Source organism: Vulpes vulpes, chromosome 8 (genome assembly GCF_048418805.1).
Source record: "Vulpes vulpes isolate BD-2025 chromosome 8, VulVul3, whole genome shotgun sequence".
Classification (NCBI taxonomy): domain Eukaryota; kingdom Metazoa; phylum Chordata; class Mammalia; order Carnivora; family Canidae; genus Vulpes; species Vulpes vulpes.
In genome coordinates, this window is record NC_132787.1 from 78,210,394 (window position 1) to 78,282,482 (window position 72,089).

Sequence of the window (72,089 nt, forward strand, 5' to 3'; positions counted from 1 at the left end):
CATAGATCTTGGAGATTTTTGGGTGAAGCACACTGTGTCTAATAGTCTATTTAGTAAGACTTTACTGAGGGATATCTGGTGTTTGTACTTCTTTTGCTACTTCAAACAACAATGCAGCAAGTATCCTAGTATGTAAATCACTTTGTACACGTGTCTATAGCTACATGGACGTAGAGTTGCTTGCTCAAAAGGCATTTGCATTTTTCATTTTGATAGATGTCACGTGGGGGAATTTAATGCAGGAGATGCTGGGACCAGATCTGTTTTAGGAAGATCCTCTTGGAGGCAGGCACTAGGATGATGGGAAGGAGGGAAGAGACGCGTGTAGAGGGTGTGATGATCACACCAGGTGAAATATGATGAGGGCCAGAGCAGAGTGCTGGCTGAGGAAAGGGAGGGAAAGGCGAGCATGGAAGAGACACTAGTAACTGATTAGATGTGCCCATATGGGAGAGGAGGAATCAAAGACAATCAGAGGCCCAGAGCTCCGCGTGGGGAGGGGTTAACCAAGAGATAGAAGGAGTAGCTTTGATCAGATTGTTGAAAACCAGGAATGTGTCTGCATAGATAGGAAAGCAGAAAGCTAAGAAATCACCACCTCAGGCTTGGTAGGGCAGGAAGAAGGATAAGACTCAAAAAAAGAGGGTCCTAATGTCCTCTGAAGAGGGTTGATCAGACTCTGTACAGTTTCAGACAAGAAAGGGGCTGAAAGCATCGACTTTGGGGTCTTTGACTTTAAAGCAGCTTATGAACTGTGTTAGTCAGTTTAGGCTTTCTGGTGGAATCAACAATTGCCAAATTTCAGTGGCTGAACCCAGTAGCTTGCATCAGCACCCACCGCAGGGACGCTGATGAGGAAAGAGGCTCTGCTTTAAGCAGTTATGGAGGATCCTGGGTTCTTCCATATTCAGATTCTACCCTCCTCTAGATGCTCAGCATCCTCCCCATTCAGCCCCAGAGAAGGAAAAGAGACAATTGTGTATTGGCAGGTTTTATGGGCCACTTGTGCCTACTTTCTATTGGTCAGCGTTGAGTCATGGAGTTGCAGCTGTGAGGAGGCCTGGAAATGGCATCCAGCTGTGTGCCGAAGTGCTCTGCAAACAACTAGCCAAACTGTCCCCAGAACGGTGTGTCCTGGACAAGTCATTTAACATCTCAGAGGCTCAGTTTTTACATCTGTGAAATGGGAGTAATCACCTCCCTGGTCGGATCATTGTGAGGACTATGAGGTTACGTATGCCATCCACTTGGCCTGACTTACAGAGAGGAATAAATCACTACCGTGAATATTTATATGTATTCAAAGTGTGTGCTTTTTGGTTGTGATCCAGGAGAGCTGTGGTGGTGGTTTTCCTGATCTTTCTCTGCCCACTCCGGGTCTACACAGAGGAAACCTGTCTATTTTCTGACTGACCTGGATCCTGCTGGCCCCAAAGTCGATTTATTTTCTTGAAATAAATCATTTGGTTTGGCCGACTTCGTGGATCGAATTCATAAGATTATTTCCAAATCTCACTCTCCCTGGTTCACGTAGACCTAGCCGCAACCTCTGCCAGACAGCTGCGCTCTGAGCACACGCAGGCTGAAGAATGATTCTTGTCCATTCTTTCATGTTATTCCCACACTTCAGAAGTCTGGAGGGAAGCTGAATGTTTGCTGTTCTGGGATCATTTGAAGCCGGGCATGCAAAGAGTTCCGAGTCACTTTCAAGTCTGCCCGTAGGAAATCTTTCTTGGCAACCAGACAACTAGAATTAGTTATTAAAGGCATGTCAAATGAATAAAGACACCTCTGTGAGGAAAACCGCAAGAGCAGTTACTTTTTCTAATATGAATAGGAGGCTAATATCAAATCACCTTTAATTTTCCACTCTTTCTTTGCTGTTTCGATGGTGGGTCAAATCTAATAATACAGATACAACGGAAAACCATTTATGTTTTCATCTATCGCAATACATGTGCCCACTGCAGATGTGTGTCTTAAAAACCAGGGTCTGGAATTTAAACAAGTACCTGCATACTGACAAGGCTGTTTCCTCCAGAACTTTCTCTTGGATGTCATGCCTGGGTTGCCCTCACAGGCTGTAAGCAGCCAACCCATGAAGCAGAATGAAGCGTGCTCTTGTCTATAAAGTGCGCACCCCACAGAGCCTGGGTACACAACAGTTGCTGGAAGGCAAGGATGGTCGAGAAGACCCAGCCCTCAGAACCTGGGAGAAAGTGGTGTGGAGGCATCTTGGAAACATAAGCCTGCTTTCCAGATGCCAGTCACCGAAGACCCAGTGAACTCTCATTCCATGTGGCCTAGATTTAGGGTCAGTGGATAGACTTGCAGACAGGGGAGCTGATGACAAGCAGGAAGTGCTGTATCATGGTGAAGAGGCTCCCAAGTTGGACACACTGTCTGGGTTCACACCCCAGGGCTGCTAAGTTTTGTTGTTACAACAAGCAAATTACTCAATTTCCTTAGCTGTTGAACGGGGATAATAGTACCTACCTCTCACATGGTTGTTGTGGTAATAACAAAACATTCAAAACAAATGTTTGGCAATGAGTAAGTTCTCAATGACTATTGACTATTATTGCTAGTATTATCAATAGTTCAATGGGGAAAAGGATCAATGGGGTTATTTTATGTGTGGGTGGGTCATGTAAGCCTGGACAGTATAGACTCTATATAGAAGAGTTTGCTGGTTGAAAGAAACTAGTCTGGCACCATAAGGTGCTGCCACCTTGTAAGCTCTTCTGCTGGACAGACGTGAATTGAGCCCTCATGGTCAAATGGGGAAGGTCTTCCCACACAGATATTCTTTTGGGCAGACAAGTCCATCCTCTGGATACAGATACATCCTCTTGATCCACGACCAAGAATACATTTAAAACTGAGCAAGCACATTCCAACTTCCTAGAAATTAATCCCCTCAGGTGGGTCCCATGCAATAAAGCCCCTTTGAAAGCTTTTTTAGATCATGCATTTTACATGCCTAAGAGGTTTGGGTGGCTTTTTCTTAAATTAACACTTAAGGGCTAAGGAATTTTTGGCAGCATTTATCCCTGAATCTAGGTGTAGGCCACCACTGTGACCTCCTGCCCTTTGTCCTTACCTTTTCATTGATACTAACGGTGGATCTTCAGCCACCCTTGAATCTGTGCCATGTAGCTGCTCTAGGGTGACAAAAGATTCTCTCCTTGACCAAATGCTACTCAGGCCCCCCTGAACTCTTCCCAAGCAGGACTTGACTTTTGGGCTTCTATGTTTGTCTCTTGAATTTTTGCAAGAATCCTTCTAAATCAGTTTGAACAGAATCCCCTACTCTTGATATCTGATCACTCTCGATACCTGACCTGGTTCCTCAGCCTACCTCTTACCCCAGGTAATGTCTGATCACCCAGCTGTGCCTTCAGCAAGAATCCTGTCAGATTGATTTAGTCAGAATCCCACCTGCTCCCCACACCCCTGATGCTTCCTCTTAGTCATTTTCTATCCCCAGACCCCCCTCTGTGCTCGCTGGCTATATGTCCTTGCTGTATTATCAGGTGACTGCATCTCCCTCCCCCGCTACACAACCCCCTTGTAGTAGCCCTCTTTATTATCTTTAACTGGTGTCATGAATAACTTGTCTTTAATAACTTGTCTTTAAACTGTAGGGTTTATTCTGGGAGAGCTGAGATTGCCTGTATATCGTGGTGCTCCAATCTACAGGTATGAATCACGGATGGACAAGAAATCTAACACTAGGGATCCCTGGGTGGCGCAGCGGTTTGGCCCCTGCCTTTGGCCCGGGGCGCGATCCTGGAGACCCAGGATCGAATCCCACGTCGGGCTCCCGGTGCATGGAGCCTGCTTCTCCCTCTGCCTATGTCTCTGCTTCTCTCTCTCTCACTGTGTGCCTATCATAAATAAATTAAATTAAAAAAAAAAAAAAAAAAAGAAATCTAGCACTAACTCCCTGGAGTAGTTTGTCAAGTGAGATCAGGGGACGTGGCCACGGAATTCAAGAGAACTCAGCCCTCTTAGTCCTTGTTATCTCCACAATTGATATTTTTTGGGTGGAATCACTAATTAACTGACCAATCAACAACACCGTGGCCTAAATGACAGCATAATTTTCTTAACCGGGACTTCAGGAGTAAAAGAAAAATTAGAAAAAAGTGACTCTGCTGGTTTGCTTTGTTTTTCCTTGCTTATACTCCCTCTTTGTTTCAAAAAAGAGTTGAAGGTTGTTAACTCTATGTAGAATCCAAAATGGAGGTAAAAATGGAAAACTTCAGGGCACTTGGGTGGCTCAGCAGTTGAGCATCTGTCTTTAGTTCAGGTCATGATCCTGGGGTCCTGGGATCGAGTCCCACATCAGGCTCCCTGCTCTCTTGTTTCTCCTTCTGCCTGTGTCTCTGCCTCTCTTTCTGTGTCTTCATGAATAAATAAATAAAATCTTTAAAAAAATGAAAAACTTCAGGAGACCTTGGGTGGACAGGAAGTTAAGCATCTAACTCTTGTTTTCAGCACAGGTCATGATCTCTAAATCATGAGATCTCTGTGTGGGGCACTGAGCTCAGTGCAGATTCTGCTTGAAATTCTCCTTCTGCCCCTCCCTCCACTAGTGTTCTCTCTCTCTCTCTCTCTAAAACAGATAAATCTTAAACAAAACAAAACAAAAAAAAAGGAAAACTTCACTCAGATGCTAGGATATGGCTGTTTGAATGTTTGCCTTTGTCAGTCAAGGCAAGCAGTACATTGATTGGATTTTTCTTTCTCAACTAATTTCTAAACTAATTTCTGTTTCTAGAGCACCACAACTAATTGTGGTGCTCTAGAAACATAGCCTAAGGCCTTCAATGAGACTGGAGCCTATGGTGTGCCTGGGTGTATATTTGTGCCCAGAGCATGTGTGTGAGCACCTGCTGATGAAGCAGAAAATGCACCAGCAGCTGTGCCTGAACCCCTACTCCTCCCCAGGTGCTTTGCTGCATTTATTCCTCATCACAGACCCCAGGAATATTACTATTATTATGACATGTGGGGAAATTGAGGTTGTGAAGGCAAGAGAGTTCACTTAAGCCTCAGTACCAGGTAGGAGAGAGAATTGTGTAGGCTGTGGGGATGGGGAGGAAAGCAAGGTGGAGAGCCCAGAGAGGTGGGAATAGGTACAGAGGAGAGACGTTGCCCCAGGGACAGGGTCTAACCCCCCAGAAGACTCCAGAAGGAGGTCTGAGCCATGGTCTAACTGTCCCTGGTACCCTGAACTCTCAGGCACCTTAAGGCTGGGAAGTTTTCCTCTTTTTTTTTTTTTTTTTTTAGATTTTATTTATTCATGAGAGACACAGAGAGAGGCAGAGACATAGGCAGAGGGAGGAGGCAGCTCCCTGCAGGGAGCCCGATGCCAGACTTGATCCCAAGACCCAAGGATCACAACCTGGGCCAAAGACGAATGCTCAACCACTGAGCCACCCAGGTGTCCTGGAAGACTTCTTCTTCTTGCCTGATAGAGGCGTGCCCATCTTGATGTTGGAGTCCAGATCTTTGGCTTCTGGAACGGGGCTCCCACTGCTTTGGTAGAGAGGTCCTGAGCTGGGGGCCCTGTGAAAGAGCCTCAGGGACCTGGGGGTGAGCAGCGAAGGGGTCTGTGCTGTCCCGGGCTGGCCACCTCCAGCAGCTCGGCCACAGCCACCCAGCAACCCTCTGCCACATGTCTTGGGCATCCTCCCATGAGCGGCAGCACAGAACTTTGCCTCTCCCTCGCCTGTCCATCCCTTGGGCTCAGCAGGAGTCATCCATACATAGGGGTGACAATGTGTCTTTCATGTTCCTTAAGGAGACGCTGTGGGAGGGAAACCCCTTTCTTTCCCTCCAGCCCGTGTCCCTCTTCCCAGGGCGTTATGCTACCTCCTGGGAGGGGAGGCCTGGGAGCTTTCTCCTTTGCCTGCCTCTGCCCTGGAATGGGAACCTCTGCAGAACCTTCCCGCCCAGCACTCCTGAGCAAAGAGCCAAGCCAGGGTAAGCCTGTGCGTATAGGGCCTCAATTTCAGATCAGATTCACAAATTTAATTTCCTATTCCTTAATTTAATTCTGCATTTTAGTTTTGTTTTTATTATTTACATGGGTTGCCTTTAATGATTCCAAATTGCTGCTGCCCCTCTAGCAGTATTTTGTCTTAGGTTAACTTCTTGAAAACTGATCAGCATTGGAGTTTATTCCGCACTGGGTTTAGTTATTTTCTGAAACGAAGCACAATTAAATTAGAATAATGAACATGCTCTTTAGAGGATTAATTCATAATAAGCAGGCCATGTGCTACAGCTCACAGAAGAAAGGGCACGAGGACCAAAAGCTGTTTTTTCTGCCTAAATATGAAAAGTACATTCTGCAGAGCAGAACAAATCAGCTAATGACATCCAGAGCGCTGGCCAGCCCCAGAGCGGCACGGAGCTGGCATCTTGAGTTAGCGCGATCCCCGCCAACACTGCTGCCTACCTTCCCTCCCGGAGAAGGCTGGCAGCTGGTGATTTCAGCTGGCTCCTGGCTCCACAGGCAGAGCCTAACGAGGCCACTGGGTATGCCCTCGGATCTACCCCAGGAAGCCCCAAACTCCAGCCTGTGGCTTCTCAAGCTTCACCGTCAGAGCCTCTGAGAGCCCATTCATTCCTTTATTCCTTCATCCAAGGAATGTTCTACTGAGCTCCTGCTATGTATCAAGCATCCATGGGTACACCCTTGGGATACAGGTAGGCGTGTGGATGGTGAGGTGGAAGGTCAAAGCCAACAGGTCCTGAAAAGAGAGAAGGAGAGGACAGTGAGTGGGACCAGACCCTCCAGGGCCTTGGTTTCTCCCTGAGTGAATGGGAAGTCATGGCAGGGACTGGAGCAAAAATCGTTTTTCTGGTCTGACTTAACATAAAAGCGCCTCTGACTGCTGGCTGACAAAAGACTTTCTGGCCTGAGGTGGAGTGGGGTGGGGTGGAGAGAAGCTGGGAGCCCTGTCAGGAGGCTAACAGCTTAGGCTTCTAAAACTCTAGCCCCAGGTTCTCCAGAACACCCCAAAATGCTGAGCCCAGGCTTCACAACCAGGCCTGGCGGCTTGAAGTTGGCTAGAACCTCATGCCTCCCAGAAGAGTAGTTTTCAAGCAGCTGTGAGGCATGTTCAGGGGCATCTTACTTTGCCAGGCCTAGGAGACCCCTCTGCAGCCCCTGCCCACCCCTCCCACTGACTCTTGGATGAAAGGGGACTCCTCTGCAGGGGACAGCTCTGCATTGTCCCTGTGGTTGTCTAGGGCTCCTCTGAGAGTGAGACCTTCTGATCTAGGTAACTGGCAAAGGGACATCAGAAGGCCTCTGTGATGCCACAGGAACAGGGGACAGATCAAAGCAGGAGAGGACCGACATCCGCGGGAACCAAAGCAAGGAAGAAGGTACAAATGGACTGAATGAATAAATAAGCAGATGAATGATTGATGGGTAGGGGGATGAATGATGAATGAATAAATGAATGAGTGATGAACAAACAAGTGTATAATCAGCCCCACCTCTCTGCTTTCTTGGTGTATTCTCTCCTGGGAACCACGGAGTAAACATCCTCCCATGGCCCTTACTCAGCTCTAGGACTCCCCGCTGGAGTTGAGACCACACTGTTCCTGACTCCACAGGCTGAGGCGGCTTTGGCTTAGGAGTAGGGTCCTGTGGCTGCAGGGGTGGGTGGTCTGTAGGTTCAGAGGGAGGAGAGCTTTGAGGACTTCAGAGGAGGGGAAGGTGTAGGGGGAAGGAGGTATTTTATTTTATTAAATTTTTTTGGTTTTGTTTCCCTTTTCTTCCTTTTTCTTTTTTTAAATTTAAATTAAATTTGCCAGCATATAGTATAACACCCAGGGCTCATCTCATCATGTGCCTCCTTGATGCCCGTCACCCAGTTACCCCATCCCCCCATCCACCTCCTCTTCTGCAACCCTTTGTTTCCCAGAGTCAGGAGTCTCTCATGATTTGTCTTCCTCACTAATTTTTCCCTACTCAGTTTCCCTTCCTTCTCTTATGGTTCTTTCACTATTTCTTATATTCCACATATGAGTGAAACCATATAATGATTGTCTTTCTCTGATTGACTTATTTCACTCAGCATAATACCCTCCAGTTCCATCCATGTCGATGTAAATGGTAGGTATTCATTCTTTCTGATGGCTGAGTAATATTCCATTGTATATATGTATCATATGGAAGAAGGTATTCTAAAATGTAGGTTTTATTATTCAGGTATGGTGAGACCAATTAAGGGGATGCTTGCCATTAAAAAAGATAGTTTGTTATATGCATAGATCCCAAGAGAAAGTGGCACGCCATGGAGGGTCAGGGGAGGGGCGCACAGGGAAGCACCAGGGTTGGTCAGGAGGCAGAGGGAGTGAGGGGAAATGTGGTCAAGAGCCTTTATTGTGGTTTCCACAGGAAGGAACAAGGAGGCAGGGTAAGCAGATTTAGGATTGGCTCCTTTGAATAATTTTAGGAAGTACTGGGAAGCACAGGAGCCCTCCCTTGTTAGTCCCTGGCCCTGGGAGATTAGGGCAGGGGATATTGGTTTGGAGAGTAAGAGCTCAATTAAGGAGATGGTTGGGGTTATAGACTCTGGATTGGTTGGTTCATGTATGAGGGGTGTACTAGAAGGTGAGTTTTTAATTATCTCTAGGAGCTGGTTAACCCTGGGAGGGGAGGTCCCTCCAGTGTCTGCAAGGCCATGTCAAAGCATCAAAAACACAACAAATAAAAAGACATGCTTAGAAAAGAGGGAAGAGGAGAGATTTGTTTTTCCTTTCATAGTTCCATACCAGGCCTCGGGTTAGTCTCATTTTAGGGCCTATTAGGGTAGAGAAGTCCATTTCAGCTGAGTGTGTAACTGCATCAGCCCAACAGGCAGAAAGATTTCACTGACTGAAAATTCCAGAAATTTCTCTCAATGAGGCAGGCCAGTGATAACTTCAGCTCAGGCCCAGAAAACTCCTCCATTGCACTGGCAACACCCAGACACTTGATGTGCCCTCCTCACCTCTGTCGCCCAGGGTGGCCAGATCCTGCTGCCCGCCAGGGAGGAGGGGTGCCTTATTCAAAAAGCAGTGTCTGGAGACCCTGGGTCTCATGGGCCCCCTCAATATTGGAGGAGGGTCTTGCCTAAGGATTTCTGTGGCATCTAGACTGTGAGTTTGGGGTCAAAAGGCCACTCAAAAGAGTACACGTGTATTTTTTGAACTTTCAGAGATAATCACAATAAAAATGACTCCCATTAATTGAAAGCTTACTAAGGGTTAGAAGTCAGCCTAAAAGCTTTGCATTCTTTGTCATTTAATTCATCAACCTTGGGTTGTAGGTATTTTTACCCTCCTTTTACTGGTGACATTGAGGCACAGAGAGAGGTAACTTCTTTGCTGGTGAGTGGGGGAGCCAGAATTGCACCCAGATGGAACACAGCCACTGGGAATGGGAAACCGAAGAGATTTTCCTGGAGGCCCCTTCCAACAACCCCATTGCTCCTCTGGCCTCCATTCTTCTTAACCCTTTGAGGGCTGCAGAGCCCTTTAAGCACATGAGGAATGGAGAGACTTCCTAGAAAACGGACATTTTGCATGTTGCACAAGTATATTTCCCAGGCAATTTCGGGGGTTCAGGGGGCTGAAGCTCAGGAGCCCTGCTTTTGGCATTTGCTTTCTGCAGTGACTATTTTTCTTTCTCATAATCCTAGGGCACAGGGCAACCCTCAGGGCCCCAAAATCATCCCAGTGGGGAATGGAAGCAGACAGGACAGGTTAATCAATGAAAGCTCACTACACACTCCTTCCATAATTGCATTCCTGCCTCCTCACCCTAACAGCCAGCACTTAGGGTAATTGCATTCCAATAAGGCTCCCGGGCCTCTGGGGCCTGCCCTGGAACCTGTTGACAAGCCATCTGCTTCCAGAGGGGTTCTGGAGACCAAGAGAGCCTTTTAAAATTCTTCTCTGTTGTCTTTGCTATAAGAGAGACAAAGGACTCTGTAACAGATCTTGTCCAAAATCCCACTTTCTTATCCACAGCGCCCCCCACCCCCATCAGCCCTGGAGCCAAGGAGGCAGGCTTCCTCTGTCCTGGGTTGTTTTGCTGAAGTCAAAACAGCAGCACCTGTTCTTCCAAGTGGATGACCTTTGGAAACACCTGGCTTCCAGGTACGGCAGCCCAACACAGTGCGGCTGGGCAGAACCAGCTCAAGGCTTAAGACTCACAGGGCTTGGGTCCTGCCTCAGGGGCTGGGTATTGTGCTGCCCCAACTGCCCCACCTCCAGGCTTCACTCTTATTCATGAGATTTATTGGAACCTCCCTAAGGGCTCCTGCTCTTCCTGAGGAAAACCCAGAAAACAAGGAATCCCCCAAGAAACAGGGAAGTTTCATGAATCCAGAGAGTCCTGTTTCCAGAAATGTAACTTCCTCAGAAGAAGGTCCATGTGTTCTCCAAGCACAATGCAGTCTATGCAATTAACAGAAAAAGCGCAGGGTTCAGGGTGATGTGAGTTTCACTGTTTCCCAGATAGAGATGGCTCCTCTGCTCACCCCCACCAAAGGAATGAGGTATAAAATGGGGAGGTCTGGTGTTTGTTATATGACTTACAGATGCCCCTTCCCCCACTACAGCCTCTGATGCTTCTTTCCTGCAAAGAAAACTCTCCTCTGGGGTTCTTCTTCCTCTCTAGTGTGAGCCCCAAGGAGCCCCGGCGAGCCCAGCTCCCTCGTGCTACATCCTCAGGGCTGTGAGCGGATTCCCTCTTCTCTGCTGAGGCCTTCCTGCCCTTGCTCAGAGGAAATGGATTGTTTCAGGAAGGAAATGTTCTTGCTGCAGGAGGGAGGGGAGACCCGAGTATTCTTGGGTGGTTAATCCCCCCTCCAACATGATAAGCCCTGCTGCTGATCTATGGTATAGCAGAAGAGCATCAACGTTTCAGTATGGCAGGCCAGCATTTGAATCCTGGCTTGGCCAGTCCCTGTACCACCGGGCATTTGTCTTCTCTGGTGGTGGAGGGTAAGATTTACCTTTGTAGGTTGAAGAGCTAACATATGCTGTAGGTTTGGTATGTGACTTCCTTTCCTTCTTTCCCCACATGGAGACACAAACTCCTAAAGCATTCTGCAGATGCTAGAAGGTACTATTGGGTTGTTCTCTATCAGTGCTTCAGTGGTCTCAGACCAACACTTTTCCCCACCTTTACTCTCCTCCTGCCCCATTCCATTCTTCCTTTATCCTGATCTCCTCCTACCTATAGCCTAAACTCCAAACTATTGCATTAGGCTTTCCCCAAAGGATTTGGTTCTCACCGACCAGTTTGTGCATCCTCCCTGCGGTTCACAGATGAGGCCCTTGCAGCCTCACAAATGGGGACACCCATGGTCAGGTCAGTTTGTCCGTTCGTTCCTGCCTTTCTTGGGTTTAACACCAAGGTCCTTAAACCCAAGTCTAATAGGGTTGCTACACACTTGTTATGGGGTGGTGTGCTTGCAGACTTTTCACTGCAGAGATTGGATTCTAAATGGGCACCAGCCTCCTGGGGGTGAGCAGGGGCTAGTAGGGCTGTGATGCACACATCCTCCTGTTCAAGGCCATGACCACTCCAGCCACTTCACCGTGGCTGCCATCCTGGCCAGTATCCCCGCCATCATGCTCACTCTGGCCATTAGCACCCAGAACCCCAGTGAGGATGATCTGAGCCTCTGGAAACTATCATACCTTAAGACACAGGAAACAGATCCTCAAAGAGGACCCCATGCTCAGACCCACTGTTTTTGGGTATGTTTTGTTTCCTTATAGGTTAAGTGTTTTACATGGAATCTTGAGGTTCCCAAGTCTTTGGGAGGGTGGGGGAGGTGGGTAGGGAAAGGGTCAGAACAGGCCAGGGGAGATTAGGGATTTAATTAAACTGCCTGTTTGGGTAAGGACTTTAAGGTGCAAAGCTGCTTTGCATGATAATGGCAGTTTATCTGAATTCCATTCTACTGAAGGAAGCTCTTTTACACTTAATTACTGTGGCCTGTAAACCCGGCTTCTCCTTAATGCCCCTCCCCAGGGTAAGCAGGACAGCTTCTCAGCTTTAGCCCTGCTTTCCACTGCCAGGACCAGACCTCTAGTCATCTGTCCCAGTATGAGGCCTGTGCACGCACCAGGCAATACCTAGGTGGGTGGAGGGCCTTTGGGATGACTCAGCAAAGTCAGGTCTGGTTTGGGGGTGACCCACCAAGGTCCCATAGGGCTCCACAACCATCCAGGGCAGCAGAGAATGGGTCTGGGATCAGGCTGCTGGGGCTGGGCCTGGGATTTCTGGTGTTTATCTGGTAGGCTCCTGCTGCTGAACAGCAGCGCTGGACTGGCAGAGGCGTGGTGGCTCAGTGTGCTGAGTCTGATGGGTGGTAGGTTGGGTCAGGACCAGAGGGAGACTCCCTGGCTGACTTGTCAGAGCGGCCTGAAGGTGGAGGGCTACATCTTAGGGTTTAGTGGTGGTAGTAGCTTTCCAAGTAGAAGGACGGTGTTCAATGACCCATCAGGACAAAGGGAGAGGAAATGGAAAGGTTAGGGGGTGGGAGGGGGAGCTAGAGAGCCTTAATACAGAGAGCAGGAAGCCACAAGGAGATGTCTCAGCATTTAGAGCCTCCAGACACTAGGGCAGGCTAGGGAGGGGTTAAAGGCTTGGGAACTCCTGTTTCCAATCACTTGTCAGCCAGCTTTGCTCTCATCCTTATCAGCAGGGATAGGGCCGCGCAGGGAGAGGCTCCGAGAGCTTTCCAAGCTCTTCCCAGACTCCAAGCTCTCAGCATTCTTAGTACCTTCTAAGGGCTCCCTCGTTCAGTCCAGGGGGAACGTGGTGTGTGGAGGCTGGGAACCCAAACACATTTAATGGAGTAGAGTGTGAGTTACTAAATACAGCCCTGGGGTGGTGGGGGCTGTACGATCTCAGCAGTAAAGCTTCTGAGTCAAACTGCACCCCCCCATAAAGCCAGATTAATGCAGGCTGTCTCTGCCTCTATTAAACTCACCATTTCACTAAAACCCTTCAGTGGTTTTCCCTTTTACTGTTACCTCCTACTCAGAAATCTCCGTTGTGTATTTGTGCAGTGACTTTTGGAATTCAAGTAAAGGACCTTTCATTTTGGGTAAGATTCATCTTGGTTGATTTGCCCTATGCTAGCCTTTGCAGAGGCATGCGGTTTTCACCTCTGCCATCCTACCTACTTACAAACTGTTCCCGTTTCAGCCATTAAAAAAGTTCAGAAGCTTGCTTTCTAGAAAGATGTTGCCTCAGAGAGGGCTGAGGGCAGAGCCATTGATCACACCAATATAGGTTGTCCTCTAGAACTTGACATCAACCTGTAGTCAGTAACCTTTGGGTGTGGTTATTAAACCAGCTACTAATTTTACTAATTTCCCATATGGCTTTTCTCTAATTTATAATCCACCAACGCATTCAGGAGACTACCACGAGAAAAGATAGATGCCTTTCTGAAATCCAACACACTTAGTCCTCTGAATCTCCCTGATTTGCCATTCTAGTAAGCCTGCTGATGAAGGAAGTCAGGTTTATGTGATATTTTGCAGTAGACAGGAGATATGTTATGAATGCAAATGTAAACATCATAACTACGATTTTGTAAGGAGCGAGAGTTGTTTGCCAGGAAGAACTGGTATGTGTTTCAGACGTGCTAGGAGCTGAGTCTGTAAAAGAGAACTGACCCAGTGAAGAAATGGGGATCTAAAGGGAATTTGAGTTAATCAAAAGTAGTGACTGGGGCAGCAGTTTGTGGGGAGGGCAACAGTTCCCGTGATTTCGAAGGGGTCCTGCACTGCAAGAGTAGATCTTGGGCTAGAACCAAGATTTACCCCCTGGAAAATTAGCTAAGAAGACCTTGATTCTGCTGGATCTAGAAACCACAGGCAGGATCTGAACACTCCATGCTGTTTGAGCCTCATGTCTCTACCAATGCTATTCCCTCTGGAATTCCTCTTCCTGCTGCAAGCTGGTGAACATCTGCTCATCCTTCATTTTCATTGCAAGTCTCACCTCTTCTAACTAGTCTAGCCTGCCACTGCTTTACCTCTAATTCTGGACTTTCCGGGGAGAATTCACTACCTTTCCCACTGTGACCATTCATCCTCTGTATAGATGCTTGCATTTGCACCCAAACCATTTCATGGTGCACAGTTAAGAACACTGACTTTGAAGTCCAATGGAGTTAGATTTCAGCTCTGACTTTGCTTCTTAGTTTTAACCTCTCTAAGTCCCAGTTTCCTCATCTGTAAAGTTGGGACAAGAGTAAATATTCAATAGGACTGGCATCCCACTTCAGGGCTTCAGTAGATCATGAACACAAAGTGCTGGATTGGTTTTCTATTGCTGCATACCAAGTTACACCAAATTTGTGGCTTAAACCAACAATAGATGCTATTTCACACAGTTTCTGTGGGTTAGGGATTTGCAAATAGCTTAGCTAAGTGGTTCTGGCTTGTGGTTTTTCACGAGGTTCTGGTCATCTGAAGGTTTGTCAGAAAACTGGAGGCTCTGCCTCTAAGATGGCTGAATCACACAGCTGTCGGCAGAAGGTTGCAGTTATTGGTGGGCAAACTCAGTTCTCTGTGTGGACCTCTCCAGAGGGCTTCTTGAATATCTTCACTACATGGCAGCTGGATTTCCTGAAGGTGCCTGAGCCAAGAGAGAGCAAGGTGGAAGCTGCCATGTTATTTATCGCCTTGCCTCAGAAGTCACACACTATTTCCCTCACAAATTATATTAGTTCCACATGTCAGCCATCAGCAATGTAGAAGGGGACCACACAAGCTCATGACAGGAGGTGAGGATCATTGGGGACCATCTTGGAGGCTATGAGTCCTATGTTTATCAACAGCAATATTATATCATAAGGTGGAAACAACCTAAGTGTCCACTGACAGATGAATGGATAAAGAAAATTTGGTATAGACAATAGAATATTATTCAGCCTTAAAAAAAAAAAAAAAAAAAGGAAAATCCTGCCATTTGCAACAGCATGGATGAACCTGGAGGATGGTATGCTGAGTGAAATAAGCCAGACACAGAAGGACAAATTATCACATGATCTCATTGATGTGTAGGATCTAAAAAGGTAGGAAAAAGGTCAGCTGCATGGTAACAGAGAGTAGAATGGTAATTACTAGAGGCTGGAGGAGGTGAGTGGGGGAAAAGAGATGTTGATCAAAGGGTACAAACTTTTCAAATACAAGATGGATAAGTTCTGAAAACCTAATGTACAGCATGGTGACTGTAGTTAATAATCAATATATACTTGAAATTTGCTAAGAGAGTAAATCTCAAGTGTTCTTACTACATATAGAACATGTAACTAGGGGCACACTGGGTGGATCAGTCAGTTAAGTGTTTAACTCTTGGTTTCAGCTAAGTCATGATTTTAGGGTCATGAGATCAAGCCCTGAGTTTGGCTCTGGGTCTGCTTGTCTCTGCAGAGTCTGCTTGTCTCTGTCCCTCTCCCGGCTCATGCTCTCTCTCAAATAAATGAATAAAATCTAAAAAAAAAAAAAAAAAAGTGGTAACTATGGGAGGTGATGAGTATATTAACTAGTTTGTGGTAATCACTTCACAATGTCAAAACATCACACTATACAATTTAAATATATTCAATTTTATTTGCCAAAAATAAATAATATTTTTAAAAGAGGTATCAGAACAGTTCAATAAATATAGCTGCTATTATTAGCTCACAGTCTGTGTTCTCTACTAGAAAGTCAATTCCTTGAGGAAAGAGACCATGTATATCTTGGCTTGTGTAATCAAGCATATTGGTAAGCACATACTCAGTGTTGATGGTGAATACCCGAATAAAGCCTTAGAAAGGTTTAGTTGAATGGCAAGTTCAGAGTGATGGGAGAGAGTTCACATCCAGATGTTAAGTAGAATTCTGTAACTCAGCCATGTATCTGGAGTTACTAACCTGTATAGAATCAATAACTGATGGTTCCTGACATTTTGCTGCCTAAGTACCAAAGACATTTGATACTTAGAAGGTAGACAGGACAGGTGATGTTCTTATGAGTCCCTTTGGAAAAAAAAACCCTGAGAAGGAATTTGGAGTAGATCAATGGTCCCAACCCAATGTTTAAAGAGTGAACCTACTCTTGTTTAATTCCCCAGCCTAAGACAGACATGGGATCTGCTTGATATTTTTGTCATACTCAAATTCCTATCTTGATGACTCCTCTGTCCTACCAGGCAGAACAAGCTCCCTTTCTGGGAGACTCTGATGCACATTTCTTAGAGTTAATTAAAAGGTGCACAGAGAGTTTCATGTCAGAGACCTGCCTGGCTACTCCTGCCCTCTGGAGCAGGAGAGGATCTGAGTCTGCCAGGTAATCGATACTCTGGGCAATATTGAGTTTCTAGACATCTAATTCAAATTGTAAGCCTTGCCCCCACTGCCTGGGATTGAAGGTTCACTGTCTTTTTCCCACAGACAAAGCTCTCTGTCCCTGCCAGTGCTATGCCTATTTGCCCCTTTTCCCAACAAGAAGCCACTCCCACGAGGCTGACCTTCAGGAGCTCGGAGACAATGACCTCTGAATGAGCAGGTGTCCTCTTGGAGATTTCCCATGTAGATCACATTCCGACTTGCCAGAGGTCCCATTTCAATCCAGTTCCTTGAACTCTCAAACAATGGCTTCGCTCTTTCTTGCTCTCTTATGGTTAGGGAAAGTGTGGCAAGAAGAGGGAAAATCCTTTTTTTTTTTTTTTGGAGTGGAAAGAGCTTGGTTGCATTGATCAATATTTTGCCCCTGGGTAATACAAGATAGATCAAGACATGAAAATCGTAAATGGGACACACCATGGGAGACAGATGATGTATGAATTGCATCTAAACCAAACAGGTCACCATATAGAACTTTGAAAGGATACTGAAAATATTTATTGATTGAAATAAAAAATACCATACTTGAGTCTGATATAATATATCAAGAACCATTGTAATCCAAGGCAACTGGACTCTGGAATGACCCCCATCTTGAGTAGGCTTCTCTTACAGTATTTATTTCACTTTCCATTAGGATTTAACCAGAAAGAACATTTTTTTGGTAGAGACAGCATTGAGAAATATGGCCAGTTGGAGACTTGTGTGTCTGAGGAATTCTTTGAGTGTAGGATCAAGGCAATGTGACTCTATTGGTTTTAAAATTCTCCCCCTGCATAGCTGTGGAAAGAATTGTGTCATTCCTGGTAGAAAACCCAGCCAAAGCGTTCCCTTGGAGATAAAAACACAAAATAAGAGTTTTAAGAAACATTTTTTGGGGGGAGTAAAAAATAAAGCTAATGAGAGAGTTGATTAAGTTATACAAAGAAGTTGAAAAGAAAATAGATACTAATGACCAGTTGATATGTTTAAAAAAAATAAAGAAAACATTGAGCTTTCGGAAGGGAAGCAGGGAATGGGGGCAGAAAGAGCTCAATGGGGGGACAATGTAGAAACCAAATTGAGGATGCCAGACTTTTAACCAATGATTAGAAAAACAGCAATGACAATTATTGATTCTTTTGAAGAACAAATTATGGTTCTAGGCAAAGGGACACAAAACAATCAGTCTTGGGAAGACCGTACCATGTTGGGCAGGCTGTTGAGTTTTATGGGCAGTGTCTCTCACTTCTTGTGTGATTAAGAATACTCTTCTTTGGGTCATGACATTTGGTTGACCATCCTTTATTGAGCACATACTACATGCCACATTTTTTGGCAAAGCAATAAATATATTTTAAAAATCCTTAAGACACCTCTATGATTGAGTATAACTATTACTCTTGTGTTGCAGAAGAGGAAACTGCGGTCCAAAGAAATCATGTACTTGCTCAGTGTCAAAGTTGGGAAGCAGTGGGACAAGGATTTAAACCTCAAAGGTCCTGTAAACTACTACACACTACTACACTTTTGGTAAGTACCTGAAAAACCAAAATGCAAGACAGTGAAAAACACTGTATGGGGGAGCCAAACAAGTTACAGGGAAGTTCTAACCTCTGGCAAGGGCAGGGAATGGTGGGAAGGGCTCCCTGGAGGGGCAGCATTCGAATTTGGTCTTAAAATGTAGACAAGAGTTTCACAAGTGGGCATAAAGGAAAGTATCTTTAAGGTGAAAGAGATAACATGAACTAGCACTCAGGATTGGGAAAGTGAAAGGTGTTTGGAGAGTTTTACAGTCTAGTTTGCTGGGGAAGTAGCTTTCCAAGATGGTGACAGATTAGCCGGAATGAGTTGGAAGTGGTCAGAGAATGGGGGGTTCTCATACTATCGTGGGCACATGGGCAGCCTGTAGGTCGGGGTAAATGCAGCTTCTGCCTTAGCAGTCTGTGGTGCTGGTCCCCAGGGGTGCCAAGGCAGCTGGTCTTGGACCGAACTGAGCATGTGGGCTCTTGAGGGCTTTACTTTCCTGGCTTGGGAGTGTGGACTTTATTTGGTAAAGTTATGACTGCACAGATGGATTCTAAGCAGGGAAACAGAACTTTATTTTATTATTTTTTAAAAGATTTTATTTATTTATTTGTGAGAGACACAGAAAGAGAGGCAGAGACACAGGCAGAGGGAGATGCAGGCTCCATGTAGGGAGCCCGATGTGGGACTTGATCCCAGGACTCCAGGATCATGCCCTGAGCTGAAGGCAGATGCTCAACCGCTGAGCTGCCCAGGTGTCCCGAAACAGAGCTTTAGAAAGATGTTTGGTGGCACTGCGGAATCCTCTGCACTTTGGTTCCTTTGGCCCCTAACTCGGGAACCCTCAAAACTCACAACACCAATTCAGTCAGGGTTCATGCAAGAAAACAGAAACCCCCTTAACTGGTTTGATGGAGAGAATTGCACCCTGAATCTTCTGACTCAGAAGGGCTGATTTGCCAGAGCCACGTAGATACTGTTCCCTGCTGTCCTGGAGGTCTGGCTGGAAGCAAAATCTGTCCTATTCTCTATGGGCTCAAGAAGGAGATGAAATGTTGGTTTGGTCTTGGGCCATCCTGTGGGCTTTTCCAGGTAGAGGCTGGGCCCCATCACCCAGCATACTCTGGATCATTTTTCCCCCGATGGGCAGATCTGCTCAGAATATGAGAAATGCTGCTAATATCAGCCTGAAAAAAACATTATCAGGAAATGAAATCTGTGGCTTTAAAAAACCCCACACTGCTTTCTGGTGCTGCTCCATCTCCCATCAGGGAGCTCTCCCTCTGCCTGGGGGCCTCCTTCCCGCCTCCTCCCCACCCTAGCCGGTCCTCCCACCTCTGTGTCCCCTCCCCCACCCTCCCCTCCTTCCTTTCTTCTCTCTTTCTCGTCCCACAGGACCTCTAGCCTCCTCCTTTCTTCTCACTGAGTTCCTCCTTTGTGGCTTCAGCCTGCCCTTCCTGTCTCCAGGCCTGCAGCTTTTCCTCAGCTCCACGGAAGCATCTGTCTGTATCCTTTTCACTTCCCATCAGGGAATCCAAAATGCTGAATAGGCCCTTCAGACTGGGCCCTGAAGGAGACTTGGCTGGGGCACTGGGGAGGAGGGGAGGGGTGCCGGGAACCTGCCAGGGCCATACAGAAGCCCATTGATAGGCAGCCCCTCCACGCAGACAATCCAGCTGGGCCACCATGGCTCTGGGCAAAGAAAGGTGTCCCTTGAGGTGGTGGCCAACATCCTGGACATCATGAATGACCTCAGTGTCTCTGGCTGGTGGGGACCTTCCCTCTGTATCCTCCAAATCTTTCAGGCCTATCAGCCCCACCACTGGTGTGAATATATTTGTCTTGAAAATAATTTGTCAGTACATCTCCATCAGCAGTGCTGATTTCATTAATTGGAAGAATTAGCTCTTTGTGGCCAATGGAAGAATATGGAGCCAAAACACACAAAACGCTTTTCCCCGGTGACCCAGAGACCCCTGGACGAACTCCTGGGTGCCATGAAAATGGATCATTTTGCAGAAAGAATATCATTGGATGTTTATTTAACATCATTCTCCACCCCCACCCCCCACCCCCAAAGACCTCCGAATCACTCTCACATCTGGCTGCTTTTTTCCCTTCACTTTTTTTGTGCAAAGCCAGGGCAGGGAGGAAACTTCACCAGTCTGAAAACATCCAGCAGCAAAGTGTAAATTAAATGTGCAGAGAGGCCAGGGGAGGGGGAGTCTTCCATCTGGGGTGGGGGGAGGGAGTAAAGAGACTACGTCCTCATCCCCACTCAGCATGGGCAGAGCTGCTCTGGACCCTGTGTCTGTCACTAGGATCTGTGTGACCTTGGGCAAGACATTGAACTCTCCTGAGCCTCAGCTTCCTTACTGGTACAACAGGGAAATAAACATATCCTTATGGGGCTGTGGGAGGGTTAAAGGAGATAATATACACGGACTATATGGCACATAGTAGACGCTTGATTAATGGTTGCTACTGTTATTGTTGCTAGAATGAAATCAGAGTAGAATCCCGATGGTTCCCATATCTCAGAGACCTACCATCCCTGGCCCATCCAGGGAGACAGATGGGCAAAATATATCCAATGAGGGGAGACAGATGGACAAAAAAGGATGATCAAGGGTATCGGATGGAATGACAGGCCAGTAGGGTGATGGACAGATGGAACATCTCGTTGGGAAAACAGATTTATGGCAACCCAAAGGAGACACTGAGAGACAGTTGTCCTGTGGGAAGGTACAGATGGATGAGGGTCCAATGAAGGAGACAGAGATGACAGGCCAAAGTGGAAGACAGATGGATGGCAATTTCATAGTGGAGTGGGGGGTGGGGTGGGCAACAGTGACTAGGGAGAAACAGATGGACACATGCTGGTGATGGGCTCCAGGTTTCCTGTTTAGTCTCTATTCCTCAGGCCTGGACATCCTTGAATTCGCAAGAACCCCGGGGGCTCCGTGGGCATTTGAGAGGGGGTTGTCACATGACCTGAGAGGACTCTAAGCACCAGAGTCAGCCTGGCCTCTGCTCTCCCCACTCCCACAGCCCCTCCCTGGGTGGCCTCACAGATAAAGGCTCAGGCATGATGAGAAGGAGGAGGAGGAGGAAGAAGAGGAGGGAGAAAACGTTTTGGAAGAAGAGGGAAGTGAAAACTGGCTAAAACTTTTATTTATTTAAAATAAAGGTTGTTATGCTTGACTGTAAACACGCTGGCCCATCCCTCCCTCCCTCCCTCTTCTCATGGCAGAGGGCTCAGACCACACAGCAAGCTGGGGGCAGGAGGCAGAGTGTAGGCCGCAGGGAGGGGTGACACAGGTGTTGGGAGAGGAGAGGGACCTAGGAACTCCGCCCTGGCTGAGCACAGCTGGGCTGGGCTAGTCCTTGACCCACTGGCCCTGGGCTCTGAATCCCTCAGCATCTAAACCTGCCATAGTCCACAGGGCTTCAATGTCACATGCACATGCATGTGCAGTCAATGAGTCAATGTAGGGATGAGGACAGCAAAGACAGGCCTGTGGACGTTCACAGGTGCCTGCCTCTCTCTCTGTTTCTCTCTCAGAGACAGACAGCAGCCTAGAGCAGGTGAGTAGAGCTCCAGCTGAGTCACACTTTCTATTGAACTAAAAATCCTTATCTGCCTTTGTCCTCTTGGTTTCTGGTTCTACCTGACTTCCATTTTTTCAGTGACTGAGCCCTTTTGGGTGGCCTGTAAGAAACTATGAGCTCCCCAGAGAAGGGATACAGGTGTGGATGGAGAAGAATCTGGACTGGAGACAGGTCTGGGGACCCTGTGTTGCAGGTCTTTTGTGAGTAGGTTGCTGTGGCCACCACTGGTAGCCCAACCAGACAGGAAGGACTGTGGTATGCAGGGTCAGGGAGCAAATAGGCAGGAAATGTTTGTGATAAGAGGCTTCCCCTCTTGCAAGCTCCCCTTAAATCCAGACCCAGCTGTGGGATAGGGGCAGGGAGCTGTCAGGGGCAGATTCTAGAGCCAGCCTTTGGGACTGCTATGGCCCCCGAGGGCCCCAAAAAAGGCAGCACTTGGGATCCTGGGAACCCAGCCAGGGCTGCCTTCTTTTGGGATCAGGAAGTTCAATTATACTTCACAAGGCCAATCAATTCTTAAGAAAAAGAAAAGAAAACAAAGCCCCTGGGCTTTTAAAATCCAAGTTGCCCAGAGGGGAGAGCAGGTCTAACTACCGCTGACTCCAGGACATTTCATGCTCTGGATTGGTCCCACCTGGAGCCATTCATTAATGTTAACCAGTAAAAATGGAAAATGGAAGAGTGAATCCCAACCTGGAAGCTCTGAGAAGGAATCCATTCCAAGGTACTCTTCTGCTGGGGATGGAGTCTCAGGAATGTGTGTCATGCTGCATGATGCTCCCCGGACTCCAACTGTCTCCTGTTTGTTCAAGGACCCCGTAACTTCACCATCTGTGGTTGACTTGGACAGCTCACAAAAGAGCTGGAAGTGCTGCAAAGGAGCACCCCATGGGTAGGAGTGAGGCTTTGGGCCTCCTGCTATTGTACCAGTGCCCCTTCTTAAGGATTAGCAGCTTCTATCTGCCCCTGGGGGCTGCACTGTAAATGCTTGTATAATGCTAATTTGTGGTTGGCAAGAGATTGATTGGGAAAGAGCTGAACAATGGCAGGAGGAGGCTGAGCTCCCTCCAGCTTCTGGAGCCTTTGGGTGTGTGTGTGTGTGTGTGTGTGTGTGTGTGTGTGTGTGTGTGTGTGGTGTGTATCTTCTAGAAAGAATGTAGCAACAAGAACACAGGATGATTGAAGGAGAGGAGGGGGATTAAGTCCCTGAGAGTCTGTGAAGCACCAGTTCAGGGAGATTTTTTTGATATGTGACATCCTATCACTTTTTGCTGTATTCTATTAGTTAGAAGCAAGTCACCAGGTCCAGGGCACACATAGAAGGAAAGGTTCACACAGGAGGCAAGAATCAGCGAGGGTCATTTCCGAAGCTGCCAGGGACACAGGGTCTGGTATGTAGGAAGTGCTCAGGAAAAGATGTTGTTATGGGGTCTAGGGACACAGTCTGTGAGATATGCTACTTTCCCTTCAGTGGCCTGGCCTCTGCTGTGCCATCTTCATCCCTCTTGGAGTGGCTGGGTTTTCTCTGAAGATTTTTATCTTGTGCTGTGAGGTTTGTGACTCTCTGGGTGTGAGCTGGCAAACAGAGGACAGATGCTTGCTCATGCTCACACTATCTTTCTAACAGCCTCCGTGTGACTGTGTGTGGTCTTGCATTGCGGTCAGTGTACAGATATTTTAATTTCCTGCTCACCTGCTCAGTGGAGGATCTGATTTCTTCTTGCATTTATTTTTTTTTCTCTAGCAGCTTGTGGACAGGTATTTTTGTCTGACCATCTGGTAGCCATTCACCTTTATGATGGCTTGAGAAAGGAATTAATTTCACTTGTTTCTTTAGCTGTATCTGCCTCCTTTGACAGCAAGTTACCTTTATCACCTCTTAAAATTCTTACTATGTTGGTCCTTCTGGTACCTAGGGGGCTCTTTAGATCCCCTAACTTTGTGCAACTGTGTCTCCTTCTTTGGTTTAGCTTATCATGCCTTCCTTCCTGTACTGTGGTTTTAAACATCCTAGATCTACTTTTAAGGCTGTATCTCTCCTCACCCACCACCCAGCGAGAGTGATGGATTCAGATTGACTAGACCAGGCAAGAGTAATCAGAAAACATTCAACTGAAAGAGAAATTCTGACCCTTGCCCGGATCCTGTCCCTCCACTGGCTCCTGAGGCCTTTCGCCTAATTCTGGTGGGTAATTTAGGGAGGGAAGTATATGGGGAGGTAAAGGAAATTCCTGAGCAAGAATGAGGTGGGTGGAGCTTGTTCATTCCTTTTTGGCTTTGTTTCCCCCCTACCCCCCAGTATCTCAAGGGCCTACTGTGTCCCCTGGGGGACCTCTAGAAGGTAGAGAAATCAAAGATTGGTATTCTGCTTGACAGATGAAACATCTAGGGCTTCTGTTCAGGAGCCTCTGCTCAGCCTACCATGTTCTGTTGTATTTTTGTTGGAAGGAGTGTTGGCAAGGCTCTGGTATACACTGGGCTGTCTGGCCATAGAATATTATAAACACACCTTGCCTGAAAATAGTGCTGCATGGAGGGGATGGCTAATATCCTGATCAGAATGAAGACAACAACTGCCTTCTGGGATCTTAAAAGTCCTTCTAGCACCATTCACACACTAGTCTGTAATTCATAAATAGACATGGTCGCCATTTCTAGGACCTGTTGCTCTAGTGTAGTGGTCAAGAGTGTGCACTCTTGTCAGATAGGGCTTGGTTTGAATCTTAGTCCCTTCACTTACTAGCTCTGTAACCTTAGCTAGCTTCTTTAAGTCTCAGTTTTGACTTCTGTAAAATGGGCATGTGATAGTTTCATTCTCAGAGTTGATATGAAAATTATACAAAATAATAAATGTAACAGTATATATAACATAGAGTGCCTGGTACATAGTGAGCAATTAAAAAAAAAAGATTTTACTAAAAAAAAAAATAAAGGTTTTACTCACTTATTTGAAAGAGAGGGTGCATGAGCAGGAGGAAAGGGAGAGGTTAGACTCTCCATTGAGTAGGGAGCCTGACTCTTGGGCTCAACCCCAGGACCCTGGGTCATGACTTGAGCCAAAGGCAGACGCTTAACTAAGTGAGCCACCCAGGTGCCTTACAGAGAGAGCTTAAAGTGTTTTTAGTTTTATTATCTTGGCCCCTAGGACCTTCCAGCAATTGAAACTTCCATTTTTGGAGCTTATTACGCCTGTTACACATCTTACCTGATGGAGGTTGTCTCTTTCTGCCCACTTCCCTTGCATGTTGGGCATGTGATGACCCTTACATTAATCCATCAATCTCCCTCCTGGATATTCTGTCTCTGGGACCTTGAACCTTCCTCTCTGAAACCCCCACTCCATGCTCCTCCTAGCCTGTGAATCAGTCTCCAAGTCCTGTCAGCTTGTCATTGTGGAGTGTCCTCTCAGGGCTGAGGAAGGGTCCAGCTGGGAGGTCGCCCTCCCTATCACTGATGATTTTGTTGTGAACCTTCCTGAGGCACTGAGGAGAAATGTAAGAAGTTAAGACAAGTTGTTGTTTGTCATCCTTCTCACTCCTCCCCACCCCCACCTCCATTAATGGAATTTAACTCACTCCCTGAAACACAGAATCAAGTCAAAACCCTTTTTGTCTACAGACAGAGTAGACCTTATACTTGGCTGGGGAGCTGTGCTGAAGAAACTGCCCAGGAGGCCAGACGGGATGTTGGTGGTGGGTCGGATCCCTCGGTTCATGAGAGGAGGTGAGATGGAAAGGAAGGGACAGGCAAGTGTGAGTGTGGCCTGAGGCTCCATGGTGGTCCCAGGCTGTGTCCACAGTCCCTCTGGGCTAGAAGCTTCCTCAATTTATACAGGACAGCCTGGCAAAGCCATGCCCCAAGAACAGCTAGTCTTTTTCCTTTGGAAACTGGCACACTGGTTTCCATAGCAACAGGACTCCCCCACTTTGTCCTCTCTGATCCCAATCTCAGAAGCTTTTTGGCATGGATATCAAGGCTCAGGATGAGAGGATGAATCATCTGCATACTTTATCCAAAGGGAACTGGGCTTTCTAAGCCCAAAGCTCTCATGTGATGTAAATAGTGAAGCTGAAGGCTAGGATGTCAGGGTGTTAGGGAGGTTGGCTACGTTTGGAAAGCAGGATTGCTGAGTCAGTTGATGGAGGCAGATTTTGATGAGTGTTGTGAATTACTGGTTTGGCATGGAACATGAAATGGCTTTGTACCAAATCATTGGTGAGGAGAAAAGGGCTGGCATGGGTTTAGGAAGAGTGACGGTGTCTGTGAGCTCATTCTCAGAGACCTGGAGAGCTTGCATAGTCTTCCAAAAGCGTCCTGAGGAGGGAGAAACTCAGAAGCTATCCCATAAAGGGGGAGGAGGGTCATTTTTTTTTGTCTCAATGCCCTGTGGATAAAGCCTATTTCTCAGTTAGGACCACAGAAATTAGGGGTCTGAGGGGCACCAAAGTGGCTCAGTCAGTTAAGTGTCTGCCTTTGGCTCAGGTCATGATCCCGGAGTCCTTTGATGGAACCCAGAGTGGAGTTGGGCTCCCTGCTTAGCAAGGGGTCTGCTTCTCCCTCTACCTCTGCCTCTACCCCTGCTACTTTTCTCTCTCACTCACTTGTACTCCCAAATAAATAAATAAATAAATAAATAAATAAATACAATCTTAAAGAAATGAAGGGTCTGAGAATGGGGAGGCGATCTTCAGGTGTGTGTGTGTGGGGGGGGGATATGACATATCTCCAATTGGAGTGAGGAAAATTTTCCTTTCTGATTATTCCAGAAGAGGACAAAGCTGACTGGATTGTGGATAAGAGCTGCCCTTGTATGGAGGTAGGATGTAGAAGGAAGAGACTGTGCTCGGGAGTTCTACAAGCTGATTAGTTACTGGATAAGCTGAAATTTACTTTGGGAAGCTGATCATTGATGTGGGTCTTGTTTTTACCTGAGTTATTTCTCTGTCTTTAAGCATTTATAACAAATAAAGAGAGAAGGATAAACAGATCTCTGCAGTTTTTATAATGGAAAATCCTGTTAATCTCTTTGTGATTTGAGCAGGTGGATGAGATTCCTGATTTCCATAATTATCTGTGCCTGGAGATTTATACAGAAAAAAGGTCACTGGGGTAGGCTTGAAACATGGTGCGTATGAGTAGAGATTGTACTCCAGGGGCCATGGAAAGAACGTCTGACAGCTGGAGACAGCCTTCTGAGTGGGTGGGTGGGGACATAATCCCTTTTATCCTGGCTTTGGTTTGCTTAATTACCTCTTTAGCAGGGCTGTTCATAGCTGCAACAGGTGTCAGGCTCTGTAAGGCAGACGCTGAGAGCTGGGCAATATCTTTGGTCATTCCTGACCTGTAGGGCTGAACTTTCAATACCATGAGGTCTTATTCACCATTGCAGTCCCTTGTCCTGGGGATGAGAGAGAAAGTATTGTGTTCATTTCTGGCTAAAGTCCAGGAACGAGTCGGGAAGGGCAGCCTCTCCTTCTAAATCCAAAAAAGAAGCTAAGTGGAAGAATTGGGGTGGCAGGACGGGCACAGGGGATGGAGACCAAGGGGATTTGTCACTACTTTGGAAAATTGTCCTAGACTTTTGCAAGTCACAGGAAGTTAGCAGAGGAAAAACAGCTGGATACTTTTCATCACCTTGGTCTGCATATTATCTTGAGATAATGTGTGCTACACTATACTTTGAGAGAGTGTAGAAATATGGGAAGTGTATGATAGTGGGAGTCAGGACTGTGGGGTTTTAGACTTCCCCTGGCCAGTGGTGGAAGCCTGGAGAGGTTGCTTCGGCTCTTGGGGTTCTCTCCAGTTGTCTCCTCTGCTTGTGGGGGTAGGGAATGTGGGTGGACAGGGAGGAGGTGGTCTCTGTTCTATGACTCACCGGCCCGCAGCATGACCATGTCTTACATACACAGCCAAAGATGTTGATTGCTCTCAGCAGGGCTACGCTCTCCCCTCCCCAGCCTCCCCAGCGGGTTATCATGCTGACTCGACTAACACAACCCCCATCTGGACGCAGTCCAAACGCCAGATGTGCCCCCGATTAGCGTCGGTCTGGGGGATGTTTCCATGACTGAAAGGTCAGTGTCAGCTGGAAGTGCCCAGTGTGGGTGTCTGCCCCCCACCCATGTCAGCTGGGAGGGCTGAAACTTCCATTATCTCACTGGCCAAGGAACTAAGCTGGGGCAGCTTGGGGCCGGGAGGCAGCCACGTTCAGGAGGGCCTGGTTTTACTTGCTTTCCTTCTTTGCTCTCCGCTGGACAGAGTGTGATTTTCCACTTGGAAGAGACTCCAGGGGTGTGCAAAGAAGGAAGTCCTGCTGGTGTGTAACTGAAAACACTTTGTTCTCTTTTAGATCTGCAATGTGCTCGTGTCTCTTCTGATTTTCTCATGGCGGCCGTCACCTCCACTATGGAAAGAAAAATGAATGGTAATGTTGTGATGGGCTGGGCTGCCATGTTTTACCCTATTTACAGGTCATTTTAAGTATTGCTTCTACACTTCAGACGGGCTTTCATGTTTAATTTCATTCGTGTAGGGCTATGCTGGGCTTTCCTCTAGGTAGCAATGAAAATTAAACACAATTGAGTTTGATGTGTACCTTATTGATTCCAGACCCATTTCAGTAGACTGTGACACTTCGGCGACCTGCAAATTCTACACATTAGAGTTCATATTTTACACAAACGCCGGAGCCCCAAGTCGTGGACTCGCATCTCTCTCAGCAGCATCCAACTCCCAGCAGAAGACACAGACCCTGTCAGAGGATGAAAGCTCCTAATGAAGATGCATTACAGATGGTATTTATGGTCATCCCCCTAGGAAAACAAAAGTGATTCATGAATAATTTCGTGGAAGTCACACCAAAAAGGGAGTAATAATTTTCTCAAGTCCACATTGTCCTTTGGTTCTCCGAGGGCCACTTCTATTCCCACAAGTCACCACAGCTTCACTTCAAAAGGATGAGGCAGGACAGGGGAGAGGCTGTGTGTTAACCTGGCTTGAGAGCTACCACGCACTGAAAACCACTCAGCACCTGTGATTGATGGCGTCCGGTCACAGCAGAGTTTCTCTTCTTCGTGTGTTACTAGAAGGCTGAGAAGCATGCTCTTCAGTGGCCCGGGGTTCCTCCGGCGGAGGCATCATTCTAGAAGACCCCCTGAGCAAAGGGAACAGTTGTGACCGATCAAGGCGGGTGGGCGGGTTCTGACCAGTCATTGGCTTCAAGGTACTGTGTCAATCACTTCTCTTTTGCAACAGAGCTGGGAATTGGAGGCTTTATTCAGGCCGAAGTGGGAGAAAGGGAATTTTTACTAGAGGGCATGGCCTTCTGAGGCAAGGGAAGAAAGGATCTTCTGCCAGCTGGGGCAGGGACGAGAGGTGAGTCAGAACAGCCTGTGGAGAATGGTATTCCCCTCTGGGGGGTCACGGGACTACTTGTAAAATGACGTCTCCACGTTGGGCCGCATCCAAGGTTCCCAGCCTTGGCTGTACATCAGAATCACCTGGGAGGCTTTTACAATCCCAGTGTCCAGGTCCCACCTCACAGCAATTACCTCAGAATCTCGGGGGCAGGGACCCAAGCTGAGGTAGTTGTTATGGTGCCCCAGATGACTCCAAGGTACATCCAGGCTTGAGGATCATCGATCTAGGGCTTTGCTGATCAAAGTCTGGCCTGGGGACCAGCAGCGTTGGTGTCACCTGGGACTTGTTAGACATGCAGAAATCTCAGGTCACACCCTAGACCTACTGAGTCAGCATCTGCATTTTAGCAAGGTCCCTGGGAGATCTGAAGTGTATTAAAGTATGTGGAGCTGTGGTTCTCAAACTTTGCTACATATTAAAATCACCTAGGGAGCTTTTAAAACTCCCAGTGCCCAGGCCGCCCCTTATACCAATTAAGTCAGAATTTCTGAGGGTGGGATGCAAGCATCAGTAGTTTTTTTATTGGTTCTCAGGTGGTTCTGATGTTCATGGGTCCTCAACCCTGGCTACATATTAGAATCACCTGGGGAGCTTATAAATATCCAGATACTTGAGCCCTATTTTAAGAAATTCTGATTTAATTGGTCTGGGAGAGGCTGCAAAAAGCTTCCTAGGTGATTCTAATATGCAGCCAACAAGAGCCTCTGTTCCAGAATGTTCTGCTGGCTTCACTGAAGGGCCAGCCAGGTTGAAAATCATACCACAAGTCAATGGATCCAAGAACTGTTGAAGGAAAAGAATGACCAGACCATGTCTAGACTTATCTGATCTCAGGACTTTGATATTTGATCTTATGTGTGACAACTACTATACTTTTTTTTTTTTATGAATTCAAATATTTGTATGCTCCTTTACTTTTCTAAGAAAACTTGTTTTGAAAAATTCAACTTCAATTCAGCCAAATTAAGAGGCAAAAGCATTGGTCTACATCTGGGCCACAGGAACTAGGAGCAGCTGAGGAATCAGGTGGGATGGTTGCAAGAGAGGTCAAGATGGAGAATTTGGGACAGCTGGGGCCCAGCTGAAGTGTGAAGAAATACCCTCGGGGACAAGAAAGCGGAGAGCCGATTGTAATTTCTTGTCCCTTTTGCCCTATGGCACCCCCTCTCCGTTTCCAACATGACTGTGGAGTCGGGTAGCTCTAGATTAGGGTTGCCAGATTTAGCAAATAAAAACAGGGCACCCAGCAAAACTTGAATTTCAGATAAACAATAAATTATTTTTGAATATAAGTATGTCTCATGCAAAATTTGAAATATTATACTAGAAAATGCTTTGTTGTGTACTGAAATTCAGTTTTGATTGGGTATTGTGTATTTTATCTGACAATCCTACTTGATTGATAACCCTGAATTCTTGATATTAGAGAATCTGCCCTTGGCAATGGCAGGTTTTCCCTCTACGCCTGAAAGGGTTCTTGCCACCTGAGGTGAGGTCCATGTGTGTTTGTCTGAACCCTATCCCCAGGAGGTCCACCCTCCTGGGTTCTGCAGGGCTTGCTCAACACCCCAAGGCTAGCACTGGCAAGAATGTATGGGGATGACCCGGTTCTTGGACTTCACTTTTCTAGGCTGCTTCCCTGCAGTTTTTGGTGTTGAGATGGTTCCTAGGAGATCTCAGGTCCTCACTTGCCTAAGTCAGTCTATGTATGGCTGAAGAGAAAGGTTGTTGAAAGGCATTTTGGACTGGAGATGACAGTGTCGAGCGAAGGTGGACAAATGCAGGGCAAAGGCAGCATGTTTCACAATCCAGCTACAGCTTGTCCTGGAGCTGCCTGCCCACGTCTGAGCCCAGTGTGGCTGGCTTTCAGCAGAGGCTGCTCCACGGAAACATATTCAGAGTCAAGAGTCCAGTTTTCTGTTCCATTCAGCTCTGAAACAGCTCATTCCCTGCTGCCTTTGGAGCATGTGGGAGCTTGAGGGGGGGGGGGAGGATGGGGGGGGGACGTGGACTAGAGAGTGGGAAAGAGCCAGCTGCCAGTGAGATGCACGCATGGAAGAGATGTGCAGGATGAGCCATAGAGATGGGGGAAGGGAAGGAGGAGAGAGGGAGAGTGAGGGGGAGGAAGAGAGAGGGAGAGAAAAGGGAGGGAGAGGGAGAGAAATGGAAGAGGGAGAGAGATGGGGAGAGGGAGTGATGAAGAAGAGAGATGGGGAGAGGGAAGGGGAGAGGGAGTGAGATGGGAAAAGGGAGGGGGAGGAGCTAGAGAGGAGAGAGAGGGAGGGATGGAAGGATAGAACTGGTTAGGTAGCTGGGGCTGTCCAGCAAGATGCAGGATGATCTGGAAGGGCATCCTCTGCTCATTCCTCGACTGTCCCACTACAGACCTAAGCTGGTGCTGGTCTCTTCGCTGAAGCCAGGACTCTCCCATCAGCTAGCCTCAGGAAGGGGGCCCTGGAGGGCTCCTGTGGGTTGGGGAACAGGCTGGGCTAATTCTGAGGCCGTGGCTCATTTTCTCTGGGTGCTCCAGAAGGTGAGTGCCCCTTTGTGAGGCTCACATGCTGGCAAGACCCTGCAGACTGCGTTGGGGCTGGAGAGCTGGCATGCGCCCTAGGAGGAATGCTCCCATACAATAGCTACTGTTGGAAATCCTCTCCATCTCCCTCCTGACGCCACCTTCTTCCTAGAATAATAAATAACCACAGTATAAATGAAGGTCACAGACTTGGTTTTGTGTTTCTTCTGGGATTCAAGTCATGGGAAATCTGGGCTGTGCTTTGTCTCCTTCCTGATGGGCTACAGTGTGGAGAGCTGGGCTTTCCAGCACATCTCCCCCAGGCACTCTAGATGTGGCACGGGGAAGGCTCTCCAGAGAAACCTCAGGAGCTAGTGGCAAATGAAAATGATAAATGTTTTGTTTTTGCCTCTCTGGCCACTTAGTTGAGCACAGAACAGCCAGAGGCCCTATGGAAGATTGGGAGAGAGCCAAGGGAAGGGAGGGAAAGAGGAGGGAGCTGCTTCAGAAGAGGCCAGGTTTCCTCAGCTTATACTTGCGGGGACCCCTACTTGTATAGGATTGGTCCTAAGTCAGATCTGGCTGAGGGTGGGCATCTGAGCAAGAAGCAGGTTTCCAGATAAACTGTACGGACTGGTGGGTGGAGTTTGGCCTGAGTCTTGCCGGATGTTTGGTGTTTGGCTTATTAAATCTTGGTCAGTGCCTGGCCACTACCTCCAAGCCTGTTTTCTAGGACCAGAGTGAACTTTCCTTGGAGACTGAGAGGCTTGGCCACTGGAGGAAGAGTTGGCCTGCTCCTATGGGCCAGCAGCTCACTCTGAATCTAATTCAGAAACAGCCTGCTGGCAAAGTCCTATGTATTGTAGACTGTTGCACAGTGTGTCACATCCTGGGAACCATGGAAGATGAGCTTGGGTGACCCCTGGGGCCAGGCTCACATTCTTATCTCAGCTGTAGGGGAGAATGGTTTGTTCCGTGGGTTTCCTCTGGGGCTGGCACATGTACCTCATTCAGGGGATGGGCTGGTATGGACCTAGCTGGTCAGATCCCAGCTGGCTCTCATTTATCCATCTTTGACAGACCCAGGCTTGGCCTGAGGGCTCTGACTTTCTGCCTGGTCGAGACATCAATGTGCACAGAGCCGGGACCCTAGAGAGACTCATGGGTGAATGTGAATGGGATTGTCATATGCATTTCTTCCCCTGGAACTGGGGAGGTCTGAACCTCTGGCTAGTGTGTGATTCAGGGGTCAGCTGGGGAGACTGCTCGAAAGTGTGGGCATGGCCGGATGACTGATAAAGGAGAAAGGGCCCAGCTCCTAGTTAGCCCTTGCTCTTTGTCATCTCCTGGCCCCTCTCCTCTGCCCCTGGCACTTCTCATGTTCTGGGACAAGGTCTAAATTGAGACATTCGAGACCTGCCAACCTTCCAGATCCAGGGAGATCACAGGACTCACTGGCTCTGCATCTCCTCTCAGCTTGGCCCTCGCCCTAATCCCCATTGGTGCCCAATGCCAATATCTTGCTACCCACTGGTGTCTTCTTTTCTCATGCTCATTCTGGGCACTCTTTGGAGCTACCAAGGTAGGTCTGCATGTGTGTACATGTGTGTATGTGCAGTGTCCTGCTTGGACATAGGAGTAATCATTTATTGGCCCTGAGTGATGCACAGATTCCACAATCCTTTCCAACCTTGGACTAAGTGGTTGGAGAAAGTGCCTGAGCACAATTGGTTTAACATCCTTCAGGCCCAGCCTACGATGCCACCCCTTTGGAAGGCTTTCTTCTGGGAACTTGGCCCTGTGTCCCTCCCCTTCTTTGGGCTCCTGGGATCCAGAGAGCATGCCTAGCACAACCCAAGCATGAGTTCTTCTGCCTTGGTCCAGTTTTGAACACTTAACCTGTCACTTCCCAGAGCCCAGGCTTTGGAGTCAGCCAGACCCATGTTCAAATCTGACTCTCTTGCTTACGAGCTGATAACCTTGGGCTAATTTCTTTGTGACTCAGTCTCCTCATCTGAAAAGAGGGGAAAGAAGTCTCTTTCTCAGGATCCTTGTGAGGCTCTGCCACAGGTCCGAGTTTTTGTTCTTTACTCTTCTCCTCACAGTTGTTGGAACAGAGCTGGGCTTGTGGTCGGCACCCAGAAAAGTATTAGTGACTGATTAATGATTATGGAGCCTGCAATTATTGGGATGAAGTCCCTAAACAGGGAAACAACTCTAAGCAAACCCATTAATTAGGGGCCTGTTTGCAGTTCTTTTGTGCTGGCTTGTCATATGTTAGCTCAAGGAGGGCTGGGGACCCCCCACCCCCAGAGGTCATTCTGGGAAAATAATGACCAAGGGGAGGCTCTGGCCTGAGGTGTGCAATTCCCACCTACTTGTGACCTTCACGCCCACTGTCCCCTCCCCCTCAGAGCTGGTGCAATAAACAAGTTACCAGGTGACACACAGCCCTAATAAAAAGGGCCACTGGCTTTAGGGCGGCATTAAGCCGGAGCTAATGGACTTTGCCAGGGAGCGAGGACTCCCTGAGGCGCAGAAGGACTTCTGACCTGGAGTGACCTCTCAGGCCAGGGGAGGCCAGGGCCAGCGGATACTTTTTGAGAAAAAGGAAGATTTTTTTTTTTTTTTTGGATAAAGAAGAAATGTCAAAATTGAGTATTACAAAAATTTTGTTATAACTCATCATGTTTACATTTATCTGGTGAGCAAGTTTCAACCCCAGATGCACTATAACTGTTATTTCACAACAATTTCAGTAACAAAAATATTAATTGTTGTGTACTGCAAGCATGGCAGGTAGTAAGATAAGCTAAGGGGGTAGAAATTGAAAGTGGCATGATGGACATCTGTCTGTCCTGGGTCAGCCCCCACCAGACTCCCAGGGGATGCTCTTGTGGGGCAGCTGGGACCCCAGGGCTCTGGCCGATGGTAGGCTCTGTGGTCATCTAAGAGGTGGTGGGGCCCTAGTGACAGAGACTCAGAGATGACCTCATTCCCCTGGGAAGCTAAGGCCCATTTATAAGCCACAGACCCGTAAACAAGAGGCAGGATCAGCTTCCTTCAACGGCCGTGCGGCTTGTAGCCAGTGTGCATTGATGCTGTGCCGGCTCTGACATCCTGCATGCAGTAGTTGCCATATAAATACTCTGAAGTCACCTGCCACAGGCACAGTCAACTTGCTTCCATTCACTTCTTAAGGGGCTGCTGTTTTCCCTATTGGAGGGTAAGAACCACGTAAACAAACTATGTCTGACTTTTCCCTCCTGCGTCCTCAGTGTGTAAGGGCTCCACAGATAATGTTGAGCTACATTGAATCCAAATCTTCTCTGAGAAGTGCCCGGATTCCCACCCAGCCTGAATAGGACCTCTTTTCCTGGGCTTCTTTCTTCCATTTCACACCTAGCATATTACCCTATAATTACATTTGCTTCTTTGCCTTTGCTCTGCGTGGGCTGTGAGCACTCACTCCGTGTCCCAGGTGCCCAGCATGAAAAAGGTGCTGACCGAAATTCTTTGGCAGAACTGAAGGAAGGGTGGTGCGAACAAATTCACAGGGTAGATGGACCGAGACAGCCTCCCCACCAGCTACCCCAGGCCCAGCATGCTTGGAAGCTATGTTTCCTGATGAGTGTTTTCCTGTTTTATGAATCTTTGTCTCTAGAAGCCTGTGTTCCCTTCTGGTATCAGGGCACATCTGGTTGTTGGTGCATGTTGCTTCGTTAGAAACTCTTAAAACAGCATGAAATTGTTAGCACGTTGCTCCTGCCTGCCAAGCTGTTCTTGAGACTCAAGCTTTGGTGGATTTGGTTTTCTGTTTGTTTTCTGTTTTCATGCAGTTTAGAAAATTGGTCTGTGACAACCTTGGGGGAAATAAGCCTGCCTTGAGCTCTGCCAATGAGACGGCCAGTCCGGGAAGAGGCCTGGGGGTGACTGGGAATCAGTGTGGAGAGGTTCTGGGAATCCTTGCTTCTGTGTTCTTTCCTTTGGTTTTGGATTGGATGCTTAGGCTGATTTGATATGTGGAGAGAAGGATGCCCAAAGGAGGTAGGATGGGCCTGGGGCTAGCCCAAAGGAGGTAGGATGGGCCTGGGGCTAGCCTTGTCTCCTATGGGTCCTCCCAGGGAGACTGGTGCAGACTAGTACAGCACATTAGGGTTCTAGAGGACACAGATATGTCTCTTCAAATAGATGCCTGGGGGTGGGAGCTATGAAGGATGATACCTCTTCCTGGTACATTTGATTTCTCTGCTATCTTTGGGTGTGGGAGGCCCCAGAAATCAATTTTTCCCACATGGCTCCAATATGCCATGCCCTTTCCCCATTCTCAGTAGCTCTTGTCTAGGCAGATTTCCTTTCTGGAAGTAATCTCATCTGGGGAAAGTCTGGGCAGATCTCTTTTCACCTTGGGTGGCAGTTGTTATTATTGCTGGGCATGTGGACCCAGCCAGCAGGGCTCCTGATGGCCAGTCAAGGTGTGGGCAAGCAGGAAGGGGGAGCTAGTACCCCCAGGCAGGAGCTGGTTTGACTCCTGACAGTGGAGATGGGACTTGGAAATTGTTCTTTGGTAAATGCCAGTAGCAGCATGCATGCCTGCTCCGCCACCTACCCCAAACACTGTGTCATCCATGTCTTTGGTGTTCTTTGCCTCATCTTTCACTGTTATTTAAGAATCTTTCCTTTCGTTCATTTACACAAGAGTGTGGCCTTCATTTCAGCCTCTAATCTCTCCTCAGAGAATGGTTCTAGGCTGTGCTGCTGCATTCTGAATCTTTGTGAGCAAGTCAAGATTTCTACTCTGGCCCCAGCATCTTGAACAAATTTCAGCACATTCTGGAGGACCCCAGGAATGAGCATACTGCCTCCTTATCACCCTGGGACTCAGAGGCCTTCCTGCCCATTGTACTCGGCTATTGACTGAATATTTGTGCTCCCCTCCCCGCACTGCCCCACAAAGCATCCCAACTGTGATGGTATTAGGAGTGAAGCCTTTGGGAGGGGAGGCAATTAGGTCAAGAAGATGGCAATCTATGAATCAAGAAGTGAGCTCTCACCAGACATTGAATCTACTGAAGCCTTGATATTGGAATTCTAGCCTTCAGAATTGCAAGAAATAAATGTTTGTTTTTAAAGCACATATTTACTGACCACGTGGCTTGGATATAATGCCTTGCACAAGCTATATAAGCCATAAGTGACATAGTGACAAAGAGGCACTTAAATCTTTGTCTGTCTGATGTCAAAGCCCTTCCTCATTCCTCTGCATGAGGTGTTCATGAGCTCAGGAAGAGCAGAGGGTAGAGTGTTTTGGTTGTGTGTGGACTGTTCTGCTCCTAGCCTCGTCAGTCGTTCTGGCCTCACCTCATTCCACAGCCCCAAGCCTGTGGGAAGGCACTTGCTTATGAGCTAAATCAAAGCAAAATTCTCTTGGTCACCACTGTTGGGGATTAGTCAACTATACTAAACTATACCTTTAATCTAAAAAGGTAGAGGGGAAAAATAAAAGGTAGAGGAAGGGAGGGAAGTACCTAAAAGAAACCACTGAAAGAATTTATTAATTTTGAATTCTCAGTGTTTGGTAAGGCATAGAAGCACATGGTGGCATATTTCAACCGAGCCACATCTTGAAGATCTTCCAACATGGCTCCTTTAGCTATAGGAAATCCTTTCTCTTTCTGTCCCTCTTCCTTGTCCTCTCCTCACCTGGAAAGAGTTTGAGGCAAGTGTCTCTGTCATGACCTAAACCTAGGCTGGGGTCCCTGAAGTAGAATCCATGGATGAGCATCTGGAGCCTGTGAATTTCCAGAAATTGAATAAAAATGTGATTGCATTGTTATATGTGCTTTTTAAAATTTTTTACTGGGGAGTGGGTTCACAGATATAATCAGATTCACAGAGCAGTGACTTCAAATGTTCTAAGAAGCCACGGAGGTGAACATGACACTTTGTGTGAAAAACTTATTTTAGAGCTAAGTACTAAGACAAGTTTTGCTTGCTCTGAAGGAACTGATCTGTTCTCTCTTCCTTTAATAATTTTTCTATACATGATACCATTAGAGCACTTCTAACTTATTCCATTTTTATTTTATTGAAATGATTCCTACCTGGATCAAGTCAGCTTTGTGGACCTATTACAGGAAGAGTGACTTCATTAATCAGTTTCTTTTTCTAACAGATCAATCAGTTAATGTTCTTGCCATATGGAATTTTCTCTGGTGTCTATGATATAAAGTGAATGTAGAGTGACAGAGGGAGAAAAGGGACAAAACCTATCTTTACTGAGAGTGAGCTCAAATGTCCTGGGGGAACAAATGGAGTCAAGCAGTAGGCTCAAAATATCCTGTTTCAGTGTCTTTGCCAGGTCCTGGAGTAGGAGGAAGCAAGCCCCTTAGAGAGTGAAAAGAAGTTGCCACCATCCCATGGGCAGTCGTGCCTTTACCAGGAAGGACACAGTCAGTAGGAAAATGCAGACTTCAGTGAGTCTTAAAGACCCCTGTTTACAGTCTCCAATCGCCCTAGTGAGGCCCTAGTATGACATATCATGAAATCATCCTTGTCTGTCGCATCCTGTAGATTTCCCTCCATCATCATGTGACTTAGAATAGTTGCTCTCCCTGCAGTACCAGGGTGGCTCCTGGCTCAAGTGGCAGAGACCCTCAGAGCAATTCCCTAGCTTTAGACACATCCATGCTAGTTAACCTTATGGGCCTCACTAACTTATTTGAATAACTACTGTTATTGGTTTTTAAAAAAGAATTGGTTTGGTACAGTGGAAATAACATGAGATTTGGAATCAGTCAACCCTTGCTCAAATCCAAAAGTGATGCCAGCCACCTTTGCTAAAAGACACAAACACCGTTCTTCCTGACTCCTCACCCAAGGGGAGGACACAACCAAGGATGTTTACTGGTGTATTTTCTCTCACTCTTTTGGATGTTGCAGCTGTGGCAAATGACCCTGGTAGAAAGGACAAAGGGAAGTCACTGGACTGTTTTGTTCTGATCTGGGTGTTAAGCCTGTCTGTACTGGGCTTATACTGGGTTCAGTCCAGCTCACCAAAGTAAGTGTAGGGCTAGGGTCCCAGACAGAATAAGGTTTTCTTAAACCTAGTATGGTTGGTTTTTAGGAAACATCCTTAAAAGATGAGTGATATTTGACCTTTGCTTTTCCCCCTCTATCTCACTAATACAGATGTGATGGCTGGAATGCTAGCAACCACCTTAGAACATAAGGACGTGAGGGACATACTGTAGCATGACAGAGTGATAAGCTGGATGCCGAGGATAGAGGAAATGCCAGATAGCCTTGGATCATCAGGTTCTAGCATTCTTTTAATTCAGAAAGAAATAAACTGTCTTGCTTAAATCATGGCTACATTGGAATTTTCTGTCACGTATAGGACCTAACCCTGACTAATCCAGTGGTTACACGTTTGGTTTTTAAAGTCAGATAACCTGGGTTGAAATTCCACCACATAATTTTATAGGCTTTAATGTGGAAAATATCTTAACCCTTAAAAGCTTCCAGTTTCCTTGACTGTGAAATAGGGGTCGTTATTGTACTTATCTGATAACTGTTATAGGTCTAAGAGTAGTACGTGATGTATATAAAGTACATGATATGTGTTCAACACCTAGTAAATGTTTCTGTTATGTTGTTACTATCATCATCATCATCATCATCATCATCATCATCATCATCATCATCCTAGGGCATTTGTAACCCTTGGAGGACTTCCCAAGGATGGCCACGGAAGACTATGAGTCATATACTCAGGATTCTAGAACCTATGTATCTTCATCCATTTCCACAAGAGAAACAACTCCTCCTAATTCTGGGAAGTCACTTACCCTCTATGAAGCTGCCTTTCCACATCTAAAATGGGGCTAGTGATACTTTGTGGACTTGTTGGGAAGGTTAGATGAGCAAATATGAGCAAAGCCTCCAGTGCACACCACAGATATTATTAGGTCCCATCCCTGCCCTATGGATACTTGCTTACACACCTGAGAGGTAAATGTGGGGCCTCCTCACCTCACATCTCCTGCTCTACTCTTAGCTTGGGTAAATTGCAAAGTGAAATGGGCAAGTTGATGGCTGTAGGTGGTGAAGAGCCAGTGGCTCATCCTAGACTTATGCAGCCCAATTGTGAAAACTCAGGCCAGCAAGCCAATGGGTGCAGGTAGTAGGAAGTCTCTCAGAGTCAAAAGTAGAGGACAGAAGTCTTGGGGGGCGGGGAGACAAAGGAACATGGGCAAGGTTTAAAAGTAGTGTTGGAGGCCTTAGTGAGAGGACATGTCACTGCATTATTATTATTATTTCCAGATCCAACTCTGCAGTTCATGGGGGAAAGAGGTGTCAGGCAAAACAGTAGTTCTGTGAAGATAATACTCATCTTAAAGAGCTGTTTATGAGGCTATAACTAAATGAGATAATTGATACAAAGGTATATGTGGCATATAGAACAGGCCACCTTTTCTGACCCCATCTTCCATCTACACTCACAAATTCTTGCTCCCTAATGAGTTTGCTGCACCTCACAAGGTCCCTTAACACATCTACAGGTGCCAGAGCTAAACCCAAGACTGGATGGTTTCATGCAGGGTGAGTAGAAGCTATTGTAGAATGTTATATAAAACCAAGTAGATGCAAAGACCATGGTGGGAATGGGGCCTTGGAACCCTACAATAGTCCTGCCCTTGAAGCCTCTCCCATCCCTGCAACACCTGGATGCTTCCCAGTGGGTATCATCCTTCTGGCACAGAGCTGGGCTCTCTATTCCCTCCTTCATCACCCTTAAGCAAACATAAACCCTTTTGGATTCATAGTTCCTTCCTTTAAACATTTAAAAAAAATTTAAATTTATTTATTCATGATAGAAAGACAGAAAGAGGCAGAGACACAGGCAGAGGGAGAAGCAGGCCCCATGCCGGGAGCCCAACACGGGACTCAATCCCGGGACTCCAGGATCGCGCCCTGGGCCAAAGGCAGGCGCCAAACCGCTGAGCCACCCTGGGATCCCTAAACTTTTTTTTAATTGAAAAAATAAATTTAAATTACAGAGAGGTATAGAGGAAACAATACAATAACATCTCATAGCTAAGTTTAAGTGAATATTTGCTTACATTTTGTTTTTCAAGAAAAGAAAACAGGGTACTGATCATGCTAAAATCTTCATTGAACTGCTTTCTGATCTCATCTGGAGACAATCTCTATCATGAAATTGATGTGCATTCCTTCAAGTGATTTGCACTCACTTTATGAGGATGTGTCCATATCGAGACTGTATATTTCTTCCACTTTGGGAATCACACATTGTATTTATTATTTATGTTGTTTCCCTAACATTTTTAACACCCATACTTCATATTTTGTGAACAAACCTTAAGTTAATTGATATATCTATTCTCTTCCTAAGTAAGACATAGAACTTAGAATGCTTTAACTTGGCTCCTGTTTTCCCTGGTCTATTGTTTCGTTTTACCACATTTTTACTCACCATTTGTCATTACTAGTATTTTTTAGAATCTGCACCTATTTAGACTTACCAATGTGTTCATAATTTCTTTTGCACACAATTGCTTCTTACCATTCCATCTCACTTTTGATTTTTCTGAAGTCCTCCTGTAGTAGTTATTCTGTGAAGATCTGTGTTTAGTTAACTCTTAATCTTTCTCTGAAAGTATCTTTCCTTTGTCCCTCATCTCAGATGTGGGTCAGCTGAATATAGAACTGCAGATGGACTTTTTCCCCCTTAGCACTTTTTCAGATATTGTCTCATCTCTGGCAGCTATTGTTGCCAATAGGAAGGATGATATCAATCTGATAGACATTTCTTTGAAGATAATCTTGCTCTACTCTCCAGTATCTTATCTTTCCCCTTGATGTTCTGTGGTTTCATGAGCATGTGTCTAAGTGTGTATTTGTTTTTACTTATTCTGTGTGCTTTTTCAACCCAAGGCTAAGAAACTTTTTTCAAATCTGGAAGGTCCTTAGCCATCATGTCTTCAAATCTTACCTCTCACTCTATTCTGTGTTGTCTCTTTTTTTACAGCACCAGCTGACAGAGAATATTAAAACACATTCTTTATGTTTCTCAATCTCTTTTTCATATATTTTTTCCTTTTCGTATGTTAAAAATGTCCTTACTATGTTTGTGTTGTATTCTGGAGGATTTCCTCGCATGTGCTTCAAGTCACTGGCTTTCTCTACAGCGATGTCAATGGATGAATTAACCAACCATTAGAAATGGTTGTTTTTTAATTTGAATGATTATGTTTTTTTTTTTTTTCATTTTTAGAACTTCATTTTGGTTCTTTTCCAACCAGCACTTCTTTTCTCATACTGTCCTGTGCTTGTTCTATGGATTTATGTTCTTCTTCTAGCTTTAGAATGCTTTAGGCAAACTTATTTTAAATTCCTTTTCGCAATGCTCCATATTCAGGAATTCCTTTGGATTGATTTTTCTCACTTTTAGCATTTGCATCTCTCTCCATGTGCTTTGTTTTTTAAAAAAGATTTTATTTATTTATTTGATGCAGAGAGAGAGAGCAAGCAAGCAAGCACAGGCAGGGAGAACAGCAGACAAGGGGAGAGGGAGAACCAGGCTTCCCACTGACCAGGGAGCCCTATGCAGGGCTCCACCCCAGGACCCTGGGATCATGACCTGAACCAAAGGCAGATGCTTAACTGACTGAGTCACCCAAGCGCCCCATTTCCCCATGTGCTTTGTAACTTTCAACTTGTACTTAGTAGGAAGTATCTTCTACAGATACTGTGTATTCTCTAGGGCTTAATGATATCCCTCTAGTGTAGTTTTTACATTATAGAATTCTCTCTTCTAGATCAGTTTATTTTGTTGACTTTGGTTATTTCTGGTAAGAAGTGTGAGAATTTAGTTTTATCCTAGCATTTACAGAGTAAGTGTTCTAATTTCATTCATTAACTCTTTTTTCTTTCCCCTTGTGCACACCCTGGAATGGCCAGGCTATTTCTCTGCTATAATCTTGAGTAGTAGGAGTTTTTCCAATGGCAGGGGGAGGAATTATCTTTTCCAAAATAATTTCTGTCCAATTTCAGCTCCTTGTGATGAATAGAACTGTGGCCTTGTTTTTTGTTTCTATGTGACATCAAAGGCCATTTAAGGCAGTGCATATCATGCTTGTGTGTGCATATGGAGCACCTGGAGAACTTTTCAGAAAGGAAGATTCTGATTTAATAGGTTTGGGGTGGGCCTGAGATTCCACATTTCTAATAAATTCCTGGGAGATACTGATGGTGGTGATTCAGGAACTGTGCTTGAAGTAACAGAGGCTCCCAGCATGACTCTGGTCAGTTATCTCTGTGGATCTAGTGGCTTTACCTCTCACTCTCTGTTCACATGCTCTCTTTGTTTTGAAAACTGGAAAGTTCCTTCTTGAGAGTCCTTTTAACCTTTGGCTATGAATCCAAGGCTCTTGCCTGTTTCAGTAAAACTCCACTTACCCAGTGTTTTAATTAGGACAAAGTATGGCTATAAGACAGAGAAAAAAACCAAATAACTGAGGCTTAAACTAGGTGAATATTTATTTTTCACTCACATACAAGGATCCAGAGTTAGGGAGTGTAGGGCTGCATGATAGGTCCACAATTATCAGGGATCTAGGCTCTTTGCATTTTGCTGCTCTGTTTTCCTTGGTGTTTCACCTCAAGGTTTAAGATGGCTGCTGGAGCTCCAGCCATCACATTTACATTCTAACCACAAGAAAGAAGAGTTAGATTAAGAAAGGCAAGCCTTTAAAGATTTCCTAAAAGTTACAAATGTCAGCTCTACTTATAACTCACTGGCTAGAACTCAGTCACACGTTCACTTGTAGTTGCAAAGTTGGCTGGGAAATGTATTATTTATTCTAGATGGCCAGATGCTAGCTAAAAATTGAGGCTTCTATCGCTAAAGGAGAGGGAAATTGATAAGCAACAGTCTGCCATAATCAGAATGTAGTTTTCTAGAATCCTAAGGCATTCCCTTAGCCTTGAATCCAGAAAGGGGGTGGGTAGTAGATGGTGGTGGAGATAGGAACAACCTCCTTGCAAAATGGCAGCCTTGGAGCTCCAGTAACCATTGCCACAAATTTTTGAAAATGTTAGGTATTCCAAGAGGAAACCATGCCCTCAATGAGTCTATTGCTTGTATAGATGGAGAGCAGAATCTTAATTATGTAGTGATGTCTATAAAATGTCAGCATTTTCCCTCCAAGTCTTGCCAAATCTTCCAGAAATAACCAGGTGACACAAGAGAAAAGAAAGAAATAAGAGACCCTGACAAGCTGGAGCAGCGGAGGCTGGGGCAGGAGCAGACAGCCTGTGAAATGGGACCTGAGCCAATCTGTGAGAATTCAGAGGAACAGCCACCCCACAGGTCAGCAGTGGAGTGTCTGAAGACTCAGATGGTTCTCCTGAGCATGAGTGCCTGTGTTGGGGTACAGTCAGGTTGGGGAGAGGTAGAAGGAGAGAGAGCAAGAGACAAGATCTGAGAGTCATCGTGTCACACTTCAGAGCTTCTAGCCAGGCTGAAAGGGTGCTGGGCAGTGTGAGTCAGAGTCTCGGGGTGGGTAAGGGAAGGTAATTTTGGCATATAAGTAACGATACTGACTTCTATGGTCAGAGCCCGACCCAAAGACTGTGGCCTGTTATTATGATCATCTCAGTCACCAAGTAAATGTCATGCTTTGTAACATTATAGACAGCACGTTAGCATATTAGGGACTCAGAGAAGTTCTGTGGTAAAGACAAAACAACTAGTTTGGGCCTCGAGATTTGTTTTTTTTTTTTTGTTTTTTTTTTTTTTTGTTTTTTTTTGGTTTTTGTTTTTTTGAACTATGGTGTCCCTTTTTCCTGGAACATCAGTTAACTGCCTCTTGGCCTAGTGTCCCTCACAGCACCCTCTAGAAAATCATGCCACATACAAGTGAACCAATTGCTTGGAAGAAACACTATTTTTAGTACAAATTCAGACGGAATTACCCCTGAGGATACTTAATAACGAAAACACCCGTGTGATGTAATGAACAATGTCTTCAGCAGCCTTGTTACCCCAGGTATAATGGTGCTTTTCATGGGACTGTTTCTTGTAATTACATTAAAAAATGCTGATGGCATCACACCAAGAACAGGTCAGCAAAAACAATTCTATTGGGGCCAATGTGATGTACTCCAGGTATCTGTGTTGTGGCTGCTCTGGAGGGATCCCGGGATTGGTGTTAGAAAATCTGGAAGCATGGATGTACTGCTTATCCTTCAAGCAATCCTCTCTGGATAGTGTTTTTTCTCAGTAGGATTTTTAAATAAATATTCAGTGTTGGGGCTTTCAAATTGTACTTCCCAGCTGGACCTTGAGGGCAGCCCTCTTTGTTGTACTGAGTATCTCTCCACATGTCTTAACTTGAGAGTTGAGTATGGGGGAGGTTGGCATCCCTTTGGAAAACTGAGCCCTCCTGTCACTGCCCACCAGCAAGACCAGGACTCTGTTCTGAATTTGCCTTGAGCCCATTCTAGTGCATAAATGGATGGGCAAAAGGGGCCCCCAAGGCCTACCTCATTTAGCACAGCTGAAGGAGTGCCCGTGGCTAAGAATGTTTAAGACTGGTATAACCAGACTCTTGCCACAGCCAAATAAAATGTTGGCAAAACACCAGAGCATGCCTGGCTTTGGGCAGTGCTACTGTCAGGACCCTATCCAAGACAAACGCTACGTTAGTGCCAAGGTAACTAAATGAAGTAACTTGTACTGGGTTGTTATTTATGAATCAGTTAAAATGTGGACTGCTTCTCAGAGATAGCATGTTTAGTTTTAGGACAGTTGATCTGAGGACTTTCTGGAAATAATTGCCTTGTATGGCAAATTTATTTTCAGGTCACCTCTAATCTGAGACAATGAAACATCATCTACATTACAAGAATGCCTCTTATTGTTCTGCATGGTAGCAGAGGAGTTTGGGATTGGCATCTTGGATATCCAGGATATGTTTAGGAAATAAGCTGGAGAGAGATGATTCTAGAACACATCCCTCTAAGACATGCCTGCATACTTTTTATATCCAGAAACAGAATTCCACTGCCATGGACTGTCATCCCCACCATTCAGAGGTGTTCTAGATCAGTATCAACAGTCTACATCCTAAGTAGCAGCCTAGGCTGGTGTCCACTCCAGGTCAACAACAGTGGCATATAATCTAATCTGCTCTAGGGATGGAGTGTGAAAGTGATCTGGGACGCAATAGGTGCATCTGAAGCTTGCATGCTCCCTAATGTGTAAGAATTTGGTATTTGCTGAAATACACATTTGATGTGTCCACAGAGCACACCTGGGGTGGGGAAGGAGCCTCTTACTAATGGTCTCAAGCATTTGTATTCTGTTTTCCATCATGGAAGTGAAATCTTCAATGTATGTGTATACATGAGAAACAGCTCCACCCCCAAAGCCCACTCCCATTTTTTTCTTAAAGACTTTTTTATTCATGAGAGACACACAGAGAGAAGCAGAGGAAGAAGCAGGCTCCCCGCAGGGGGCCCGATGTGGGACTTGATCCTAGAACCCCAGGATCAGGACCTGAGCTGAAGGCAGACGCTCAACCACTGAGCCACCCAGGCATCCCCCTGCCCCTTGAACCCAGTCCTGATGGTAGTGAAGGAACTGAAGAAGTTTAGGAAAGGAGATATTTGGGAGAGGTTAGAGTGGAATATCAGCCATACACATGTCGCATGCCCTCAGGTAGTAATTTAGTGAGCAATGAAGGTGACATTGCCAATGATGGGGAAAATGACCAGATTACTCAATAATGAGATTGGGACCACTGGAAATTTAGGAAAAAAAAAAAGCTCTCCCCTTCCCCTCATGTATAAAAATCCATTCTGGATGGAATAAGGAGCTAAATGAAATAAAATCCCAAACAACAATAATAACAACAAAAACTTTCAAAGTATTTGAAGAAAATCTAAGTGAATATTTTATTTATCTTGGAAATAGCAAAGAATGCTGGAAAGGAGACACCTGTTATATTTGACTACATAAAAATAAAAGATTTTGTCCAAAACAAAAAGACACCATGAACAGAATTAAAGGACAAATGACAGCCTAGGAAAGAGTGTTTGTAACATATATAACAGACAAAGGGTTAATAACCACAAAATAGAGTTTCTATAAAATAACAATTAAAAGGCAAACAACCCCATAGAAAAATAGACACAGAATAGGAAAAAGCAATTTGCAGTAAAAAGTTAAAAACAGGATGTTTTTCTTCTAATATCAGATTGATAAAAACTTGATAAGGGCTTAAAATATTCTGTGTTGGGTGTGTGGGGGCAACTTTTGGTGGTGCGGGGTGTCAACCCTGCCCTTAGGACAGCAATGTGGCCGAGGCAAGCCAAACTTGCAGTGTATAAATCATCTAACCCAGGTAAGCACTTGCACGTGAGCCCAAAAAGGCATGTCAAAGATGTATTTTGCAACATCATATGAGGAAAGATTTAGAAACACCTGAAATGATCTTTCATAGGTATGTCTCTACGATGGGCTGGGGAGGAGGCTGGCGAAGGGGAATGTCTACTCTCTCCTCTGTCTACTTGTGTGTTGTTTCACACACGTATACATACACAAAAGAACGCTGTTCATGTATTACGTGCACATTTAAAAAACAAAATCACACACAGAATGGAATGTAATCTTATGCAGTGGCTTAGACATCTGAAGTGAGGGAATCTGTCATTCTTCTAGACTTTCACTCATTTATTTGTAAATATTTTTGAGTGCCGGGCGATCCCTGGGTGGCTCAGCGGTTTGGCGCCTGCCTTTGGCCCAGGACGCGATCCTGGAGTCCCGGGATGGAGTCCCACGTCGGGCTCCCTGCATGGAGTCTGCTTCTCCCTCTGCCTGTGTCTCTGCCTCTCTCTCTCTCTCTCTCATAAATAAATAAATCTTTAAAAAAATATTTTTGAGTGCCTTTGATGTGTGTGCATAGAAACTAGAGAAAGCAGTCAGTAAAACTATTTCAGTAAGTTCTCTGATTAGTAATTGTATTAGTCAGCTGGGACTTCCATAACAAAACAGCATAGGCAAGGTGGCTTAAACAACAGGGACTTGTTTTCTCACAGTTCTGAAGGCTGGAACCTGTGATCAGGGTGCCAGATGGTTGGATTCTGGTTAGAACTCTCTTCCAGACTTGCAGACAGCTACTTTCATGCTGTGTCCTCTCATAGCAGAGTGGGGTTGTGGAAGAGGGATGGGGGAGGGAAAGAGTGAGAAAGGGGGAGGAGAGAGAGAAGAGAAGAGATCTTCCTCTTCTTTTTTTAAGATTTTATTTATTTATTCATGAGACACACACACACACACACACACACAGAGAGACCGCGCGCGCGCGCGCGCGCGCGCGCGAGAGAGAGAGAGAGAGAGAGAGAGAGAGAGAGAGAGAAAGGCAGAGATGCAGGCAGAAGGAGAAGCAGGCTCCTGCAGGGAGCCTGATGTGGGACTCGATCCCAGGTCTCTAGGATCAGGCTCTGGGCTGAAAGTGGCACTAAACCACTGAGCCACCTGGGCTGCCCTAGATTTTCCTCTTCTTATAAAGCCACTAATCCCATGAAGGTGGGGCCCTCATAACCTCATGAACCCTAATTACCTCTCAAAGGCTTCATCTCCAAATACCATTATGTTGGAAGTTAGGGCTTCAAACTATGAATTTTGGATGGAAAACACAAACTTTAAGTCCATAACAATATATCCTATAGGGTGTTAAAAATTAAAATTAGAGACATCAAGGAACAATAGATGTGAAATTACAGAGTTAGCTCATCACCTGCAGAATGTACGAAGCAAACAGAACTGTTGACACCATCTTATCCATCTTGAGAATATGAAATGGTTGTGGCACTGAAGAGGGGGAATAGATCAAAAAGGAGATTTCTCTGGAGAGAGCTGTTGCAGTGCTCTGACTCCTTCCCCACTCTGTGTGTGTGTGTGTATGTGTGTGTGTAAAAGACACACAAAGCAGATAGAGACACCATCCATTCCCTCCCTTCCCAAGACAGCTTCCAGCCTAAAGCCAAGTGGAACAATGGAGAGGGAGGAAGACATGTTCTTAAGTTTAATTATTAAATAGAAATGGACATTCGAGTTACTGAATTGGGACTGTATCTGTCGTTTTAAGTGACTTTGTGTGTCAATCGTCCAAGACTGAACTAAAAAGCCATGGACCAACAGGAGTTTTTATTCAGCGGTAGAGGAAGACTACCCACATGGAATCAGGTTTAAAGGGATAATGGGAAACGAAAATAAAATTGTGCTTTGATTACATCATAAGTCATGCGTGGTCAATGTACCAGTTACATATAATTGCTCATCAAGCAAGAGGAAAACTGTAGAGTCAGTGCAAGGGAGGGTGATGTGTGGTGCCAGGCTGCACACTGGATACCTGTGGCTTTTCATGTAAATGTGATTCTTGAGCGGCCAGGAGTCTGTCTAGGCTTAGCTGTATTCATGAATTTGGAGATTCACCAAAACCCCTTGAGGTACCCCTTGCAGATGCCAAGGGTTTACTATGGTGCATTTTGGAAGGATTTCCACTAAAAATATCCAGTTAAAATTATGCCTTGGCACCTAAGGGATTAACCTCCATTTATCCAGAAAATAAAGCTGTCAGATTGGAATTTACTGCTACAGTATTTTGAGATTCTGCTAAACCATTGTAGTCTCCGGAGAATCATGAAAGCCCCTCTAAAGCCTTGGAGAAGGCGTCTAGAAGACCTGTTAGCCCTGCTGGCCCTGGGGAGAATCTCTCCTGGCATTCACTTCCATTCTTCTTCTTTCAAGATTCAGCTCAAATGTCATCTTTGTGAAGATTTCCCCAGTTCTATGGCTATGTCAACTACTTCCCAGGGTTCCAGCTGAACCGTTCGCATACCTGTTAATGCTTTTGTATCACATGGTACATATATATTTTCTTATCTGCCTCCCCTATAAGATCTCTGCTTCCTGAAGGTGAGAAATACTGCATTTCATTAGTTTTAAGATGCACTCCCCTCCACTCAATTACATTTCTGAAATTAGAATAGCTTTTGATGACATGTCGTAGTTTAATTGGCAATATATCTTCTCTGTGGTACTAATTTTTTTTAGTGGTACCTAAAATAATGATATGTCTCACAACCAATGGTGACTTAGAGTCAATGAAATATGGCACATCTAATTCACCTTTGTAACCCTGAATAGCTAGTATGCATCCTGGCACATAGGAGGTGCTCTGTAAATGCATGAAACTGACAGATGCTGTGGTGACAGATTTCACCAGCAGTAATCGCTGATCTGAGTAATTCTGGCACTAGAGAATAAAGGAGTGAGGTGCAGACTTTGAGGACTGCAAGCAACTTCCAGAATGTTGAAGGGGGTGTATTAATTAGGGGAACCAGAGCTGCTGTAAAAAATAAGATCCCAAATGACTTAATGGCTCAAACTCAGTGGAAATTTATTTCTTGCTGACATTAGCTGTCTATGCACCTTTTTGGTGGTGGCTGTTCTCAGTGTGATGTGTCAGGGATACACACTCTTTCTATCTTGTGGTGCTATCATCCCTCTGGGCCTCGGATACCATGTCCAGATACAAGGCAGGAGCAGATGCTGGGAAATGTAATGGGCATCTTGTTGGCTGGGCATCCAGTTCCCAGTAAAAACCCTATATAATGGAGTGGGAGCATATGTTTTGGTGGGCTGCTAACTCTCTCTACCATAGGGGGCCACTGGACTCTTGCCTATATCAGGCAGGGTTGTCTGCTTCTTGTTGCCAGTTTAATTTTTTGCTTCTGATTCCAACTGTATTAGCCAAAAATTTCTTAGCTGCAGGAGACAGAAACCCAACTCTGACCAATTTTGGTAAAAATGGAAACAACCTGATTAGGTGTAGTTGGATCCAGGAACTGAAATAAGGTCAATCAACTTTCCCTCTCTCCTCTTTGCTTTTCTATGCTGGCCTTAATTCAAGAGCAGGAACTCTCCGGATGATAGAAATGAGAAAGATGCCTTCCTTCCTTTCAGCCCATCATCTTAGGAGGCAAGCGCTCTTTCTCGCGGATCTCTAGAAGTCCCCCTGAAAAGGACTCTTTTTGGACCTAACTGGGTAACATGAACACTCTTCCACCAATGGCTGTGTCCAGGGGGAAATGGTGTGTTCTGAGTGGAGAGCTTGGCAGCCCCCTCCACCAGAATCACCCACAGTGAATAGGGGAAGGAGCAGCTCCGAACAGGTGTTCACGGTTTCCAGCCACCACTCCAGTTTCATCTCCAGGCACTCCAAATTAATGCCATTTTCCAAAGCATACCACACTACTTCACAATTCTATATTGTATCCCCTTTCCAAAATGACTTCTTTCATGTTTCCCCCCTTTTGTCCAGCAAGACCAGTTCATAGTTGTCTTTCCTTGCCATTCCGCCCTCACACCAGCCAGCCTGGTTACAGCCACTGAAAAGGATTTGCATCCAAGTTGACTGAGATTTGAGGCTGCATCTGGGGCCCAAACAAAAGTGAGCCCTGTGGTTCTGCCGTGCTGGCCGCACCCACATTTGGAAGCTGGCTGTCCTGGAGCGCCTGCAATGTGTTGTGTCGGCTGAGGTGTAAAATGTCATCTTGTCCAAAACAAACAGCAGTGCCAGAGAAACCCTCATCCCCATCACACAGGGACTGAGTGGGGGAGAGGGCTGCAAAGGGTTGGCTGCCCACAAAGCTCCAATTAGCCCCCAAATTATCTCCTGCATCACGTGTGCAAGGATTTCTAACCAAAATTTGCTGGAAAATGGATTCTCAATGCTTCTGTCTATTTACCTAATACTTAACCCAAGGATAACAACACACATACAAATTTAAAATAAAACACATGTTGCGTTTTTTTTTTAAATAAAAATTTGAAACAGATGGTCTCTTTTAAGACAAATATTTATTCCCCTGACATTTTTTTTCACTTACATGTTTATATTTTTAAATATAGGCTTTATGCAGAGACCTTAGAGATGTCACGATAATAAAATCCATGTTGTTCATAATTGTCTATTTCCTAGAAATGCAGGGCTGGGAGCAACCTCAAGAAGCTATCTCTGGCATCCCCCTCTTCCAGGCAGGCCAACGTGCGACCAGCTGAGACCAACTGGTGTTTATTCTGTTTATCTTGGAGACTTTTGAGGAAGGAAGCTGTAAACTCTTTCTTACTGAGTCCATGGACTCTCCACTGGGTTGCGGATCTCTTGGCTGGGTGAAGAGTTCTTGGATAGGGCAGAGTTCAGAGCAGAGCTGCTCAGGGAGATTTCTTCCCTGCTGTCTTCTGAGTTACACTCTTGTCAGTCCCACCCTGTATTTGCAATGCAGCTACTCAGACTTTGTCACCACATGCTTAACTTGGGTTCCATTGTCACCTAATCAGATCCCTTCGTACACACCTCTGACAGGGCCAGCTCTTATCTTGACCAGGGCCATTAACTTTTCTTCCCCTAGGATAGGTGAGGGTCCAAAGGGGGAATCAATAGATGTATGACATGTTAGGCAGAAAAAGATGGATACTTTTCAGAAGTTATTGAGGAGAGGGAGACAGCCCTGAGCCTGAAGTATGTGATTTGAGAATCTTTTCTTGGTGAGAGGTAAATTGATTTTTCTGTATTCTTGTAACCAGTTAGCTTTTGCTGTGTAACAAACCATTCCCAAAGGGTACTGACTTAAACATTAAAAAAACGGTGCTTTCTCACTATTCTGTGGGCAGGCTGCGCAGATTGGGTAGGAAGTGGTTTGAAAACCTGGATCAGATCTCTCTTTTGCTTAAGGCTCTCCTTACACAATGTTATGATTATAATAACATCCGAGTTCCTTACTATGACTTACAAATGCAATGTGATCTGGTCCTCACATTTCCTACATCATCCTGTTACTATCTTCTCATTGCTCTTACCTACTAAGTTCAGCCAGAATGGTCTTCTCTCTGTTCTTGAATATATACATATGCCATGTTAAAGCTCTATCCCTTTCCCACTTAGAGTTTTTCTGCTTGGAATGTTTTCCCCCTCTCTCCCACCCCCCAGGCTTTACAAGGCTTTTTATTTTGACTTCAGCTTAAATGTCATCCCTCAAATAGGGATCATGTCATCTTGATCATCTACACTAAGGTAGCTAATGAACCACTTTCTATCATCAAACCATTTGAATTATCTGCATGTTTCTTGACAGCATCTAATGATACCTCCATTTATTTATTTGTTTCTTTATCTATAGTTTGTCTCCCATCTCTGACTAGAATGTTAGTTCTAGGACAGTACCTTGTCTGTCCAGTCACTATGGCATATCCATCATCTAGGACATTGCCTGGCACATAGTATGTGCTCAAGAAGTATTGGGGGTGGTGGAGGACTCTGACTTCATCCTTTAGGTCTTAATTTCTTTTTTCTCCTTGACTTAATTGTCAAACAAAAAAGAAAACCCTCCATTAAATTCCTTAGGGGTAATATAATCTGGTTCCTTCTTTATAACAATTCCCTGAAGCATGAAGTACTTACTACCTGATATGGACATGTATGAAATAACTGCTGGAGAATCTCCATTTGCATTGGTTGCTTAAAATAAATTCAGGAACAAAAATGAGAACTCTAGGAACACAAAGTTAAGTTACATAGCAATGAATTATTTTGATGATTCCTTTTATGGCAATAACTTCACAATGTGACCTTTTCTTAAAAATATTTTAAAAGTTAAAAAAACTTCACCCTAACCAAATATTATCAAAGGGCTTATGATAAAAAACAATAGATGCCTATCCCACTTCACTCCCCTATCTCCTGTCCTGCTATTGAGAAAACTCTTTTTATCTGTTCCTGTTTTTAGTTCTAAATAATATGCTTATATCATTCTTCCTTGAGTTATCAACTTCAGACGTTATCTTTTGACTTCTGATTATGATGGATGAGGATCAAGCTTTCTATAATTTTCTTTCATGTTGCAGGCTTTTCTCAGTATCTGGGAAATCCCTGGCTGTCATTTATATGGGAAGATGAGGGACTAAGCAGTATGCCTGGGGCCACTGGGAGGCTTTGGTTGGAGTGAGAATGGAGGCTCGGGTGGGTGCTTTCTGAAATGCTATGATTTCTTTGCTTTCTTTGCTCTGAGGTATCATCAACAAGCCTTGCTACTTCTGTTCTCCTAGACAAAAGTTCCCTAGAGAAGAGCTCTCCTCCACTGTTCTCTCCTCTGTTCTCCACCCCCAACCCTATATACACACACATCTCCCTTCTCTCTCTGGCCTTGGTTGCAGTCCATTCTGTCAGCCCAGTGTCAGTCACCATTCTGTATACAGATTTTAAGTTACATGCTCACTTTTCACTTTTATCACCCACCTTGTCTGATGTTTCCAAGTCTTGACCCTTCCCAAGCCACTTCCTTTGCTTCATCAGCTCTTCTTTATTGGCATTAATATTGCCAGAAATGGGCTGAAATTCTTCCTCTGCTAAAGGACTCCTCTCATTTTTGTCCTGTATTCAGGGTTTATAATTTAAAAAATTAGTTTTCATGGGGTCTCACAGAAGAGAAAGTGAATGCATGTGCTCACCTGCAATCTTTTGCCAGAAAATCTTGACTCTTCTTTTACTTAAAAACTTAGGCTGTTCAGTTTATATCTTTATTATTTCTATCAAAGATAGTTACTCTATAGACTGTTTTTCTGGTCAGCTCATGATGTCCTTTGTCCAGTTGCAAAAGATAGACTCTTCTTAGCTTGTCTCTACTCTGCAGTTTTGGAGCTCCAGCCCACGCAGTTGATCTCAAGGTCTTTTCTCCAGCTTTGCAAGTTCTTGGTTATTTTTACTGCCCACTCAATGCCATCAGCACATTTTCTGGGAAACTTTTTTTTTAAAAGTAAGTTCTACACTCAACATAGGTCTCAAACTCATGGTCCCAAGATCAAGAGTCATATGCCCCACAGGACTAAGCCAGCCAGGTACTCTGGGGAAACTTTCATCATGGCAGCAAGCTGGGTTTCTTTTATTAAGCCAGAGGCTTCCTGATGGTGGAGTCACGTTGTACAAACTAGAGATTCCCAAGGAGTTGAGATGATTTCATAATTAAGCAGGGCTTCCTTATTGGCAGGAGTGCTTCCCTGATTAGATTGGAGGCATCCTATTGGCTCCTATATCTCTTGTAGGACTAAGAGTGTGAGATTTTTGGACATTTGTAATGAATACAAATAGTGGTAGGAGTAGGGTTGGTGGCAAGGGCAGTCAAGTGACACAAGCCTAAGAAGGTAAAAATAGCAGTGCTATCTGGGCTGGCTGGCAGGCAGCTGGCTGTTGGTCCTAATCTCAGAGAGATGCTGTCTCTCACCATATTTAGGCATCATTGACTTGGAGAGCTTGAATTTTATCTTTCTGGGATAGCTCTGGCTCTTTCAAGGGAGTCTATATAAGCAAATGAACCAACCAGAGACCCCCTCATCATACAAAACTGTTGCCCTCTGAGATAATAATAATAATAATAATAATAATAATAATAATAACTAAGTGTCCAGAAAAATGCAGCTCAGGATTAATGGAAATGTCAGAGGTTGTTGGGCTCTGACATTGTGAAGAAGAATTCACAATTTAAGCTATACTTTTAGCTTCCTCAGAGGATTACAAAATTCTCATTTGATCTAATTCTAACCTTTATTGGAAACTACAAATGGAAACTGAGGTAGTAGGTTTAAGACATGATGAGTAAAAGCATAGCTATGTTTAAGAAAAAGATGGAAACAGAATTGGTATCAAGACCAATGCTATCTAAATGAGAAATAAATTAAATATGCAATAACAGCAAATATGTTGAGAGTTATATTACAAGCATACAATAATACACAGCCATTAAAATCTTACTTGTAGAACACTTAAAAATATGGAAAATTGATAAAACTTTATGTGTGGTGTGATTCTATTGTAATTAAAATATGTATTTTGTATAATGCATGGTTTTGATTTTGTTTTGATAAGCACTCTCAAGGTAATAAGTGGGCTTAGTTTTCTATTTTGAATTTTCCACATTTTCACCATTAAACTAGTGAGCATGTATTGAAATAAAATAATACATAATATATGGTGTACACTAGAGGTTGCAAACTTAGATTTCTATAGAATTCAGAAATGCAACAAAGAGGAGTAAAGTGGGCTGAGTTGAAGAAAAATCAGCTGCTAGAAATGTAATCAAGCTTTCTTTCATTTTTATTTGAACGTTGCATAAGCACATAACATAATACAAACATGCATGGTATTAGAGATTATATATTACATTCAGAATTGAAAAATATAACATTAAAAAAGAAATATTTAATTATTATTATTTTTCTTTCATAACTCATTACTCCTTTGCTGTATAACCAGAAATGTGACACTTTTTCTTTTGCCCCAACATGTCAATGTCAGGTCTTGCGTTTCACGTTGCGATGTGCTGTATAGAATTCAGCCTTGAATCCTTTAACTGAGAGCAATAGTTTTATTTAGTTTCATAATGGGAAACAGCTGTTCACGGCTGAACACGGATAGAATCTTTGTATGATGGTTTTTATATTTAGGGTAACTACTCTTGAGATATTTGTAGAATTTTGGCATTCTAATGTTGCAAAATTTAGTTTTGAGGACTCAATTGTGGTTCAAAAATTCCATTTGCCATAATCTTAATTAAGAAAGGTGAATTGAGGGGTGTCTGGCTGGCTTGGTCGGTGGAGCATGCAACTTTTGATCTTGGGGTTGTGAGTTCGAGCCCCATGTAGGGTATAGAGATTACTAAAAAGTAAATAAACTAAAAAAAAAAAAAAAAAGAAAGCTGAATTGAATAACAGAACTTTATTTTCATAAAATTAGAACCTTTTTGGGCACCTGGATGGTTCAGTTGGTTAAGCGTCTGCCTTTGGCTCAGGTCATGATCTTAGGGTCCTGGAATGGAGTCCCACATAGGGGTCTCTACTTCAATGGGGAGCCTGCCACTTCCTCTGCTTCCCTCTTTGTTTCTCAGAAATAAATAAATAATTTTTTAAAAATTAGAACTTTTTTTGAAATCTTGTCTTCAACCCCACAATTTTGGGAGAGCAATTTAAGTGATCACTTTCATTTCTAAAAATTAATTTTAGCATAGGAAAGTGGACCAGGTTACTCTTTGCCAGATGAGTTTCCCAAAGATATAATTTCACTATGAATGAGCAAATTTGATAGTGTATTTGCAGAGTTGTGAAGATTCTTGCAGAGAAGTACCCAAATGGGTTAAAGAGCTCATGATACTTTCTTTTTAAAAAAGATTTTATTTATTTATTAGTGAGAGAGAGACAGAGAGAGAGAGAGAGAGAGAGAGAGCAAGGGAAGAGGCAGAGGGAAAGAGAGAATCTCAAACAAACTTTGCGCTGAGCAGGGAGCCTGACATGGGGCTCCATCTCACAACTCTGAGATCATGACTTGAACCAAATTCAAGAGTCAGATGCTTAACTGACTGAGCCACCAGGCACCCTGCATATGATATTTTCTTTGATTCAGTCTTTGCTGGTGAGTTGGGGTAAGCATTTTTTGTTGGATGATATGAGTAAGTTAACAATTTTACAACTGTTTTTCCCATCTGCAAATAAAGACACTAACATTATACACCAACTAATCTTAATTTATCAGGACCAATGAATGTTATGACTATTATGTGTCTAATGCACTGAATTTTATGCTTTCAGCCATGGGTGTGAATCCAATTCACTAGCCCACGATATGTTCCATTTTGTTTCTTATTTATCAGCACAATTCCTGGTGAATTATTTAGGTATTCCATTGTGCAAGTTTTGCTACTTTGGATTTAAGTTTGATAACAAGGTCAGTGTTAGTGCTGACCACTTCAGGAGCTCTGTTTCACAGCCGGTCTTACTAATTTTGACCTGTCTGTTTTAAATTTTTCAAGACTTCTCAACAAACAAAACTAAGCCATTTCCTGGAGTTGTGCCTGTGATGGACACCATGCCCAAAAATTCTCCAATCACACCAAAGTCTCTTTGGAACCATAAATAAATATAGCTGACTGGGTGGTATTATTTTAACTGGGCTCTTATAAGCCTTTCTAGGAAATGCCACAAATGATTGAACTTTTTCACACAACCTGTCCTGTAAGTTCTCAGCCATGTCGTCATCTTGCTGAGCAACAGTATTTCTGTTTAGTCTTCCATTTGCAAATACTTGTTTTTTTGTTCGAGGCATGAATTTCCTTTGTCCTCAGTAGATACTCTTTTACAAACCCACCATTCATAAGTTTTCAGTGCCTGAGCTGTATTCTCACCTGTTTTACTCCATAACTTCGTTTCACAGTTGGATCACTTATTTTATGTGCATTGAAAAATTAAACGCGTTGAAACTCCAGTCCTTTGTTTTCGGATCCTTAAGTTTCAGTATAGCCGCCACAGCCTCTTTGGTTGAATTCTTTGGATACCAACCCACTTTATTTGCTTGTCAAATTTGGAAGAATATTTTTAATTTCTACAAACAAACCAAAAAAGCCATTTTCCATTTTTCTGCAAATTCATGGCCTTCTCTGGTCTCTTTTGTTTCCCTGCTTTTGATGGAATTATGGATATAAAAGAAATAAGGTGACTTTCTTCTTAAGTCTATTGTGAGAAAACAGTTAAGCACAATAAGTGACTACAGAACCTCAGTCTGAGTGACAGGAAGAGAATAGGGAGTGGCAAGGAGTACGGCAATATGGGAAACTGCTCAGTTCCAGCAGACTCATCCTTTGTTAGAATGTGCCTCCAGTGTTGCCAGATCTTCTACATTTTTAAAATATAAGAAAGATGTAATATACATATTAAAAAGTATGGATTTAAAGAGTATAGCTTGATGAACTTTTCACAAAAGTGAAATGGAACATGGTGGCATAAACTGCAGCTAGATCAAGAAACAGAACACTGTCAGGCCCCAAAGGCACCCTCACATTCCCTTCCAGTTGAGATCTTTTACTTTCTTAAGAAAAAAAAATCTGAATTCACATGTGGACTCTCAATTTCCACATTTTGTCAAGTAATTCAAAACATTTAAAAACCTCATGGCCAAACTAAACACATATTCTCACCAGAGTCAGACCAGAGGACTCCAGTTTGGAGTCTTGGGGTTTTGTGTGTGTGTGTGTGTGTGTGTGTGTGTGTGTGTGTGTGTGTGTCTGGCACCCCACACCACTCTTTTCTTCCATCTAGAAAAGTGAGTAACTGTGTTTGTCCTACACGATCTCAGTTGTGATTGACTGGGGTCTTTCTCCGGGATTTTGGGAGTGGACACTGAAATACTCTTCAGCTGGGTAGTGATGCTAAAAATGAGAGCTTCTGTAGCCCCAGGGCTAGAACAGGCTCTATTCCACTGTGTCCTTGGAGCAGCATTGAGAGCCGGTGTCCAGAGAGAAAAATAAAGCATATGTGCAGAGAGAACAGAGAGAAAGCATATGGCAAGAGGGACTGAAAGAGGGGAGAAGCTGCTTTGGTTCCCCAAAAGCTTTCTAGCTTTTCAGCTCTTGGTTCTAGCCTGTCTGAAGCCAGGAAATAGCAGGGATTGAGGAGCTAAGTAGGCCAGTAGGCTTCTCTAAGAATTCAGGAGGAACAATCACATGGGTAAATCACAGCAAGAGATGCAGGTGACACAAATATTTAAGAGATGTTGGAAATTGGATTATCACCCCCGATTCTTCACTCCCTTGCTGTAATAGAATTATATGGCCATGCCCTGTGCCATATGACTTTACATACACCCTACTGGAATAAGTGGAGCATATATTCTCATCCCTCTGATTTGGGGCTTGGCCAGTTGACTTGGCTTGGCAAATAGAATGGGGTGGACTTGACAATGGTTAGTTCTGGGTCGAGGCCTTAAGAGTCATAGGGAATTTTCATTAGACTTTTCTTGTGCTTCCCCCATCTGTAATGAGAAGAACCTGCCCTAGGTAGCTGCTGGTCCCAGAATGAATGACATATAGAGCTGATCTACACCTGACCTAGACACTGGATCAGTCACTCCACCCCATCCACAGGCTATGGGTGAAAAAAAAAAACAACCCTGTTCTTATAAGACATCAAATTGGGGGGGGGGTGTTTATTACATAGTATTTTCACAACAATAGGTGACTAATACAGAGGAGAACTGGATTCTAGCAGAATTAGGGGCTATGAATCAAGGCAGAAGAAGTCTGGCTATACCAGAGTGGATAAGGCTTGGAGCAGGAAGGAAGAACTCAGACTCAGAGGCAACATGAGCAGTAATGTCAGCTCTTAGAGGTCATTGCAGAGGGCACCAGATCCTTGTCTGATTGGAAGAGGGAAATGAGAGTGGTCTGGGGGAAGTAACTGTCACCTCATTGATCATCTGGCTTGTAGGAAAATCAGAAGGAACACAGCAGCCAAGCAGTTATAACTGAGCTGGTGACATTATTCTAAGGCATCAGGTCTGCTCGAACTTGATTACTCCCACCCCTTAGTCCAGCTTGGTCAGACTTACTCAGGAGCTGCGAGCATTGGTGGACCTGGCTGTAACGGTTCTGGGAAAGTAGCAGCAGGAAAAATACAATGGGAGAGGGCAAGAGCAGTACTGCAGCTCCCAAATGCTCGAAGCAGTGTGAGTGTGTCTGTGTGTATGTGTGCATCTGTGATGGCTCATCTGTTATAAACCTGATAGTTATCTTCTGTCCACCTGTTTGCTATTCTTGTTAACAGCTCAACCTAGAGTGGGTTTGAGGCTGGGAAGCTATTCCGTATTATGACCATGTTCACCAGCTCTCTGGGAACTTATAGCTTCAGGTGAAGCCCATGAAACTAGACCAGTAGGACAACTGGATAAGCACGGCAGGAACTCGTGGCCGGTGGCTTCCATCACCACACCAGGAGATGCTGGGCAGGAGCAAAAACAGAGAGTGTTTCTGGTTTTCTTTCTTGAAATTCCTTTTCCCGGGCGTATCCAACCTCAGGAAGCTCTTGTCATCTCCTAATTGAGGCAGATGAAGATGGCAGTTCTGCAGGGAGGCGTTTCCACTTAATCAAGGCCAGTCATACCCAAGTTCTAGGATTAGGCAGTGATCTGCAGATCTGCACAGTTGCTCGGGCAGCCTGTTTTCTGTCTTCACTACCTTGTTATCTGGCCCTTCTCTGAATTCCTGTAGCTTTTCCAGGACTTAAACAATGAGATTAACAGCTATCATTTTTGAATGCCTCCCATATGCTAGGCTCTCTAGTGGATCTTTTACAAATATTATTGATAATAACAACAGTGAAGATAGCTAATATTTATTAAGCATTTACTATGTACCGGGCACTGTGCCAAGCCCTGTACATGTATTAACTTATCAAGAATCTTCACAATGAGGCAACGTGGGCCTCATTACTTTTACATATGAGTAATACATGGTGGAGTCAGGATTTGGATCTAGATTGGTCTGACTCTGGGGCCTTTGCTTTTTTTAAATTCACGATTCTGTTCTGCTTGGTCTTGCTGTCTAGCCATGCCAATTAATTACTAAGGTGCCATCTAATTACCAAGATAGCCTGGGAAGATATGAAGGGCTGTGTCATAGGTTAGGAGGGTGTACACAGTGTGGTGGTTATCCCCACGTAGAAGTCTCATGAGAGGCTCATAACAAGGGCAGGGCCAATGTCCAACAGGAAGCATGGGAAGGCTCCAAAAGGTGAGTGGAGCAGAGAGATGGACAGTTCAGAATGTCATGTGTCCTAATAGGCAGTTGAGTGATGCAGGAGCCTGCCAACAGAGGGCAGGCCCTGGTTGTTGGACAGGGATCCATGGCTAGGACACTATGCCCTGGAGAAAATGGGGCTGACCAGGGCACAGGCTAGAGTTCTGACTCTGCCCTTTACTAACTTCTAGGCAAATTACTGACCTCCCTTGAGATTCAGTCTCCTTATCTATAAACTAGATATAGAGAACATTACCTCCTTCATAGGGTTGATATGGTAACTAAATGAAACAACAAATATGAAGTACCAGTAGGTAGTGCCCTTGTAGTGAGCACCAAGGAAGTGCCCACTACATGGATGGCTGTGTTTTAAAGACAGTGACTCAGGCACAGTGACAAGACAAGGCAAGACTCAGTCTATCATAACTGAGAATCAAGTGAAATGTCAGAGGAACAGCATCCTAAAGTTCCTTCTGATGGAGATCAATGTTTTAGAGACTGCAATGGAGTCAAATAACTTCAGTCCCATATAGAGGAGAGTGGCTGAACTGGAAGCACATCTTCCTCTTTTCATACATGGGTTTCATACCCAGTCCCATACAGCTGAATGGCTCTTGCTCAGGGCTTTGGACTCTCAGTTCAATGCTCTTTCAATGTATGGTGCTGCTGGCAAATAAACACCTGACATAAACTGTGGACCACCTGTCAGTGGTGCATTCATCGTAGTGGTTTTAAAACATGTCTGAAATTCTTTGGCACTCCTCCCATCAGAAACTAGCACTGAATTCCTCTTTCCTTGAACGTGGGCTGGATGTGGAGACTGGCTTCTAAGAAAGAGAACGTGGTGAAAGTGGCGCTGTGAGTCTTCCAGGGCTGGGTTAGTAAAGGTGATTACAACTTTCTGTTTGGCTCTGTCTCTTGGGATGTTCATTCTTGGAAGCTGCTGCTATGCTAAGAGGAAGTTCAGGGCACATGGAGAAACCACGTTAAATGTTTGGTCCATCAGCAGCTCCAGCTAAGGTTCTAGCTCTCAGCTGGTATTAGTCACCAGACAAGTGAGTGAGCTAGACTTCAGATGATTTGATCTAGCCTTGGAGCCACTCCAGCTGACACTAAGTAAAGGAGGGATGACCTGTCCTCACCAAGCCCTGCCCAAATTACTGGTGAATGAAAAAAAAAGTGTTGTTGTTTTAAGCCATCATGATGTGAGGTTGTTTGTTACACAGCAAGAAGCAAATGAAACATGCACATACATAGTGGCAGGGAAGCAGTTGGACATAGTTTGTATTTTGGCATCAGACAGCTGACTCAAAGTTTACCTCTATTATTTGCTTGCTGGGCAAGGTTCATAACAATCTTGAGACTGTTTTGCCCTCTGTAAGATGGTGATAATAACCATATTAATTTTATTTATTTATTTATAAGATTTTACTTATTTATTCATGAGACACACACACACACAGAGGCAGAGACACAGGCAGAGGGAGAAGCAGACTCCATGCAGGGAGCCTGATGTGGGACTCGATCCCAGGTCTCCACGCCCCGGGCTGCAGGCGGTGGTAAACTGCTGCGCCACTGGGGCTGCCCCCATATTAATTTTATGGGTTGTTTCATTAGTTTACTAGGGCTGCCATAACAAAATACCACAGAGTGAGTCGTTTAAAAACACCCAGAAATTGATTTTCTCAGGTTCAGAGGCTAGAAGCTCAAGATGAGAGTGTTAGTAGGCTTGTTTTCTTCTGAAGCCTCTTTCCTTATAGATGGCTGCCTTCTTGCTGTTGTCCTCACATGGTCTTTCCTCTGTGAGCATGTCTGTCTGTGTCTACATTTCCTTTTCTTATAAGGACACTAGTCATACTGGGTTAGGGCCCACCCTAAAGACCTCATTTTAACTTAGTTGCTTCTTTAAAGAGCCTGTCTCTAAATATAGTCACATTTTGATGCACAGGGTATATAATTCAGCACATAATCATTGTTATGATGATTAAAAGAGATAGATAAATATAAAAAATAGGTTAGTGGTGGACACATAATAAGTGTTTAATAATTATGGCCATCACTATCACCATATATATGACATCAACATGATGATACTTGTTGCCCAAGGGGAAATTGTCTCTCTCCTTTACTTGGATGATAAGAGAAGACAGCTCCTACCAAGCACAGTTTGTCTCTCAGACCTCCAGCTTGGCCCCCTAGCTTGTTGATGGGGGCAAGGAGCTGAGGAGTGTCCTCTGAAGGGAGGGTCAGCAGCATTTCCTGACCCTGCAGAGGCAGCTGCTTCCTCTGGTGACCCTTGGGAGGGGCTCCCTGCTTGAGACGGGGAAAAGGTCCCAGGGCAGTCCCAGGGCAGTCCCAGGGCAAACCCAGGTAAGGATATGTAAGACTGAGATGGTATCCAAACCAGGAGCCACGGTCTATCTGAAATTGACTACGTGCTCCAGAGCTGACCCTCAGAGTTGGTCCCACTGGAGGCAATTTGGAAAAGGTATTTTAGAGAGAAAGTCCTGATTCAGAGAACCTTTCTGCCAAGTCCTTTGTTTTCCTAATGTTGCCGCTGTGTCTGGAGCTGAATTTTCAAAATGGCATTTTCCTGGAAAGGATTTTTTGGTCTTTTTTGGAAATGTCTCATGTAAAACAAGATCACCAGTGGGCTGTTGGGTCTAGTCTCTCAGGAGCAAGTTTGGAAATGGGGTAGGGGAGGGGGAGACAGAATGGGAAAAGGAACAAAAACAGAGAGAGGGAAAGCAGGACGGGACAATGGGGCCCACATTCCTGTGTTAGAAACAGGCCCAAGGCTCAGGATTTATTCCAATGGGTCAAGCATCATGAGAGGAAGGGGGAAGTGGGCCCTGCTGGCAAGGCTATGGGAATGTCCCCTGAGAACCTGCTGGCACCATGATCATAGTCTCCATTCATCATACAAATGGGCCTGTCCCTGGGCCTCCCATCTGTCTCCCTTTCTGGTCTTGCATGAAGGGGTAGGGGCAAGAGATACAGCAGGCTCTGATGAGGGCTGAGGCCAGGTATCCTCCATTAGATTTGATTTTCTTCCTGAAGAGAGGGACTCCAGGTGGCATTCATTCTAGTGGCTCTGTCTTGCTCTGTTCTGGCTGCTATAATAAAGTACCATAAACAGGGTGGCTTATAAACAACAGATATGTACCTCTCACAGTTCTGGAGCTGGAGGCTCAAGATCAAGGTGCTGGAAGATTTGGTGTCTGGTGAGGGCCTGCTTCCTGTCTCATAGATGGCTATCTTCCTAAGTCTCTTCTATAAGGGCACTAACCCCTTCATGAGGTTTCCACCTTCGTGATCTAATTGCCCCCAAAGGCCGCGCCTTTGAATACCATCACATTGGGGCTTGGAATTTTAACCCATGAACTTTGGAGGGATATGAAACATCTAGTCCATAGGTTCCATGAGGGCCTGGCTGTGTCTTATCAGACTGGTTCCCAAGTACAGGGACCCTCTTTGATATAAGAAATCCCTAGGCCTGGGGATCTCATTCCCTTCCCTCTAGTGTCCCAGAACATGGTAGGTGGGAGAAGCTTGCTTGATAGACCTTACCGATCCAGTGACCTACTCACAATCTTGCTTCTCCACCCCTGTAAGCAGCACGGGCAAGATGTGCTGACAGCAGGCTTTACCCTGGGCAGGCTAGCCACCACCTTCCTCCAGGCCCAGGGCCAGGGTAATTGCTGTGGCCAAGTGGAATGTCTGTGGCAGGGAGACTCTTGGAAGCTCTTTGCAGAGCTGGCGTCCATCCTCTGGGCTCCTGTGTTACTCTTCTACCCATTCCTCACCCTGCCCTTGCCTCTCTCAGTGCCAGCCTCAAGTGTCCTGGATTGGGGTGACCCTGTGCCTCAGAATGAAGTTTGGGAAAAGAACAGAGCAATGGGAATGTAAAAATCATTGAATCTTAGAACTGGAAGCCACTCTAGAGGTTATTTTATCTATTGTCTTATCTGGACCATTCATTCATTCATTCATTCACTCACTCAATAGAACCCTACTGATGCCAGTTTTATGCCAAACTCTGCTCTAGATATTGGGTATACAGCAGTGAACAAAACAGACACGGTTTCTACCCTCATGGAGCGATGTGTCTGATTCTTGCAAATCCAGCAGCATCTTCATTCAGTGTCCTACAGATTCTGCAAAACCTCTATGTTTTTGGTGCTCTCCCAAGGTGGCCCATTTCTATTTTGGACATCTCTGAAAATCAAAAAATGTTGAGTCAATGTCCTTCCTTTCTGTAACCTCCACTCATTTGCCTTATCCTGCTTTCAGATAAAATCTCTCACTCTGATGGTAAGTTCGGCAACTCTTGCTTTTCTTTCTTTCTTTCTTTCTTTCTTTCTTTCTTTCTTTCTTTCTTTCTTTCTTTCTTTTTCTTTCTTCTTTCTTCCTCTTCTTTCTTAGAACCCAGAGATTTTGCTTTATATTTATAAGCATAGCTATGTTTATAATTTTTTTCTATATTTTGCTAGTATGGATTTGTAGAAGAATCAGAAGTTCACATTAGCTCATTCTGAAAGGCCTTTCCTTTTGTTGAAGCTCTTGGGCCCCTTGCTAGGTCTTCTCTGCCCTCTTGTCCCTCACACAATGAAGTGTCTTATCCTAATTGTCCTTCTTTCATGCTCTTCCAGTTTGTTCATGGCCTTCTTAAAGAGTAGGACCCCTGACAGAGCTGGGTTCCCCAGATGTGGCCAGACCAAGAGGTCAGAGGCTATTGTCACTCCACAGTCCAGACATCACACTGCTCTCCATGAGGTCTAACGCCCCAGCAACTAGTTGGGCTAAAACACCACAGTATTGGCTAAGATTGAGCTTACAAAAACCTGTCGGGGCTGAAAAAGAGTAAGAACAGCCATGAGATGCTGGGAGGGTGTCAAAGAATCAAATAGGATTTGAGGGAGTTAAAACAAAGGAGATGTTGCCCTGTCTGTGAAGCTCTGGGGAGTTATTCCCCAGCCCTGTCTCAGGATTAATGACCTAATGGCAGAAAAGCTCAGGAGACTGGCTTCATAGTGTTTTCTTAATTTATTTAGGTTATTATTTGCCCTTGGTCTACTTTTTTTGTCAGGTCTAGATTTTCTTCTTTAGGTTGTTGTGTAAGCACCTTAAATATCTGATTAGAAACCTTGCTGTGTTCTGTTTGGTGTGGTTTGTTCTGATAAGCTTGGATTTTATAACCCCTAGGTCTTTTGTAGAGAAGCTGGGAAGCAGGGACCTGTAGTCAGATGGAGATAGTTGCTATGGAATATTTATTTAGTAGATCAGGAATTGTACCAGTTTTCACCTCAAAAGGGGGCTGGGGAGAAGAAATGGTTGGCCCTGGGTGGGGGGAGAGGGGGGCTGGAGGGAGGGAGTGAGGGAAGGAGAGAGAGAGAGAGAGAGAGAGAGACAGAGAGAGAGAAAGACTGATCAGATAGAAAGAAACCTGCCATGTGATTTTTCCAAATCCCTTAACCTCTCTAGGTCTCAATTTTTTTTTATCTGTAAACATAAAGCATTGACTTTGACCCCCTGCCTTAAATGATTTGAACTCTGATTCCTCTGGTAGAGAAAAGATAGTGTGAGGGTCATGCTGCTGGGAAGAGAAAATACTGCATATCTCTCTTATCATGGAGCTCAATGTCTCAGAAAAGCAGTTTTTAATTCTTAAAGTAATAATTATAGTAAACTTCCATATGGTACTCATGATGGGCCTGACACTGTTCTCATCTCTCATTTATTTCATCCTCATAGCATCCCTAGGATCTAGGTACAGTCATTATCTTCATGTTGGAGCTAAGTGTGACTTAGCTAAGTAAGTGGTAGGTGATGTGTCCAAGATCCTACAACTAGAATATGCCGGAGTGGGAACTCAAACACTAGCCATTTGGCCACAGTTAGTGCTGATAGCTTGTACATTTAAGAGCCAAGAGGCAAGGAGCTTAGAGAGTTCTGAAAAAAACACAAAGACACTTTGAAAATCCTTGGAAAAAGAAAAAAAAAGGGGAGATAGCATGTAATAGGGGACTTGACTTAGTCTTGCTTGAAGGGCTTCCCAAGAAAGTATCTATTGACCAAGATCTGGGGGATGAGAAGACAGTAACTAGATAGAATGAGAGGGTAGATCCTGGCAGGCAGCAGGATCAGAATATGCTGAGGGAACAGAGTACAGTCAAGAATTGGAAGTTGTTTTTGTACCTGTAGCCCAGGGAGTGAATGAGTATGGGGCAAAATATGGAGAGGAAGGTGACCAGGGTCCAGGCCGTGCAGGGTTCTCTGCATCTCTGTCACAACCTTTCTCAACTTTGGCGTCATTGACATTGGGGGCTAGATAAGTCTTCATTGTGGATCTTATCCTATGTTTTGTAGGATGTTTAGTAGCATCTCTGGCCTCTGCCCTGTAGATGCCAGTAGGATCCCCCACCCCCCAAAGTTGTGATAATCACAAATGTCTCCAAACATTGTTGAATGTCCCCTGGGGGGGGGGGGTGCAAAGTTGCCTCCAGTTGAAAACCAATGAACTAGATATTTAACTTTTTGATATCTGTTCTTCTTCATTGTCAAAAGATGGAGTCATGGGTCACATTATAGATATGAACATGGACCTGAGTCTCCTTTGGCCAGGTCATAGCCAGGCCTGACCAGGTAGGTACAGCTTTCTGGAGACCTTCCTTGGAAACCATACTGTTCAGATAGAGATGCCATCCTCAGAGTGGACAATGCTAAAATTAGTGCCCCGAACTAGAACATGAAGACTGGAGAACTGCATCAGGCTTAAAGCAAAAACAAAGGGGGGTCTTCACAACCATGCCCTCTAAAATTTCAACACTACATGATACTTTCCCACCATGCCCATTTCTCTTTCTCCCACAGCCAATGTAGCTGTGTAGGGTTTAACAAAGTAGGCCTTTTACAAAGGAAATTACCTTAAATCAAAAAGAATAGAAACAAGATACTTGGCATTAATGGTAATAATAACCAGATTCCTGTGAAAGGCTAAAATATTGCTACTTTAGTCACTGATTGTTGTGGGAATTTGTACTTTTCAAACCCAATATGAAGCCCTCCTGGAACTTCTTGTCAAGAGTTTTCTGCTGCTGCCAACTAACCCAGGGAAAAGGAGAAAGCATTGTTTTGTCTAGCACCATTCTTCTATCACCAGGAAAACAAAGTTCTAGGCCATCTGCTTTTTTTCTTTTCCTTTTCTTTTTCTTCTTTTTTTTTGAATGGTTTAGAGATGCTGCAAATACCACAGTCTGGTCTATTGAGGTATCCCTGGAGCATGACCCTTACCCAGGATATATTCTGACCCCTTTGCCTTGTTGTTGTAGGAATCCCTGATTTTCCTTGCCCTCATCCTGTAGGACTTTGAGAGGATAAGGAATGACAAGATTTGACTCAGAAATGATAATGCTAGTGATCCCTGGGTGGCTTAGCAGTTTAGCACTGCCTTTGGCCCAGGGTGAGATCCTGGATACCTGGGATCTAGTCCCATGTCAGGCTCCCAGCATGGAGCCTGCTTCTCCCTCTGCCTGTGTCTCTGCCTCTCTCTGTGTGTCTTTCATGAATGAATAAATAAATAAAATATTAAAAAAAAGAAATGATAATGCTAGAAAGACTGTCCACAAAGAAAACTGCATTAGCCTTTTCCACATTTCCCTATTTCTCTGAACTTCTGCCTTACTTCTTCCTCCAGGGATCCTGAGTCCTGGCTCCGAGGTCACCCCCTCTGAGGGGACTCAGCTCAGAAAGGCACATTGTCTCTTTGCCTGGAGGTCATCTTGGCCAGACTGTGGTCTGAGCAAGGAGCCAGATCTGTTTCCCCAGGTCATAACTAACTTCCAATTACCCATCTCTCCGGCTAAATTATTATGCCTGTTTCACAGTCAGGAAAGTAGGCAGTGTGGTCAACTCAAAATCAGAGTTGGGCTTTAGGCAAAAAGCCTGAGGTGTCAACATTGCAACAATAGTGAATATTTATTGAATAGTTGCTATTAAGTCAACCTATGCCAGACACTCTGTACACGTTATCTCATTTAATTATTACATCATCTCTTTGAGATAAGTACTATTTTTATACTTCTTTTACAGATGAGAAACAAGGCTTAGAAAAATAAATTATTTGCTCAAGGTCACACAGCTTCTAAATGGCAGAGCCAGGGCATTCAGATCCCAAGTGTTACTTGTACTCTCTACCTTTCGTTGCTTCTCTTGACACTTTTGAAGACTTTCTGAAGAGAATTGGAGGGGATTGTTGATGTTCCCAGGGGAACTCCACCTTTGGAACATGTGGAAGCTTTGAGAAGGCCAAATCTCAATTATTTCTGAAAAAGTTGATCTCATCATGGCTTTGAGCTATGCTGGGCTGAGCATGTGCTCTGCTTCCTATTTAAAATAAAATATATCATATTCAAAGAAAGCTTTATAGTTATAAATTTCAGTTTCATTGATCAAGTTCATTATCATCTTTATGGATATGATTTAAAGACAATGTGGATCCTCATCCCTTGGCATCATGATAAACTAAGGTGATTTCTCAGGGCTTTAGTTTCCTTATTTGTAAATGAGGGGTTTGGGTAACATGATCTCTACAATCTTTTTTGACTGTATGGCCAGTGTCTGTGCACACATGTATCTAGAAGCCCACTTAAAGACCTAGAATGCCTTAGTGAGGTATCAGTCACTTCCCACTGGCTCCTACAATGTAGAATCTGATTTTAGGTGGGCAATCACTACAACTGAGGATTTGCAACCCTGATCATCTGAGCCCTGCGAGAATGCTATTTACACACAATCCCCACCCCTCACGGTCCCAGATCTATATACAGTGAAGGGTACTAACCAGACTAGCTGGTTTGCTGGAGGGAGTTCCTGTTCTCTCCAGGAGGAACATTTAAGCCAGTCTTCCCACTCTGAAGGCAAAAGGTAGACTAAATAGTCTCTGTCTTCCATGGACCAGAGCTGAAGGGGGATGTAGGAAGACTTGTCAGTGGAATTACCATTCCAGTGTATGACTTTCCTCGGGACAGACTTGGAGAATGCCCAAAGGAGGAGGCACATGAAACCCACAGTGAGGGGAAGCTGGAAGGATGATTTATCCTGGTGAATCCTGGGGGCCTCAGGGAAAACTCTGTCCCAGAAATGTACCTCCTCACAAAGCCTGTCAGAACTGATCTCACATGCAGGTGAAGAAGGATCCAGGGGAGGCAGGATGGGCTTAGCTGGGCATGTTCACAGTACAAGAGTACAAAACTTTGCCACAGTGTAGGCGGCATCAAGGGAGTAGTGGGGAGCCAAGTCAGTTATCGTCCAAACAATACTGATGCATAAGAGGTAAGGAGAGAGAAAATTAGTAGAATGATCTAATACTGATATAGGTCAAAGTTATGGCATCCCAACTGGAGGCCAACTTTGATAGAGTCATAAAGATTCAAGAGTGCTTACTGTGTTGTGTAAAGGAGACATTAATTAGTCAACCACAGCTTGTGGGCTAAATATGACCACTGACCCTTTCTGTAAATAGAGTTTACTGAAATATTCATCCATTCATGTATATATTGACTATGACTGCTTTTGTGTTACAGTGGCAGAGTTGAGTGGTTGTGACAGAGATCATATGGTGAACAAAGCCTGACATATTTACTATCTGCTCCTTTATGGGAAAAGTTTGCTAACCCCCGATGTGGAGGAAAGAGCACGTTGTTCTAAGCCTTGGATCAAACAAATTGGAACCTACACTCGTTTTTATAATCTACCTTTCAAAGTTTTAATTTCACATCTGAGAAGTGGGAGACTGTATTACTGGTGCCAACCGACCACTTAGCTCACTAATTACGATAATTTACGACAGTGAATAAAATAATGAATGTGAAAATGCGTGTGAAGCTGTAAAAAGTTATACAAAATGTTCACTATCATTAGGGCTGTTTTCAAAGTATTTGGGAAAAGAGAGTTGGCAAAGAAAGTTGTTTTTTCCTCAATAGAGGTAGAGAGGAAATAAATAATAATGATTGCCAAAGGATGCATTAGCCTTTTTATTTTTGTCAGTTAATGTATAGTTTTGAGGTGATGTAAGCTGTGTTATTAAAACATAAGGGAAAGAAGTAAAATCCACAGCCATCTTGAAGATGAATTGAAGAAATTTGTTAGGTGTGACATACAGCTGGGTATTGTGGTGGTTAGAGGGGATGCAGGCACAGGTCTGAAGGAATGCCTACCCATCTAGGAGCTGCAGAGTGGCACTTGCAGAGGGCAAGAATGGAAAGACAAATTCAGAAAATACTGCATTTATAACAACAATTATGCATTGTTTATCTGAAATTCAAATCTAGCCCAGTATTTTATATTTTTATTTGCATAATCTGGCAACTCTCCCCACCCTGTGTAGGTTCTAGGGTGTGGTCAATCACAGGGCTCCCCGCTGGTCACAAAGCTTCCTTAGATTCTAGGTCCTGAAACTCTGAATGTTAAGCAAAGATAAATAAGGTTGGAAGACAGTTGGAGCTGATTACCTGATGACAATGTTCTAGAAAGACCTCAGAGCTTCCCTGTTCTGTCCTTTTCTAGGCCTGTGGTTAATTTCAGGCCTGTCTTTAATTTTGCTATACACACACACACACACACACACACACACACACACACACACACACACCGAAAACAGTATCTCAAAAGACTTTGTGAGGATAGGTGGCTGGTAAAGGAGTAGCCAGAGTGAGAAGACTAATTAGGGAAAGCTTTTTTATTTTTATTTTTTTTAAGATTTTATTTATTTATTCATGACAGACACAGAGAGAGACAGAGACATAGGCAGAGGGAGAAGCAAGCTTCATGCAGGGAGCCCGATGTGGGACTCAATCCCAGGACCCTGGGATTACCACTTGAGCCAAAGGTAGACG

General features: G+C 44.7%; 1 long non-coding RNA gene across 2 annotated transcripts; it reads left to right on the plus strand.

Annotated features, from left to right (window-relative positions):
* Positions 1 to 6,482: 6,482 nt before the first annotated feature.
* On the plus strand, positions 6,483 to 31,691 carry LOC112916605 (uncharacterized). Of its 2 annotated transcripts, XR_012003157.1 has the most exons (5): positions 6,483 to 6,723; positions 7,302 to 7,407; positions 17,833 to 17,951; positions 27,907 to 27,981; positions 28,167 to 31,691. It is a non-coding gene; the product is annotated as an uncharacterized lncRNA (long non-coding RNA). The 2 variants fall into 2 exon arrangements; XR_012003156.1 differs by lacking the exons at positions 6,483 to 6,723; positions 7,302 to 7,407; positions 17,833 to 17,951 and having other exon boundaries at positions 27,675 to 27,981; positions 28,167 to 30,263.
* Positions 31,692 to 72,089: the final 40,398 nt, after the last annotated feature.